Here is a 62,991-nt window from a genome sequence, read left to right as displayed (position 1 = left end):
GGCCGGATTGACCAGGTTATTGACCACAAACATGGCCGGACTGACCAGGTTATTGACCACAAACATGGCCGGACTGACCAGATTATTGACTACAAACATGGCCGGATTGACCAGGTTATTGACCACAAACATGGCACGGATTGACCAGATTATTGACCACAAACATGGCCGGACTGACCAGGTTATTGACCACAAACATGGCCAGACTGACCAGGTTATTGACCACAAACATGGCCGGATTGACCAGATTATTGACCACAAACATGGCCGGACTGACCAGATTATTGACTACAAACATGGCCAGACTGACCATGTTATTGACCACAAACATGGCCGGTCTGGTGATAGGAGGCATCCCTGCACTTTAAGGCCGTCGGACACCCAATGGCGTAAGCATGGCTGACAGCTGGATATGACAGACTGCACATTAGTTTTAAGATAACGCAGCATGCGCCTGGGCATATCCAGCCGGTGGTCGCATATTGGAGTGATGTTGGGCAGAGGCCAACCAGGCTGCAGATGGCCAGTCCAGGCCTGACAACAAATGTAGCTTAATTTTCAACAATTATTTATTAAGATACATATTTTTCAGGCATTTGTTAAAACAATGGATTTCTTTTAAAAGCTCCAAGTTTTGAGGTTTTTGGCAGGAGAAAAAAAACAATGCCTAGACTAGAAGGGCCAAATGGTTCTTATCTCCCGAGAAATTCCGTGTCGATCAATCTTGTCTTCTAGAAACCATTATATAAAACCACACACTTAATTCTCAATGGTTTGTTTTCCTAATCAAGAGTATCACGTAATCTAATTCAAACCTTCTGGAACGCCTCAATAGTATTACATACCACCAATTCCACCGGTAGCCAGTGTGGAGAACATAAGTCTCACCGTATCTATGTGCCATTCATGTAAATTATAAGGACATAACCAACAAAATACTTTTTGATCTACATTTTTGCTTGTAGGTCTCATCGAAGCATAGATAAATTGCCTTTCATGGCCCACATTAACACATGATTTATTGTTTAGGTGATAGGGTCTTCTATAATACCAACATTCATCGGAGGTCTTCAGACCATGACCTATTGGCCTAGCTAATTCATTTCTATTTAGTTTTCTCTCCTCCTGGACTATTCCAAATGTTGTCCGGCAATTGAGATTGATATCCGTTTCTGCCGATATATGAATTCAACTTAAATGTTAAGTTCCTACAGACCACCTATAGCAACGTAACACTTGCGCATGCCCGGCCTTCCGCAGAAACACATTTTCTTTATGAGAGCCAGTGATATGGTTAGAGTTAAGGTGGTAGAAGCTCTCAATTCAGTAGAAGATCTGCCTTCTACAAATACATCCCAAGGGTTCCATTTTTACAGGACATTACCAGTTCTCAACAACTGGCTGGGGGGGGGGAGACTCGGATATCCCTTGGCTGCGCCAGGATGTTGTAGAATCATTGCAGCTTCCAGGTGGCCACCTTGTGACTCTACAAAGAGTGCCGCGAGGTGGCTCTTCAGCTATTGTGGCTAGGTGGTCCATCCCTGACCACGTCCCCTCTCGCGTGTGGCCATGCCACCACTTCTAGCAACCCTCTCCAGCACGGCTCTCCTGCTTAGGACACCTGAAATGTTGGGGGGTATATTGTTGTAAGGTTCTACACCCAACCTTAGTACAGCGCTGATGAGTTGTAGCCACAGTGCGGCAACTCCATAAAGTATTTTAAGATTTTATCACAATTAATATATAATTACAAAGCCTGCAAGGTTTCTGAACATTAGGACATTCATTTCATCTGTAGGCATCTTGGCCTTCTGAATGTAACCGCGATCTTTTCCTCCCTCGTGTTTTCAATGGCTGTCAGCAATAAATGCTACCAATGTCGTGAGATGGCAATAAGTCTGTATTATAACATCTCATATGATTACTTTTCCATTAACCCCATATCCAAAGCTAATTAACCTGAAATATATTGCAGATAACGAGCCTCGCGTGTATTATGTATATATGTATGTACGTCTGAGCTAACACTGCTACGGTTCCTCGTTAACCCAACCATGCGACAATTATTTTAATACCAGTAATACCCGCAAAACCCTTCTCTAGGAAAATCCGATTAAAGGGAATTCAATGAGGCAATGCTCGTGTGAGGACAATAAGATTAGATCTTCCATATTACTATGGATTCTAAGTGGATTTGCTTTGCCTTAACAATTGAATTATATCATATCCTTGGTTTGGATGCCGTAAGCAATCTTACTTTAAATGAGGAGAATCTTAGATTGAATCATATCTAAAAGCTCTTGTATGAAGGCATTTACTTTTATGAACATATTTATAAAAGAAATCAGATGCGCGTCCCTTCCAATGTCGTATTGGTTACCAGGGGCCAACGAAGGAGAATAGCTCTATATACACCTCCCAGGTGTCCTGGTTTTTGTGGTGCCGTCCCGATTTTCTGGTGGCCACCTCATGGTGTTCTGCAGCTCAGCACGGTAAGGTGGCTCTCCGAAAAGTAGTGGTTACTTATCTTCTTAGCCCATCAGGTTTTATTCACCTAAAGTGGGGTTTTCAGGAGTAGGCCCCGACATTGCTCATGGTAGACCTTTATTGGGGTCTGTGGTGGACAATTTAATGATGTTCTATGGACCTTCACAAACCCCGCTGTGGATGCTGGCATGCTTGTATGGACACTTTGCCTATCCCTGGGGGTTTTGAAGATCCATCCTGAGCCCTTCTTATAGGTGAAGTTCCCATGGACCGGCCCTTTATAGTGCAACATGAAATCAGCAAGTTGAAACCACAACTAATCAATAAAAAACCCATGTCAAGTAGACATCAGAGGACCATGACTACATACTTTAACTGTTCCACCTGTGCCAGGTGCTGCTCCAACATCTGTCGCTATAAATGCAGCATTAGAAACCTCATTAGTTTTTCTTTTATTCTTAATTTTTGTCGGGGGGGGGCACTTTATTGTCATGTGACATAAAAGCAAGCTTTGCTACTTTGTTATTACGGAATGTGTGTGCTCATAATGCTTATTTAATAGGGAGTGCAATTAATGTTTAATTTTCCCACCCAAAGTGGAACAGCACCTTTAAACCTATATGAATGATTTTTGAAGAATATTTTTTTTTTAATTTAAAAGGGACGTTCGAAAACAAACAATTATTTTACCCATGTCGGCTATATAATAACGCTGCTTGTGAAATCAGATGTGTTGATTTAACGCTTGGTATTTTATTTAAAAATACATATTATATATTTTCTTTTTTATTTAAAAAAAAATGTGTTTGTATTTTGTAAACGGAAATATTAATTTATAAATAATTGATGAATTAATTATAATTTATTTCGTTAATTATGTATTTTTGCAAATAAAAACATTTTAACCAAACCAGGCATATAGTTTACACCCGATTGCTCTACTGAAATATTCCACGGTTAAAAAGCTTTTTATTTTTATAATATTTCATATCATATATATATATATATATATATATATATATATATATATATATATGTTTATTAATATTGTCATTTCTGAATGAACTGTAGAAAAATATCCACACATAGAAATATATATATAAATAAATATATATATGAATGATTTAGGAAAAAAATAAAGATTCTGTTACATGTTTTTGTGTTAATGTGTTTTTTTTTTTTTTTAAAAATTCTTGAAATCATTCCCCAAAAATATGTACAATGTTTTTGTCCATGAAAAATATGTAACCAAAAGGAGAAAATCTTTACTTTTCACAAATCAAAAATAATTATAAATATAATAATATGGGAAACTGAGACTAGTTAATGTAATAAATAATAAGCCGGCCCATCATATTTGATAAAATTGTTTGGAATAGAATTTGGAGTAATGTCGTATAATAATAATAATGATAATAAAGAATATATTATATGAGTAATACAATTTATTAATAATACTATTCAATGTATATAATAATAATAATAATACAGAATATATTATATGAATAATGCAATTTACTAATAATACTATTCAATGTATATAATAATAATAATAATAATAATAATACAGAATATATTATATGAATAATGCAATTTATTAATAATACTATTCAATGTATATAATAATAATAATAATACAGAATATATTATATGAATAATGCAATTTACTAATAATACTATTCAATGTATATAATAATAATAATAATAATAATAATAATAATAATAATACAAAATATATTATATGAATAATGCAATTTATTAATAATACTATTCAATGTATATAATAATAATAATAATACAGAATATATTATATGAATAATGCAATTTATTAATAATACTATTCAATGTATATAATAATAATAATAATAATAATACAGAATATATTATATGAATAATGCAATTTATTAATAATACTATTCAATGTATATAATAATAATATATTATATTAATAATACAATGTATTAATAACATTATAAATATTATATCACTATTCATTTATTAATAATTACCTCGAAACCTCTGACCCTCTGGTTTTACATTATGACCTCTCGTTCTAACATGTCTCTGGCTATCTATATGTCCGTTACTTGAAAACAGGAGATTTAATAAAAGCATATTTTACATTTTCAATGAGAAATGACATGACAAATATTTGTTTCTTCAAGCAGGGTTAAAGGGCGAGCCGATCGGGTCATTTACAAAGGCCCAGTTATTTTATTCTATGTAGTTAATATTAAGGACATTTTACTATAATATATATATATTTATATTTATAAAAATAGATATAAATAAACATATATATTTAAATATAATATATATATATATATATATATATATATTTGTACTATATATGTTTGGTGTAATATTTCTTTTTTTCTATTTGCATTTCAAATACTTAGGGGTATTTTATGAAAATGATATCAAGTGTAAAAAAATAAACACAAAAAACAAGAGAGTTAAAATACAAAATAGTACAATTTAACCCCTGTCATTCAGTCTTAAATGGTAGGCCCAGTAATTGGGGGCCCAGCATTTGGCTTTTATATCTTAGTCTGCTCTATGAATCGGTTAGAAATGTAAACATACTGTAGGTATAGCGATACCCAAACGACCCCGGCACCGAAAGAGTTAAACCTTCGGGTTAACCCTTTCGTTACCTGCCACAGAGCGCACTGACTGCTGGAACAGCCCCTTCTCACCGGCGCATCGCGACACTAGCGTGTCACCGTGGAACGCACGGTAACCTGGTTGCCCTAGTAACCGGAAGACGCGGTTACCGTGGCGCCGCTGCGGACGCTTCCCGGAAAGGCGCGGAGGCGGCAGCATCATCATGCCGGAGAGGGCTCTGGTCACCGTCCGGTTCGGCCCGTACTCGAGCAGCTCAGGCCTAGTGGAACATCGCACGTATCGGCTCCAGGGGCTGCGAGGTGAGGACGCGGCTGCTCCAGCGATCCCTTCCTCCATAGTAAATGGCTGTGTGTATAGAGCGTATATATATATATATTATATATATATATTATATATATAGTAGATTTAGAGATATGAACAGTATATATAATCCTAAAAAAGGAGTGCTAAATAATAAATTGATATATATATATATATTATACTTAAGTCTAAATATGTAACCATTTAACAAAAATCTATTGGTTAGATATATATATATATATATATATAAATATTTTTTATTGTGAGTGAGTTTTGTTGTGATTTGAGTGTGGGTATCTGGGTGTGTATGTAAGTGTCAAGCGTCTGTGTGGTATTGCTGAGTGTCTACTTGTGTTGGTCTGAGTGTGTGTTAGTGTGAGTGTCTGGGTGAGTGTGTTAGTGTGTGCGCCCCTCCCCCGGGTCTGCCCTTGGGGATAATATGATAGTTATCGGGCCACAGGACACGGTTCCAGTAATCCAGTAATCCATGTCCTTAGTCTGCTCGTCTTCAGCAAACTGTTTGTTGGCTTTCTTGTGCATCATCTTTAGAAGAGGCTTTTTTTCTGGGACGACAGTAGAGCCCTGCGCGGGACTGCTTTTTGAATCCCGCTCCCGCAATGTGGGTGTTCCGCTCCCGCCACATTTGTGGCCAATCCCGCCCGCTCCCGCCACATTTGTGGCCAATCACGCCCGCCTCCTTACCTGATTTCCCACGCAGTCCCGCAAGGCAGCCCTCGAGTTGTTCCCTCACAGCGTCTCCGCCCAGGAACAAGGCGGGGTCACAGGAAGTGATGTCACATCATGTGACTCCGCCTTGTTCATGGGCGGAGCAAGATAGGAGACACTGTAATGGAGCAGCGAGAAGGCATCCTTGCGGGACTGCGCGGGATTACCGGGACCCGCAGGTACAGTGCCTGACCGCCCGCTCCCGCCCGCAGCCCCAGCAAGACCGCCCGCGCCCGCAAGTTTTTTGGCGGCCCCCCGCAGGACCCTCCTCCCAGTGCAGTCCTCTAGACGACAGCCATGCAGACCAATCTGATGCAGTGTGTGGCGTATGGTCTGAGCTCTGACAGGGTGACCCCCAACCCCTTCAACCTCTGCAGCAATGCTGGCAGCACTCATACGTCTATTTCCCCAAGACAACCTCTGGATATGACGCTGAGCGCGTGCACTCAACTTCTTTGGTCGACCATGGCGAGGCCTGTTCTGAGTGGGACCTGTCCCGTGAAACCGCCGTATGGTCTTAGCCATCTTAATGTAGAGCAACCATTCTTTTTTCAGATCCTCAGAGAGTTCTTTGCCATGAGGCGCCATGTTGAACTTCCAGTGAGCGGTATGAGAGAGTGTGAGCGCGATAACACACCTGAAACCTCGTAACACTAACGAGTCACATGACACCGGGGAGGCCCAACTTGGACCTTTCCACTTAGGGGGTGAACTCACTTTTGTTGCCAAGGTGTTAGACATTAATGGCTGTGTGTTGAGTTATTTTTAGGGGACAGTAAAGTTACTCTGTTATACAGGCTGTACACTCACTGCGTTCCCTTGTAGCAGAGCGTCGTTTCTTCAGTGTTATCGCATAAAGATAAAATATATAAATAATAAAATATTTACAAAAATGTGAGGGGTGTGCTCGCTTTTGTGAGATACCGTATATATATATATAGAAATCACAACCACTGATTATTAAACGGCATTTTTAACCCATTGTTGTGACAGAGACGGCATTGAGAGAGGGGGGATTTCCATAGGACGTGGGACCGCCCTGAGTGGTGCCCAGGGAGGACCCCCCCCCCCAAAGTATTCTGTGGATAATAATGAACTTAACCCTCTAAAAAGTAAATAAAATGATACAATATCATGTAATCTAAAATATTTGCCGACAGCTTCTGTATTGTGACCAGAGGCAGGGCTGCCATCAGGAGGTACAAGTACCCATGTGTGGAGCCTGGGCAAGCAAGGGGAGGGCAGCATTCCTGATCTGTCATGGGCCCCCTCATACAGATTTAAGATATCTAGGGCTAGCCCTACACTTATAGACAACAAGCCTGCCAATCAAGTTGCTATTTGGGATGCCGGATGTGGAGAGTGGCGGCTGGGGCTGCTCCACAGGTAAATATATCACTGCACATACGTGGCTAGCCCTGCATCTCACTAAGCCACTCCCCCGAGGAGCCAGGAAGTTCCAGGTATCATGACCCATTCTACTTACGTATATTTCTGGTAAGTCGTCTAATAAAAGCAATCACCAAATTATGTATGTATATACCATAGTATAAACACGCATTGCATATAGTCTTTGGAGCTTCGTGATACATACCCCCCCCCATGCATTTGCAAAACACACCAAAATTTAAAGGGGCCACACAGCTATTCTATGCATTAAAAGTGCATATGATGGCTGGAGTGTTCCTTTAACGGAAAGTAATTTGACTGAGGTCGAGTTTCCGCGTCGGCCATCACATACACGTCAGTTTAACCCGTCGAGCCTTTTCTGGAAGCTTTTTAGAAATCTCCTTGCTAATTAGGCCACTCGCTGAGTCTTGATCTGCATTGTTTATCTCAGAAGTGACATTAAAATCCCGCAATCATTTTCACAGTTTGCTGTAGCGGTGAAGAGCTGATTGAGTGATGGGAAGTGGACAGATGCCAATGTTAGGAAGGGGCAAACGAGCTGATAAATAATTAGGTGAATTAGAGAATATTTTTGTATTTATTTTTTTTTAAAGTGTACACCGCTGTGCTCATTAGTACTAAATCATATAAACCGCTTAAGAATGATCCTTTAAACATTATTTGTAGAGCTTTTTTAACATTATTCTTCATAAAGTTTAAATCGCGAAGTGAGAGTCAAATAAACTCCCTTTATTTGCAGACCTGGAGGCGGCCATTGTTATCAGTCATGTGATCTTTTGGGTCGCTTCTCCCTGCTCAAACCCCACACTGGGCAGATCCTTTATGGCGTTGCTAATAAATAAGTCCGTACCTCCATAGACTTTTATTAGGCTGAGTGTCCAACTGGATGGTTAAGACTGAGCCATACTATTGCTAACCACACGCAGCGTGATGAGGTCATTGTCTTACATGGAAGTATACATATCCAGCCGTTGACCACATTGACATAATCAGGCAGATGCTGACATTAAAGTAGGGGGCTTCCCCATCATCGCCAGCCCTGCTTTCACATTAATAAAAATTGGCATACCTGGGAACTCTCCAGGTTTGAGCCGGAGATCTCCGGGTCAAGCACCACTTCTCCGGGTCAAGACTGGAATCCTCCAGGTCGCGGGAGCCATTTTTTTTCTTTAAATGGGGGTGTTTCAGCGGGACCGCCCCCAACCTCAGCGGGACCGCCCACCGCCGTCAGTAGGCAGTCCTGGCTGTGTCCTCCAAGGGAAGGCTCCAGGTAGCCGGAGCGAAGAAGTTCCCGGGGGCAAACACAATTACAAATACACTCTAAGTCGCACTCATATACTTATACACGTTCACACTCATACATCATCACACCCTTACCTTGTGCTGAACCTTTTCATATAGCTGACCTAGGGAATCAGCAAATGCTTTGGAATTGATAGACTACCCTCAGATTTACATTTTGTAATTTGAATGTTACTTTAGTCTCAACCTTGACATTTATCCTCATTTTTTCCTACGGCATTTCATTTTATTTTTAATTCATAGCGTGTTCGTTTAAACAAGTCCATTAAAATAGGTAAATATCAGCATTTTCAATTAATGTGTATGAGCTTTGTTGTTTTTTTTTTTTTTGGGCTAAACACAAATTGGTTTAAAAATTACAAATTGTGCAAAAAAATGCCGTGGATCATGAAACCTAATCAATTTCGAAGTCATTAGAAAGGTCTCGTAATTACTCAATACAAAATAAAAATACGGGTTTAACGGTAGTCTCGGGAAATTCACGGCAAGAGAATTAAATATTATTTTAAGGGGATCACGTTGGTGTTAATGGTCAGCTGTCCCAATACTTTTGTCCATAGAGTGTAGTTTGCACTCCCCACTCCCAGTACAACGATCCACCAACAACAACAAAAAAGGCATAGATTATCTTAATGCAGTTGGCTAATAAAATTCCGTTGGAAAATAAATACATATCATAGATTGTCTAGAAAATAAGGATTATGCTTCCTCTGCAGCGGTGTTAGCTGGGGATGGACACCACGTGGTTTTGGAAGAAGCACCAGACCGGAATATTGTGGAACTTATAGTGAACGGTGAAAATATTTTTCAGTGCAACATAAAGGATCTGGATTTTGGTAACTAAAGATTTTTTACACTTAAATTTACAAAAAAAAAACCCCATAGAATTTGATGGCAGGTAAGAACTGTTGGGGCCATTTAGGCTGACAATTTTTCCTGCATTAGACCTTAATCAGTCGTTGGTCTCCTTTTAGGTTAAGGAACCATATCCCATGCATGATTAAATTCCCTCACTGTATTAACTGCTACCGCTTCTGCTGGGGGACTGTTCCAATTATATACCACACTCTTGATGAAGTAAGAGCATGTTACATCCACACCTCTGACCCTCTACTCGTTTGGAAACAAAATTGTCTGCCACTCCCTCCCTCTCTCTCACGCTCTCATTCACTCTCTCTCACACCCTCATTCATTCTCTCTCACGCCCTCATTCACTCTCTTTCAATGCCTAGCTACCTTTTCCGCCGACCGCTTCTGTCTCCCTGTCTACTTTTCCGCAGGTCCGCCTCTTCTGTCGCCTGTCTGGGCTCTCTGCTTCGTTTTTGCTTGTTTAGATCGGGTCCAGTTCTTGTTTGCAGACATTCATATGAATTAACAAAATTGGCACAATTTCATTAAAATTCGGACAAATCTAAATGCATAAGTCTAGAACGATATGAAGGCGTCATTTTTTGAGGAAAAACACAGGGGAAAAAAGCGATTTAAAATGTAACCCTTATAATGCTGGTATTCAAACTTAATTGACAAGTGACACAAAAGCAGGTCGTTGCCATGAAAACCAAAAAAGCTTAATCAAATTGTGTTTGTATGTGATTAAATGATCTGCAAAAGTTTATTCACTTATCTTTCTAGAGAGTACAATAAATGTTGGACAGTACGGGTGACGAAATTAATCTTAGGTAGTAGTCAGACTTTCTACCGATTTAGTTTGATGTATCGCATTATATGTATATATTGTGTATATTATGCATTATTTTTTATTTTTTTTGTAGGAGGTGATGGACAGCTAGACCCTCTATGCGAGGAGGCCAGAAGAGCCGTGCTAAATGCCTACTAATTAACAGTCATGTAGATTATGCGGTGTGAACATTCTACTGCAGACATATTTTCCATACATTAAAGTATCATTAAAACAATTATTTGGAATAAACTAAATGCAAATTGTATAAGTTCTTTTCTTTTGCGGTGCACATAAAATTTGATGCCAAAGAAGACCCATTTGGCCCATCTAGTCTGCCTATTTTTTTTTGTCATGAAAGTTACCGCGTCCTACCTGGTTCCGGGTGGCACCCCCATGGTCGTCCTCCTAGGCAGCGTGGGGCATGTCCTCTACATTCATGTCTATGTTTATATAGCGCACAATATGTCACCGCTTTAGAGCTAATAGATGACACTATAAATCTACCATGAGCTACAATCAGTGCTTGGTTCTACCAGTGCTCCAGCTAAAGCTGCCCTAACACTGTTACTTTGTGCCCTACCCTTTTTCCTGTACCCTTGCCCTGCCAGTCTTGTGACCCCGGTTTGACTCTTGGAATTGGTTTCTGCCTCTTGCTGCCTGCCTCTGCCCAAGCCAGACTACCGTTATTGATTCTGACCCTGCCTGCCCCGACCTTTGGACTGTCTGACCCTTCTCTTGCTTACCCCTTTGCTACCGTGTATTGAGCACTAGTGCTGAGAAACTGAAACCTTAATCATTCCTTGGTCTTGTCTTAGATCTAGGAGCCATGTGTGTGGCCCTTGCATATTTAAGTTCCCTCACTGCATTAGCAAACCTGAGAACTCCCAGGGTTTGACCCAGAGTCTTCAGGTCACTGTCCTCTTTCACTTGGGCATAGTGGTGGCATTTATCCATGCTCTCATCCAGTCCTAGCCCCACTGCACGATAACCATTCCCCTCGGGCCCTTAATGAATCCACTCCACTCTACAAGCTGAGTACCACCATGGGGTCATAGATCGTTATGCTGAGATGTCGGGGAAAAGAGACGAAAAATACCCTCTCCCACTGGTCATCACCCAAAGTGTCCAAACGGAACACTAGCAGTGAACAAGATGGTATGGGCAGGTGGTCTGGGGGTCATGAATTTTTTTATTACTCCTGAGGAAGCTGGCACGTAGCTGGTGAAACGCGTTGAGGAAGCTTATCTATATCACACTTGGAGGAACAGTCTTTACGTTTGGGGCGACTGGCGGTCCGGATTGGGTCTTATTTATTAAAAGAAGATTGTTTCTCACAAAGTTAAGCTAAAAGCGTCGCGGTCAAAGGGTTGGCCGCATACCGAGACCAGTAGAACCAGGTTCTCCCATGTCTCTCCTCGAGACCGTTCGATCCGGCCACCGATTCCTCCAGAGCACCCACACCCTCCACTCTCACAACCCACTCCCGGAAGGAAGGTGGCGAGGCATCCCCCCTAATGTAAGGGAATCAAGGCCCTGGCCTCGTTCAGTGAGTGCCCGAGCACCGATTTTTTTGGACGTAGCTACCGATAGGGGCGTATGATGCAACCAATAATACAGGTCGGATATGAGGACCGCTCGTTGTGTTTCTATTTACTTTTGTTTCCCGCATGTTCTGCGCCCCCATTCGGTCAACATCTATCTTTTGTGGGAGTTATTTTTTCATGTTGGTGTACACGTCCAGGTGGAGCGTGTATTTGTTTTTTCCTTTTTACTCAGGGTGTGGGGGGGGGGGGTAATTGCCCAGTTGCCCCCACTTTGGATCTGCCCATGGTGTGTGTTAGCGTTGGTGCGAGGGTGTGTGTGTGTGTGTAAATACGTCTGCCAGTACGTACATTGGTTACTGGGGGAGGTCGAGGGCAATCGGGCTATTTGGCTATACTTACCCCTGGGGTATAAGGGGCCAGTCCTCCCCTGACTGCCACCCTAGGCGGGGCGTAACTAGAAACCTCAGGGCCCCGGTGCTCGGCACCCCTTGGGCCCCTCTGACCGGCAGAACTCCAGGGCCCTGTCGCAGTCGCGACCCCTACGACCCCAGTAGTTCCGCCACTGACCCTAGGCCTAGTCAACCTTGGCCAGAATACATCGCTGATCCCTTCAAAAAAGGAAACAGTTTTATATGGGGAATCCAGGACACTTGAAATATAATGAAGTTATCTAAGTACAAATTAGAAACACAACAAAGACATGATAAGTATATTTCAAGGATTTTACAACTTGATTTATACACGGAACAGACGATCATTCCCGCAGTTATGTATCATGGCGCCTACTAACTTGTCTGAATTTTAATGTCATTCTATCCGAGCTGAAATTTACGGCCTTCTAGATATTGATTTTCATGTATTTTTTATGTTGCTAATATTTACTGGGCTTTAAATTATGTGCGTTTTACTGAAATCTTTAAAAAAACAAAACAAAACAAAAAAAAATGGAAACCGTTACCTGAATACAGATTGTTCGAGGCCAATATTTATTTAAATATTTTCTAATCTGTCATGATCATCTATTAATATAAATAGATATATTTCCTTGGATCGTTTGTTTGACGCTTGGCTAGAAAAATGCTCACATTTTTTAAAATATTACGCAAAAAAATAAGATACAGTCAGGGCCGGCCGAAGACTTAACGCCGCCTGGGGCGAAGTTTAAAATGCCGCCCCCCGCCGACGCCGGGGGGGGCGGCATTATCTACCCCCCCCCACCCACCGGTACTTACCCTTAAACAGTCCTGCGGCGAGTCTCCCTGTGCTGCCACGGTGCCGGCTTGTAATGCTGAGCGCCGGAAATTCACGTCACTTCCGGCGCTCTGCATTACAAGCCGGCACCGAGACCGAACAGGGAAACTCGCCGCAGAGGAGAGAGAGAGGGGCGCCGAGCGGGTAAGCGAAAACCACTCGGTGCCCCTCTCTCTCTCCTCCGCTTCAAAAAAAACAAAAAAAAAAAACGCTTGGGGCGGCAAAGTGCCGCCCCTTCTGAAGTGCCGCCTGGGGCAATTGCCCCAGTCGGCTCCATTGTAGGGCCGGCCCTGGATACAGTCTATATTTACTAAGGTGGGGGAAAAACCTCTACAGATACGAAGCATCAACATGTCTGCTGAATGAAGAGCAGGGGGCGACTAGGTGGTCTTGCAACTCGGTGTTGCCAATGGCCAGTCCAAGCCATACTGAATGACACAAGTAAGGTTGTTTGCACTTTAAGTATGATGGCCTCCTAATGACATAAGTGCGGCCAATAGCTGCATATGACAAGCCTCACGTGATGCTTTTATACTCATGTAGGGTGCCCATCCATCCATCCACCTGGCATATCCATCTGGCTGCAACACGCTGGAGCCATATATAAGTATGGGATGATGTCAGCCAAGGTCCCACGGTGTGGGAAATAGCCAGTGTTGGCCTGGTTGTCAGAAAGTGTCAGATAAGACCCACCATGGCCACTAAGCACCTGGTCCTTGCCCTTTATTAACCTATGAACCTCCATGTCCTGGGTGTTTCACAGGGACATCTCCTGGACTCCCCCTGGTCAGCAGAAACCAGCATCATTGGCTTCCTGCTGACTGATTGTGTGTAACGGCGTTCAGCGAGAGCGCCGTTACACTCTTACATAAGGAATGGCCTATTGTACGAGGGGGCAGTAATTTCCAGCAGGGGACACTGTTGAGACCCACTTAATAGTCATTGGATGTCAGGACCCGAGCAAGCAGGTCGGGTAGAAGCCCAGGTGGAGGGGATACTTGGGAGACACACAACAGATGAAATAGCAGGACTGGAAACAGAATATAAGGGAGCTGTAGTGAGGAGACACAGCTTGGAAGTCTTCAGACAGGGCAGCCGGCAGGAAGCCCACTGGCGGGGCCGACGGCAGGAAGCTCACTGGCGGGGCCGACGGCAGGAAGAAAGGCAAGGTCAAAAGGCAATCCGGGTCGGTAGGCAGGCAGCGGTCGTCTAAGCAGAGTCAAAAGGGCAGTCCAGGTCAGTAGCCGAAGATCAGAAACAGGATAGCAGATAACAGGATACCAGGAATGAACCAGGACCAGATACGGAGCCAAAGCAAATAGATTGCCGACACTGTAACGCAAAGGCTCTGTCTGAGGGGCCGAGCAGGTATATAAAGGCAGGGCTCCTCTTAGGTAACACGGCTCAGCTGATTGAACTAATTGATAACGGGGGCTCCAGAGAGGGAAGAGTGGACACTAATGGCTGCAGAAACATGAATAAATAAAACCTGAATAAACGTGAATAAATATCGCATGGTCTGGGCTGGTGGGGTGGAGCCGGACACTGGAGGACAGGAGAGACTCAGGTCCTGCTGGGATCTCCAATTGCTCCCACTGCTGGCTGATCGCACGCATTGCCATTAGCGATGGAAGTCTATGGGGCCCTGCTTACTCACCACAGTGTGATCAGTGCAGGGGAGATCAGATAGAACATAATCAGAAACATTTCTCCCCTTAAAAAAGTTTTTTTTTTTACTGAAATATAAATAAAAATGAAAAAAAATAAAAATAAATAAACAATACAGTGAGATCAGTGATGTCATTGTGACATAACTGGCATACATAAGATGCACAAGAGATTCCTAAAAGTATTAGATCTATCTATATATATATAATCCCGTTACCCTAGCATGACATGTAAAAATGATGATGCCCCTCCCCCGTTCAATAGTCCCAGACTCGTTAACCCAGAAGTATTAAAATACTACCCTATACGGTGCTACGTAAGGGATTGATGTGGCCCTCTAGATCATAAAGAATATGTATGTGGGAAATGTCTGTAATCATGGGATTTTACATAAATTGGGTCGTTGTTCATTAGTGGCACCTACCATGTAGATGAAATTCCCAAAAAAAAATTGAACAATTTTTTTTTTTTGCATGTTTCTGCGGTTTCCTATTTTTTTCTGAAAAAAAGCGACGTATAATTTCCGTGGGTTCATCAAACACTGGAAAGGGGGATCTCGAATAAAGCCACGTATGGTAAAAAAAAAAAAAAAATTAAAAAAATAATCATCTAAAAAAAAAAAAATGGCAAGAAACATACTGTACATCTGGCACTAAAAAGCCTCGGCAAGGAAAGGGTTAAGGTGCCAGGAGCTGACATGAAAGACGAGAATTCCAAATTCCATCGTAGGACCATTTATCTTACCAACAATTAAAAAGCACCCCTTTAAGGTTCTATTTTAAATGTTTTTTCCCAAGGAGGAATAAATAAATAATACACTTTGGGTCGAAAATATTGTTAAAAATGCATCAGCGGGAAAAAAAAATAAAAAAAATAGAAATGAAATAGTGTTTTGCTTAGATCCATTTACAATATGTTGACAAGTAAAAAAAAAAGGAAGCAATATTAAACAGAGTCCTCGAGTTTCTTTATTCAGAATGAAAATGTAACACGAGCCCCCGGTGTTCTCGCCTCTGTAGTTAATTTAAAGCCTACACGGTAATTACTCGATAAAAAATACTTGATGTGGTAGGGCTCTCGTACAAAACATATTGATCAACCCGCCGAGCACACAGGGACGTTTCACGGCGTGCTCAATTTCATTGCCTGAACTGAATTCCATGCTTGTAAGTAACAGGATCGGATTAACTTGGGTAGAACAGCAGGTTGGTAGTAGGGCCAGTCCTAAACCCGATAGCACCAAGGCAAGAAAGACCTTTGTCGTGCCACGCAAGCACATAGCATATCATTTTTTAGAATGTCCATTTAGGTATAGTTCTCTTCACCCTCATCAGGTACCTTATTGGCTTCCATGCGTTCTGGATCCATTGGGTAACTACACCCTACTGCCCCAGGCAGGGCCGGCCCAAGACATAATGCCGCCTGGGGCGAAGTTTGAAATGCGGCCCCCTCCCTCCCTATTATCTACCCTATCTACCCCCCCTTTGTACTTCACTTACCTTCCAGCAGTCCTGCGGCGAGAGTCTCCCTGCTCTGCCGCGGTGCGCGCTGCTTCACTGCTGAGCGCCGGAAATGACGTCATATTCCGGCGCTCAGCATTACAAGCCGGCACCGAGACCGAGTTAGAGGGCTCGCAGAGGAGAGAGAGGGGCGCTGAGCGGGTTCTGACAACTTGATAAGCGAAAACCACTCTGTGCCCCTCTCTCTCCCCTGCTTAAAAAAAAAACAATAAAAAAAAAAAGGCGCCGCCTCTTCAAAAGTGCTGCCTGGGGCAATTGCCCCACTCTGCTCCATAATAGGGCACCCCATGTAGCTGCATGACTTGTCTCGTATCAAGAAAGGTCATGACTAGTGGAGCAATCTTCTCAGAACTATTATAACTTTATAAGAAGTCTCCATCAGCACCAATTCACAACAAAAGACAATAAATGATATCAAGTATGTTGCTGACCACCGCATGTAAAGCGATGCCTGGCACCATGAAGCAGCCATAAACAAAAGGACGTCAGTACATTAATCACAACGCCCTGCAACAAAGCATCGGATAAAGAAAGCAGGGCGCTTGGTTGTATGGCTCGAGGCATTAAAAGCTTGAGAGATGGAGTACTGCGTACAGTTCTGAAGGTTTTCCCCAGAAGGATATGGATGTTCTGGAGAGCGTTCAGACGAGAAATGTTCTAACAATGGGTCATAATCTTAAACTAGAGCTAAATGGAACAGCCTCCCAACATGCATGGAATTGGCATGTGGCTATCAAGGCCATCCGTGTACCGCGTTCTTTGTCTTTGCTATTGTAATAGACCATCTTGTCTAAAGCCAGATAATCCATATTATGTGTATTTGTTCAAATATTGGGATTTATTCACTAAAACAGGCAGGGGAGTTGATCATTGCAACTCCATGACTTCACCATAGATTATGGAGGGCCAGCTTCCGTGATCTTCCACCCCAACAAGTTCTTGGTTACTCATGGACAGATCGCCCTATTGGGTGATAGAGCCTCTCTTGGCGGTGTGCTTCCTGCTCCATGGACCGAACCCAAGAGAGTTTTGAAGAGTTGTACAGCATTTTTGGTGCCTAGTGTTAGGGTCGTGTAGGCAGCAGGAACCAGGTCTACCCAGCAATAGTGCCTTTTTTTCCAGAAAGTACGCCTGCCCAGTTAGCCATGCTTTGTTGGGGCTCCTCTCCACCCCTAAGGTCATTTGGGCAAAGCAGACCAGATGTATCTTCCAGGTAGAACAAACGTACACAAAGATAACTGGGAAATACCCTCATCTGGCTCAATTTTTTTTTGCGCTGTGACTTTTGCTGAAGGATACTTCAGCGGCATCACTAGAACGTCATTGCGTTGTGTCCGCTTTCATTTGAGCCCTTTCTCTGTCACCCCCCACAAGAGCCTTAACCTCTGTTTCCGGGAGAGTGTTCCACAAGGTGGAAGGCAAGCTCCACCTGTGTTGTTGGGGAGCAAAACAAAAAAAAAACTGGTCACCAGAGGACAACAGCCTAGGTTGTCACCCTCCACCAAGGAGCTGAATCAGTGGGACTTTAACCCAAATGAGACTCTCAAACAATGTAAAGCCTTCTCTCGACACCATTAATGAAGCAGATGCGTGGTTTGGTTTTACCATGAAGGACATGCGGGTAGCTTACTTATTGAGCTACAACTCCCACGACCCTCACGTTCCAACCGAATCCTCGCCGAGAGTCAAGGGATTTGTTGTTCAACAGTTTGCGTTCAACGTGCTGCCCACCCCTTTAAAATTCTCAGAAATACACTAGATGGAAACTCTTAATGAAACATCTCATTTCTTCTTCTGGACGCTAATGTTTTAATGAGGAGGGAAAAAAATTAATCGCTTACCGGCTCGGAACACACAAATTAGGCAGATTGAGTTCCACAGGCCGTTTGAAAATGATGTGAACTGGACTAATTGCTAATTGATGGTATATATTTTTTTTTTTACTCTGATGGAAACTGAGAGGTTTCACTTAGCGATCCAAGTAACACGTTGCTGTAGATGGCTTTAGAACGTTTAATGGAAATTGCGAAAGCAAAGAAAAATGTATATCCCTTGACCAGGAGATATGTTATATTTCCACTAATAACTACGAGTAATGTGGAAAGAAAAATGGCGGAGCGGCTGTGACCTCGTTTCGGTCCAAAAAAAGCCAAGAAACTGCAAGAATCAACTAGTAGGCTGCGACCGGGCCCTGGAGTTCTGCCACTCAAGGGGGCCCAAGCAGGGCCGGACTGGCCCACCGGGATACCGGGAAATTTCCCGGTGGGCCCGCAGATTCGGCTGGCGGAGCGGGATTGGAAGCTGCCTCCGGCGCCAGGGGCGGGCTGGGCAGGGGGACAATTGCCCCCCAGGCTGCCCGAAATCTAATCTAAGCGGCCGCTGGGTGCTGATGCGGCCGTCCGGCGCTACTATAATACTAGTTTTTTTAATTTAATATGGCAAGCTGGTCCGGCTTGCCATATTAAATTTAAAAATGTATTAAAGCAGCGCCGGCCGGCGGCATCAGCACCCAGCGTCCGTGTGCGATGGCCGCCTAGTGATGGGAGCAGCGTGAGGGGTGAAAGCTCCGCCCCCCTCGCACTCAGACTGCTGGAGCACCGGATGTCAGGTCAGTGACTTCCTGTCAGCATAGAGGAGAACAGTGTGCAGCTACCAGAGGACGGAAGTGAAGAGAAGTAGAAGGTCAGTAAACCAATGTATTTTTTGTACTGTATAATATTTTTTTGTATTTGTTAAAAACAAAAAACTAAAAAATCGGCATGTGTGTGTATGTAAGTGTGTCCCCCTTTATGCCACTCTGCCTCCAGAAATGCCCTATACCCCCCTATATGCCACTCTGCCCCATGATATGCCTTTTAACCCCCCCCAGAGTGGCATATAGGGGTATAAGGCATTTCTGGATGCAGAGTGACATATAGGGGGTCAAAAGGCATATCTGGAGGCAGGGTGGCATATAGGGGATTAAAAGGCATATCATGGGGCAGAGTGGCATATAGGGGGGTATAAAGCATATCGGGGAGGCAGAGTGGCATATAGGGGGGCATAAGGCTTTTCTGGAGGCAGAGTGCCCCATGATATGCCTTTTAACCCCCTTTATGCCACTCTGGTATATAGGGGTTAAAAGGCATTTCTGGAGGCAGAGTGGCATATAGGGGGGCATAAGGCTTTTCTGGAGGCAGAGTGCCCCATGATATGCCTTTTAACCCCCTTTATGCCACTCTGGTATATAGGGGTTAAAAGGCATTTCTGGAGGCAGAGTGGCATATAGGGGGTTAAAAGGCATTTATAGAGACAGAGTGGTATATAAGGGTTAAAAGGCATTTATAGAGGCAGAGTGGCATATAGGTGGTTAAAAGGCATTTCCGGAGACACTCTGCCTCTATAAATGCCTTTTAACCCCTATATACCACTCTGTCTCTATAAATGCCTTTTAACCCCCTATATGCCACTCTGCCTCCAGAAATGCCTTATACCCCCCTATATGCCACTCTGTCCCATTATATGCCTTTTAACCAGAGTGGCGTATAGGGGTATAAGGCATTTCTGGAGGCAGAGAGGCATATAGGGGGTTAAAAGGCATATCAGGGGGCAGAGTGGCAAGCCTGGGGCAGATGTGGATAACTGGGGGGGGGGTCAGATTGGCGAATAAAAGGAAATAAAAACAAACAAAAAAATGTAGATAGAAGGGGGTAGGGATAGGGTAGATAGCCTGAGAAGGGGGGGAGAGGGGGTAGATGGTGTGAGAGAAGGGTAGATTGGGTTGGGGGGAGGCCTTAACAGATTCTCGCACTGGGGCCCTGAGGCTTCTAGTTACGCCCCTGTTATTTAAGACTAAAATTTTTTGGGGTGCAATTTCGTTCTGATGCCAGAATTGGTTAAGTGCTTCCAAAGTAATGTTTCTACGATATTAAAATGGCAGAGCTGGAAGTGGAAATAAATTTTAAAAAAAAATACAATAAAATAAAATTAAAAAAAATCCTTATCAGGTAGTAATAATTTCGGTCACTTTACAAGTTTTTTGACCGCAAAACCAGAAGAAAAAAAAATGAGCGAAAAAAAATGGATATTGAAAATGTTATTTATTCGGAGGCATTCATATCATGTACTAATTCATCGCTACGTTATTCTTCCAAGTTAATCGAGTTCCTCGGCCTACCGCATTAGAATATCTTCCCTTTGAAAGAATGCAAGCAGAAGGCAGCATCTAAAAACCTTCGTAACTCTACAAGGTGAGTGTTCTTATTCCCAGTTGCCGAAGCCGTGGCTGGATCTCGGCCAACGTACCTGGATAAAAAGATAAAGAATAAAAAGGCAAGGGGCTCAATGATTCAATTAAAACGCTTCGTAAATTTTCTGTGTTAGAATGTTGATGGCACGCAGAATTTCACGTCGTCATCCGTTTACCAGATGGGTCTTTTGTGGTCCAGAAGGGTCAGAAAGCGGGGTTTTATGTAGTCGTAATAGCCCATGTTCTTGTGCTCCTCCTGGCACCACACCAGCTCGGCCGCAGCATACTTCTCGACCTCTTCCTTCACCAGATCAAATGGAAACGGGGATATCTGTGTGATGACATCATAGACGTCGACATTTTACTTCATCGTTGTCATAGGGACCATTAACACATTATGTGCCGTTTTGTTTCCACATGACCAATATAACCCATCTTAACTCTTTTAAGCCAATGGAAAATGTTGAACTTCTTATTACCCCCCCCCCCCCCCCAGGCACGCGTAGAAAGTGTTTCCATTGATTTCAATGGAAGCATTTTCCTGCCAGCTTGAAGAACTTTTCTTACAGGTAAAAAACCCCAAAACTATTATTCTAATTACTTTATTAGCAATTGGTGGGGCTGTTTGAGGGATGTTTGCCCCTCTAAATCCTCCAATATATTTCCATTGAGTACTAATGTATCCACAGGCTGTCATATTATTCCAGACAACTTATTATGGTCCGTTACCATCTTAAATCAGTTTCAGGTCTATACTAATAACCCTTTGAAGCACAAAATGAAATATATTAGCAGACTAGCCACAACACCAATAACATCTGGCGTTCTTTAACCAGATTTCGCCCTCACATTTATTAGATCAGGTATGAACAGAATCGTCCAGACGCTACTTTACCTGCTCCAGTCTCGTAATTGCCACTTGATTATCCATGCCTTTAAGGTGTCTCTCCTTGACAAGCTCATAATAGACTTTCCCGGTGCAGAAAACGACCCTTTTAACACCCAGAGGATTCTGGGAAGCCGGTCCTCTTTCAGGAATCATTCGCTGGAAGTTTGTACCTTGAGAATACGGGAAGAGTTTTATTCCCCCTCATTAAGACTGGCGGTAAGGGCTTTAACCTTTGGAAAAACGTCATGGCCGTTCTTCACTGTTTTTTAAATCGACGGTGGGACACACGGGCTTCAAGTTAAAAACCCCTATAGGAATATTTTTTTAATAAGAAGATATTATATTTGGATTGTTTGTATATCATGTTTGTAATAACATGTAGGATTTGAGAAAAGTAGAGGTTCTCTGCGGTGGGTAACGTTTTCCCAAAGTCCCAGTGCCTATGCCCAGCAATCACTTTCAAAATGAAGTCTCAACCCCCCCCCCCCCCCGGATATGTGGCTATTGGTTGTTTTGCTTCAATTTCCCCGTCCATCCCCAACATGCCGCCACATTCTTATTGGTTATCTTTCTGCACTGTTTGATCAAACTGATTGGTCTCCACTCCCCAGGTACTTGATATCCATTGGCTGGAGATACTGGTGGGCAGTTCAATTCGCTTTCCTGATCAGTTCAACCAGGTAACATTATTCTTACTACCCACAAAAGGCCAGCTTTCCCCAATTAAGTGTGTCCCTGTTCCGTGTCCTGACCGGCGTATTGTGTCCTTCCTTGTGACCTGGTTCATGGGACACTTTCGGCGGAGGGACTATAGTTGACTCTGAAAACCAGAGCAGCTGCCCATCCGTAGCCAGCTCAGAGTGCGAGGTAGATGGCGACAATGGGCAGGGACCCTCTGGTCTACCTGGTACAAGAGAGGAGAAATGTTACGTCTGGTGGCCATCGTCTAAACCTAGTTGGTTAGATAACTACTTAAGATCTCTCCAGACTACATCTCGACTTTCTAGAGATCAGAGTCCGCGTGTTTCATCTCCTGGTGGGTTCCAACCTCTTCTCCCCACTTTCAAGGTGATTTGAAGCCAGCCCTACTCTTTTATCTCAGCGACATCCCTCAAGCTCCATCAATGAGGAGCGCAGGGGTCAGTAGTGGGATGTCCCCCCTATGCATAGATTGAAGGAAGAGGTGGTACAGAACCAGCATTTACCTGTAGATCCTACTCACCTGTTTTCATGTCATCGAAGCTCGATTTGGCCTCTGGGTGCCTCAACAAAGATTTTGGCGTGAAGATGATCAGCTGGAAATGAACCCAGGAACGCGGATTTATTAGAAGCCGATGTGACGCGATATTACGTCTCACTTTCCCGGTCTTTATCATACTCACTGGTTTTCGGAATGGCAGCAAAATTTGTCTCCGTAGAACGTGAAAGTAAGTTGCGGGCGTAGAACAATTTACAACGATCCAGTTGCAGTCATAGAGTTGCGAAACTTCAAAGTCTTGAGTAAAGTCCTGAAAATGTATTGTTTTCATGAATTTTATCATCATCTACATTAGCACGTTGAGATATTCCCAGTCGATTCCTTCCTCATCACCTCAAGCCAAGAAGGATAAGCCAGTTTAAAGGAGATGTAAAGTTTTGTGACAAACGGAGGGGGGTTCAAATGTTTTGATTTTGTTGAAGGCCTAAGCCCAAGCCTAAATTCAGGTTCCTAAATGTCCAATTTGCAGGGCGCGCTAAAACGGGCGAGGATTATATCGCCCAAGCGCATACTTTGTGGCTAACTGAAGAAGCCCCCCCCAAATGTGAGTAGCCACTTGCGGCCTTCATTTTACAAAAAAAGAAGCTTTGAGACATATTGCACTGTTGTGTTTCTCTTTCTTTCACATATTCACATCCGTGAGAGCGCAGCCACTACTCTACCTGTCCAAGCCAACAAGAGGAAACCTTGGCAAGTGGTTCTGCTGCTACGTCTACAATAACTTTGTTTTAAAAAGGACTTTTTTTTTTTTTATTATTATTATTATTTTTTTATTTTTTATTTTTTTTATTGCTTTTAGCGCTTTTATCCTACCCCTTTTGAGTGTTAAGGATAAGCCTAGGGTTAGTGGTGTGCGAGAGAAGTGGAGGGGAAATTACGAATTACGAGGAAGGGGTCCTGGAGAAATACTACAATTACTTACTGGGAGGTCATAATTAGTTAAACTTAATGTTCGCCGGTCGCCCAGAGAGCAACGGCATCAATGCCTTTCCACGAAACCAAATGAATATAAAATAAACTGCCTTTGGGTCATAGAGCATGGTTTTTGTCAACAGTATTGATTATCAGGCCACCCATTGGCTGCACCAATAATACATGCATCGCCAACAAAGCCTACAGCAAAATACTCACATTTTATGACTATTCAATATGAAGTTACTGTTTTTGTTTTTTTTATCGGAATACAGATTACGACCCCAAACATCCCTTTGTTGACACACAGAGGTTAAATACGTGGCATCAGAAAATTCTGTACAACTGAGGCCTCCATAATTGTTTTTCTTTCCCCATCTAGCGACACGTAATGTAAAATCCCACCGTCATTTTACATTTAGTAACAGATTATTATATTACTGTATACAGCGCTGGGGGGGGGTTATATTACTGTATACAGCGCTGGGGGTTATATTACTGTATACAGCGCTGGGGGGGGTTATATTACTGTATACAGCGCTGGGGGTTATATTGCTGTATACAGCGCTGGGGGTTATATTACTGTATACAGCGCTGGGGGTTATATTACTGTATACAGCGCTGGGGGTTATATTACTATATACGGCGCTGGGGGGGTTATATTACTGTATACAGCGCGGGGGGGGTTATATTACTGTATACAGCGCTGGGGGGGTTATATTACTGTATACAGCGCGGGGGGGTTATATTACTGTATACAGCGCTGGGGGGTTATATTACTGTATACGGCGCTGGGGGTTATATTACTGTATACGGCGCTGGGGGGTTATATTACTGTATACAGCGCTGGGGGTTATATTACTGTATACAACGCTGGGGGTTATATTACAGTATACAGAGCTGGGGGTTATTACTGTATACAGCGCTGGGGGGTTATATTACTGTATACAGCGCTGTGGGTTATATTACTGTATACAGCGCTGGGGGGTTATATTACTGTATACAGCGCTGGGGGGGTTATATTACTGTATACAGCGCTGGGGGGGTTATATTACTGTATACAGCGCTGGGGGTTATATTGCTGTATACAGCGCTGGGGGTTATATTACTGTATACAGCGCTGGGGGTTATATTACTATATACGGCGCTGGGGGGGTTATATTACTGTATACAGCGCGGGGGGGGTTATATTACTGTATACAGCGCTGGGGGGGTTATATTACTGTATACAGCGCGGGGGGGTTATATTACTGTATACAGCGCTGGGGGGTTATATTACTGTATACAGCGCTGGGGGTTATATTACTGTATACAGCGCTGGGGGGTTATATTACTGTATACAGCGCTGGGGGTTATATTACTGTATACAGCGCTGGGGGTTATTACTGTATACAGAGCTGGGGGTTATTACTGTATACAGCGCTGGGGGGTTATATTACTGTATACAGCGCTGTGGGTTATATTACTGTATACAGCGCTGGGGGGTTATATTACTGTATACAGCGCTGGGGGGGGTTATATTACTGTATACAGCGCTGGGGGTTATATTACTATATACAGCGCTGGGGGGGTTATATTACTGTATACAGCGCTGGGGGGGTTATATTACTGTATACAGCGCTGGGGGGTTATATTACTGTATACAGCGCTGGGGGGTTATATTACTGTATACAGCGCTGGGGGGTTATATTACTGTATACAGCGCTGGGGGGGTTATATTACTGTATACAGCGCTGGGGGGTTATATTACTGTATACAGCGCTGGGGGGTTATATTACTGTATACAGCGCTGGGGGTTATATTACTGTATACAGCGCTGGGGGGTTATATTACTGTATACAGCGCTGGGGGGGGTGTTATATTACTGTATACAGTGCTGGGGGTTATATTACTGTATACAGCGCTGGGGGGTTATATTACTGTATACAGCGCTGGGGGTTATATTACTGTATACAGCGCTGGGGGGGTTATATTACTGTATACAGCGCTGGGGGGTTATATTACAGTATACAGCGCTGGGGGTTATATTACTGTATACAGCGCTGGGGGTTATTACTGTATACAGCGCTGGGGGTTATATTACTGTATACAGCGCTGGGGGTTATATTACTGTATACAGCGCTGGGGGTTATATTACTGTATACAGCGCTGGGGGGGTTATATTACTGTATACAGCGCTGGGGGGTTATATTACAGTATACAGCGCTGGGGGTTATATTACTGTATACAGCGCTGGGGGTTATTACTGTATACAGCGCTGGGGGTTATATTACTGTATACAGCGCTGGGGGTTATATTACTGTATACAGCGCGGGGGATTATATTACTGTATACAGCGCTGGGGGGTTATATTACTGTATACAGCGCTGGGGGTTATATTACTGTATACAGCGCTGGGGGTTATATTACTGTATACAGCGCTGGGGGTTATATTACTGTATACAGCGCTGGGGGGTTATATTACTGTATACAGCGCTGGGGGTTATATTACTGTATACAGCGCTGGGGGTTATATTACTGTATACAGCGCTGGGGGTTATATTACTGTATACAGCGCTGGGGGTTATATTACTGTATACAGCGCTGGGGGGGTTATATTACTGTATACAGCGCTGGGGGGGTTATATTACTGTATACAGCGCTGGGGTTATATTACTGTATACAGCGCTGGGGGGTTATATTATTGTATACAGCGCTGGGGGTTATATTACTGTATACAGCGCTGGGGGGGTTATATTACTGTATACAGCGCTGGGGTTATATTACTGTATACAGCGCTGGGGGGTTATATTACTGTATACAGCGCTGGGGGGTTATATTACTGTATACAGCGCTGGGGGGTTATATTACTGTATACAGCGCTGGGGGGTTATATTACTGTATACAGCGCTGGGGGGTTATATTACTGTATACAGCGCTGGGGGGTTATATTACTGTATACAGCGCTGGGGTTATATTACTGTATACAGCGCTGGGGGGTTATATTACTGTATACAGCGCTGGGGGGTTATATTACTGTATACAGCGCTGGGGGGTTATATTACTGTATACAGCGCTGGGGGGTTATATTACTGTATACAGCGCTGGGGGGTTATATTACTGTATACAGCGCTGGGGGGTTATATTACTGTATACAGCGCTGGGGGGTTATATTACTGTATACAGCACTGGGGTTATATTACTGTATACAGCGCTGGGGGGTTATATTACTGTATACAGCGCTGGGGGGTTATATTACTGTATACAGCGCTGGGGGGTTATATTACTGTATACAGCGCTGGGGGGTTATATTATTGTATACAGCGCTGGGGGTTATATTACTGTATACAGCGCTGGGGGTTATATTACTGTATACAGCGCTGGGGGGTTATATTACTGTATACAGCGCTGGGGGGTTATATTACTGTATACAGCGCTGGGGGGTTATATTACTGTATACAGCGCTGGGGGGTTATATTACTGTATACAGCGCTGGGGGTTATATTACTATATACAGCGCTGGGGGGGTTATATTACTGTATACAGCGCTGGGGGTTATATTACTGTATACAGCGCTGGGGGGTTATGTTACTGTATACAGCGCTGGGGGGTTATGTTACTGTATACAGCGCTGGGGGGTTATATTACTGTATACAGCGCTGGGGGTTATATTACTGTATACAGCGCTGGGGGTTATATTACTGTATACAGCGCTGGGGGGTTATATTACTGTATACAGTGCTGGGGGTTATATTACTGTATACAGCGCTGGGGGGTTATATTACTGTATACAGCGCTGGGGGGTTATATTACTGTATACAGCGCTGGGGGGTTATATTACTGTATACAGCGCTGGGGGGTTATATTACTGTATACAGCGCTGGGGGGTTATATTACTGTATACAGCGCTGGGGGGTTATATTACTGTATACAGCGCTGGGGGGTTATATTACTGTATACAGCGCTGGGGGGTTATATTACTGTATACAGCGCTGGGGGGTTATATTACTGTATACAGCGCTGGGGGGTTATATTACTGTATACAGCGCTGGGGGGTTATATTACTGTATACAGCGCTGGGGGGTTATATTACTGTATACAGCGCTGGGGGGTTATATTACTGTATACAGCGCTGGGGTTATATTACTGTATACAGCGCTGGGGGGTTATATTACTGTATACAGCGCTGGGGGGTTATATTACTGTATACAGCGCTGGGGGGTTATATTACTGTATACAGCGCTGGGGGGTTATATTATTGTATACAGCGCTGGGGGTTATATTACTGTATACAGCGCTGGGGGTTATATTACTGTATACAGCGCTGGGGGGTTATATTACTGTATACAGCGCTGGGGGGTTATATTACTGTATACAGCGCTGGGGGGTTATATTACTGTATACAGCGCTGGGGGGTTATATTACTGTATACAGCGCTGGGGGGTTATATTACTGTATACAGCGCTGGGGGGTTATATTACTGTATACAGCGCTGGGGGTTATATTACTATATACAGCGCTGGGGGGGTTATATTACTGTATACAGCGCTGGGGGTTATATTACTGTATACAGCGCTGGGGGGTTATGTTACTGTATACAGCGCTGGGGGGTTATGTTACTGTATACAGCGCTGGGGGGTTATATTACTGTATACAGCGCTGGGGGTTATATTACTGTATACAGCGCTGGGGGTTATATTACTGTATACAGCGCTGGGGGGTTATATTACTGTATACAGCGCTGGGGGTTATATTACTGTATACAGCGCTGGGGGGTTATGTTACTGTATACAGCGCTGGGGGGTTATGTTACTGTATACAGCGCTGGGGGGTTATATTACTGTATACAGCGCTGGGGGTTATATTACTGTATACAGCGCTGGGGGTTATATTACTGTATACAGCGCTGGGGGTTATGTTACTGTATACAGGGCTGGGGGTTATATTACTGTATACAGTGCTGGGGGTTATGTTACTGTATACAGGGCTGGGGGTTATATTACTGTATACAGAGCTGGGGGGTATTACTGTATACAGCGCTGGGGGTTATATTACTGTATATTGCGCTGGGGGGTTATATTACTGTATACAGCACTGGGGGTTATATTACTGTATACAGCGCTGGGGGTTATGTTACTGTATACAGGGCTGGGGGTTATATTACTGTATACAGCGCTGGGGGTTATATTACTGTATACAGGGCTGGGGGGTTATATTACTGTATACAGCGCTGGGGGGTTATATTACTGTATACAGCGCTGGGGGGTTATATTACTGTATACAGCGCTGGGGGGTTATATTACTGTATACAGCGCTGGGGGTTATATTACTGTATACAGCGCTGGGGGGTTATATTACTGTATACAGCGCTGGGGGGTTATATTATTGTATACAGCGCTGGGGGGTTATGTTACTGTATACAGCGCTGGGGGGTTATATTACTGTATACAGCGCTGGGGGTTATATTATTGTATACAGCGCTGGGGGGTTATGTTACTGTATACAGCGCTGGGGGGTTATATTACTGTATACAGCGCTGGGGGTTATATTACTGTATACAGCGCTGGGGGGTTATTACTGTATACAGCGCTGTGTGGCTATTGCTGGAACTGTAACCGTGATTTCATTACTAGCCAAAACAAGGACATAATATATTGAGCTAAACGGTAATCGGCAGCCCGAGAGAAAAAATTTCCACGCGCGACGGGGAGACGAGAAGCAGAGCGGCATAATGGGAGACAAATCAACTTACTGGATAAGCGTCGGAGTCATCGTTGCTCATTTGCAGGAACCTCTCGGGTCTGGCTGAAGAATGCTCGGGCCCCTGGTAATCACATTAGGAACATCAGGAATTCAGAAGCTCTGTTCTGGGGTAACATATTACAGGCGGCTATAGAAGCGAATCCCTAAAGGTCCGAAGAAGCCATTGATTCCAAAGCCATCTCTTAAAATTGCTTCCCAGGAACGTTGGGCGAGGAGATCTGATTGATAACACTTGGCCTAATATGATATAATTCTCTGCAATAAGCCAAGAATAGCCCTGCTTGAATTCAGGTGTTTTCATCAATTATACATGGAACATCATGGAGGTATTAATGTGTTAATTGTGGTTAACTTCATAGGTAAAAGCATTTAGAGCAAATGTAAAGGAGATCCGCTATTGGACTGGTTGAAGTTAACCCTTTAAGTAACAGCGTGGCAACTTAGATTTACACCCCGCCAGAAAAAGGGGCTTAGATGTAACGTAAAGACGTTTTACTTTACGCAGTAGTAGATAAATGGAACAGCCCCCCAGCAGAAGCGATAGAGGTCAATACAGTAAGAGAACATGCATTGGATAGGCATAAAGATATTGTGAATTTAAGACAAGTCGAAGGACTGCTTAAGGTTTGAGTCTTTATTAGACTTGCGCATTTAGATTCGTGGGAATGTTAACGAAATTTTTCCAAATGAAAACAAAGCAGAGAGCTCAGAATTTTCGTTTCCATCTTCCTTGAATTTTCACTCCTACTCACAATCTCATTCGCAATCTCTCTCGAAGCATTCCTACCTTCTCCGCAAACCTTCACGTTAACAGAGCGGATACAGGGTAGAAGCGGAAAAAGAAAGAAGAGAGAAGAACGAATGGAGGCAAAAGAAGAAGCAGAAGTGCGGAAAGGAAGACGGGGATGGGCAAGCAGTCAGCAGAGAGAGAGATTGAGAGTGAATGTGAGAGAGTGAGTGAATGTGAGAGTGTGTGCGAGAGACAACAAAAAGCCATCAGAATTTCGTCTGAAACCGAAATGCCAGGAAACACAATTAGTTATTTAAAAAAACAAATAGAGCAAAAACTAAACAAAATATTCGTCAGAATCGTTCTTTGGTGCCTTAGTCTTTACGGCTAGACGGGCCAAATGGTTCTATGATGGAAATCTCTGGAGATAACAGGGACGTTGGGGGCAAATCAGGTAAATCAGGGTGATAGAGAAGAGCCTGAGACTCCTGAAGTGTCATGACACAAACTCTCTAAAGCCGGCCTCGGCTGGGACTTGTCATAAATCTCGTGTTCCAGTTAAATATCCAGCCCTCCATAAAGCGCAAGCAGATTTTAGGCCGGACAATAGATTGCTTTCAATGAATCATTCATGAGCTTCTTCTCCTGGGACACTCGCTATTATTTAAACTTCTGATTGCTGCGTAAAGAATGAGAAAGACAGACAGCTGAACAGACGTGCTACGGCCACCGACTCACCATTCCTTCCATTCCATGGGGTAAAAGTAAGACAATCCCATTGTGCCGAACCCACTTGGCCTGTCCTGAGCTGATGAACTGATCGATTATGCACTGGGCGGTATTATGAAAATCTCCAAACTGAGCTTCCCACAGTACCAAGGCGTTGGGGCTTGCCATGGCAAAGCCAAGTTCAAATCCTGAGAGATGAGAAGGATAAAAGAATTAAAATAATTAAATTACCTCAAATATACTTTTATTATATATTGAGCCAGACCACAATATCAGATTGATTGATCCATGTGATACATACTCATTCATTCATTCATTTACGCATTCATTAATAAATGAATGAACCAACCACTAAGAATGCAGATATCTTAATTATTCTGTATAAAAAAGTGATTCTAGTGCAAAGTTTAAAAAATCCTTTGTCACCATGGCAAAGAATGGAATATACCACTTTCTCGTGATTATTCTTAGTTTTTCCCAGCGGCATATAAAAAAGTAAGCTAAATTAAAAAAAAAATCCAAATATTTTTTTATCTATATAATAGATATATAAAACATTATCATTAAATTAGTAATTATTCTATCTTTGATTTTTTTTTCTAACATATGAAAATTAAAGCTCATTTATTAAAAAAAAAACACAAATCTTACAAAAATTGTTTATATATATATATTATATATATTTTTTTTATTACACACACATACACCATAAACATTATTATTATATTTAAATTAGGAAATTATTGTACCTGTTTGATTCTTAGTTTTTTCCAGCAAGATATGATCATTTTTTTTTTTAAATATGTTTTTTTTTTTTTAATAATAAATATATAATATTTGAAATATAAATCACGGCTAAAAAAACAGAAAACAGAAAGTAACATAACTGTTCATTTTCATTCACGCACAGACAATATTGCAACACTGGACTCCTTTGATACAGTGGATATTGCGCAACGTCTTCTAGAAACACCACCGCACTCCCTAACTATGTGTGAATATATTGGAGGAGATCCTTTAATTAATGCCCGACAGCAAGGTGCACGGCGGATCTCGCTGGGATGACGGACAGGGCCGGCGTCTATTGTTATTCACCTCACACAGAGCGACGCCAAAGGAAGTCGCCGGTAAGATCTCAATGGCAGGTGTCATGTACCTGTCATCTCCTCTATTACCAGCTAAAATTGCCTCTGGGAAAAACTCCTTAAAGACGCGGTACCAGCTGCCCTGGAGATTTAACATTTATTTATTTATTTGTTTATTTTAAATCTTATTTCTAGTCCAGTTTGATGCCCAAACCCTTTCCAGAAAAGAATAAATTTACTCAAGTAAAACATTTGTAATATTTGCCGGGAATGCTTACATGTCACATGACACAAAATCAGGCACTGATAGGTTGCTGCTACAGAAACGGAAAAAGGCTTCTTAGATGTAGTGTATATGTGCCAAGACCAGCGGTGTATTTAGGACCATCTGCCCCGGGCGCCACTCATCAGGGACGTGGCACACAGAGGTCTTAAGGCTCCTTGAAATTCCCTCTCTGTCCCCTTTCCCGCAGCATCTTCTTGTTCTTCTTTTTCCACTTCTCCCAGTGTCTTCTTTCTTCGTCCACTCCTCCGTGAACCAGGCCTCCCGGCACACCCTCTCTCTCTGAATGGGGGAACAGAGGAGAGGCTGTCCCAGGGGCTCTGCCCCCTTTTGTGAAAGTACTCCGACCCGGGGACAGCCTATCTCCCGTTTCTCCAATGCCCTGAGGCTCCCCCCCTTTTGCAGAAGTGCTCCGGGAGGCCTGGTTCATGGAGTAATGGACGAAGAAAGAAGACACAGAAAAGTTAACAAAGGAAAAGAAGACATAATAAAGTAGGAGGAAGAAGATGAAGAGGAGCCACAGGAAAAAACAGACAGGGAAATGGAAGCGGCTGATAGAGAAGGTAGTGAGACTTTGAGAGAGTGTGAGAGAGTTTTAGACAACATGGATAAGAGCGAGTGAAAGGGTAACATTTTAAAGAATGGGGGGTGGTCATCAAATATAGGATCCGTCCCAGCATGCCAAATACTCTAGGTACGTCCCTGGCTGAAACCCAGAGGCTAAGCTTTACCCAACAAACCGCAGGCCAACACAACTCCAGTCCTCGAGGGCCGCAAACAGGCCACTATCCCAGCTTGAGCAGAGACATATTAAAGAATCCAGGGTCTGTGTGCAGCCCTCAAGGACTAGAGTTGTGCAGCCCTGTACTGCTGAGTGCCATGAATGTGTCGCCAGGGCCAGAGAGGTGATCATGCAGCAGCCCCGGCACCTGATGACGTGACCCAGACGGCTGCATTTTTTACGTTTATATGGCAACAGCGTATCCGTACCCATGCGATATGATAATTAAGCATCCCTGGCAAAGGTGATCACTGAGACAAATGAAAGAATAAATCCTGAGAAGGGTGAGCAGCTCCACATAAGGGTGGGGTAGCTGCGCGAGGGGCGGGGCTACTCACAGAACGCATTAAGAGCGGGGGAGGGGACTGGGTGGAGAGGCCAGGGAATAGATCAAAACATGGGCGGAGAGTAGGCGTGGCCAAACGCTCCCCGGCTCCAGAGAAAGAAGAAAACACTCTGAGACCCAGGAAAGCATGGCTTTACCCGGGGAGTCTGGGTAAACACCCATGGCCCATACTCAATTAAAAGTCACGTCTCAGTCTTTTGTAGGTAAGATTTCAACCGGAATAGCGTCAAAAGGAAGGATTTCAGACCAAGTATTTTTCACCGATATGAGACTAATAGTAAAAACTAAAGCTCTGTAGCCACAAATTTCCCAGAACACACAGTAGAATTTCCCCTGGCAACTCTTAACCCAAGTCTAATTTTATCTGCAACATAAAGGGCCCATTTCAGCTGATTGGGAGACATGGCTGAGGAAATCTGCAATATGGCTAATTGGTCTGAGGGTTTCCTGCGCATATGCTGCTCCCTATTTATAGAGTGATTTATCTTCACTTCCATGTTCTTACAGAAAACATACCGTGACATTAACAAAATTTACCAAATATACCGTATTGGCTCGAATATAGGCCGCACTCCCCCCCCCCCACTTTAAGTCTTTAAAGTGGGGGTGCGGCCTATATTCGGGGTCTAGCGCCCGACGCCCGGGACATGCAGTTCCCGGCGCCGGGCAGGCATCAGGGTTAGGATACAGATCCCCCGCAGCGGTGCAGGGGACCCGTATCCTACTCTCTGATACGCTCAGACAGCCTCCCCTGCCAGCACTTTCAACGAGGGGAGTGCTGGCACGGGAGATTGTCTAAGCGCATCGTGCAGCGGTGAACGTCCGCACGATGCGTTTTACCTCTGCCCCCAAGACTTACCAGAGCAGACTCCCGGGTGTCTTGCGGGGCCGGCGGGGGACACCTACGCAATACGTGTATACAACTTCCGGTGCCGGCACATCCGCTGAGTCCCGGCACTGGAAGTTGTATACGCGTATTGCATAGATATCCCCCGCCGGCCCCGCAAGACACCCGGGAGTCTGCTCTGGTAAGTCGGGGGGTGGGGGGCAGAGTGGCAGCATATCTTGGGAGGGGGGGGGACAGTGGCAGCATATCTCGGGGGAGGAGGAGGAGGACAGTGGCAGTATATCTCGGGGGGGAGAACAGTGGCAGCATATCTCGGGGGGGGCAGTGGCAGCATATCTCGGGGGGGGGGGGCAGTGGCAGCATATCTCGGGGGGGACAGAGTGGCAGCATATCTCCGGTGGGGGAGAGTGGCAGCATATCTCGGGGGGGGAGACAGAGTGGCAGCATGTCTATTAAAAAAAAAAAATTCTTTAAAAAAGCACCAAACTTTTAGGGTGCGGCCTATATACGGGGGCGGCCTATATCCGAGCCAATACGGTATTCCACACACGCTCGAAGATACTTTTTGGCATTTCACAGGATGGACTCTTCAGGACTTTATTGGACCAGCCAGAAAAACGAGGTTGTGGCTTTTAGAGGTGTAGAACCCTGTCGTACACTCACGCCGAGCAAACAGTCTGAGCTCCTGGAAAAGAGGGGCATCAGAGGACTTGGGTCTTAGAGAGGAACTGTCTTCTAATAGGGGGGACACTCGAGAGATATGGTAACCTTGTGTCCAGGCTCCATCGAAGCAGCCACTGTGCTGCTGACCTGCTAAGGTGCCTTCAGGACCAGGGAAATTGTACATCTAACAAAACACCAACATTAGCATTCTTCACATGGACTCATACTCCTCTTCAGGTGTCCAAAACGGGACATCTTCATTGGATGGATTATTAGAATGTGTTATCGGAAGGTGAGGGTGAGGTCATAGGCTAATGGGGGTAAGGTCTGTAAGCATGACCAAGGCCACCTACCTTACCCCTTGTGATATAGTGAAGGTGGCTGCATGGGAACGGTGATTGAGGTCTTTGAGGTCTTCCCTACCAGCTGCTGATCTCCACAGCCTTCAAAAACAGGACAGTAGGGCATTTTGGTGGAACAGAGCTCCAAAAAAAACCAGTTAATGTTTTGTCTAAGTGGAACGGCTACCGTATTGTTGCCCTAATTCTGGCAAGGAAGGCTTGGTATCAGGCAGCTGTTTGGCTAGGATCAATGCCACCAAGCCCACCTCGTATTTGGATTTAAGGATAAATGTCCCTCTCTTATTTTGTCCAACATATACCGAAAAAAAAAAAAGATTTCCAACAAGTGTTCACTCACCCAGAACCCCGTATTCAGAGAGCGAGCTGTTACACACGGTGTACGGAGCCTGATTCGGCCACAGATGGTTCATTGGGACACAAGTACGACGGTCCACATCCTGATGATGTAACACGTGGTGCCGGTGACTGCAAGAACAGAGATGCATTATGGGTGTGAGATTACCAATTGCAATGTGACGTCAGGGATATCTTAGACTTTCAATTAAGATATTTGACGGCGGACAAGGACCATTTGGCCCATCTTTTCTACTGTAGAGACCTTAACCGTCGTTGGTCCCTTCTTAGGTTCAGTAACCATATGCATGTTTCCATTCCCTTATTGTATTGCCTTCTACCCCCTCTGTTACGAGGCTGTTCCACCTAGCTACCACCCTAGCAGTAAAGTACAAAAAGTAATATTCTCAAAAATCCCATCCATGATCGTCATCGGGGAAGATTTAAGTATGATGGAACGGGAAAGGCCGCAACGCAGCACTTAACACAAAATTACAGCAAGGTCATTTTTACCATTTATAATAATTATTAACTATAACGGGAAGAGCAATGCGCACAGGTTCAGCCCTCCAGCAACATGGCTATTATTACTGTGCCTAGTCCTCTCTGTAATGTACCATGTGATTAACCTTGTTTAACCCCTTTATTACTGTTGCCAGCTAATGAAAAATATATTTTCATTAATAATCGTATATCTTTAATAATTTTATATATTTTTTTTATATTTCTATCTTTTAATGGAGCCTTCGGTAGTGTAAAATATTAAAGATTCTATATCTGAATTAGAATTCCGTTGCTATTGAATAGTATTTATAATGCGTGGAATACATTTGTTAAAAAAAATGGACATTTGAATACATGTTTTTGCTGGCAAAATGAACTTAACGATTCATTTTTGTTCTTAAATTCTCTAATGTTTTTAGGGGTTTATAAATCTTTGTATAAGAGAGCAGTAGCTGCCACTCTGCCCCCTCCAGATATGCCCCTCCCTGCCACTCTGCTACCTAGATATGCCCTAGCGATGCGCGTAAACAACCTCCGCTGCCGGCACGTCTGCGCGATGTGCTTTAACAATCTCCCTTGCCGGCACTCCCCCTGTGGGAAGTGCTGGCAGGGGAGGCTGTCAGCGCAACGTGTAGACATCCATGGCTCCCGGACAGTAGGATGCAGGTCCTCTGCAGCGCTGCGGGGGATCTGGATCCTAACCCTGCTGTCCCGGGCGTCAGGCGATACGAATTGCGCATTCCTGCGCTAAACCCCGAATATAGGCAGCGCCCCCCCCCCCTTTAAAGACTTAAAGTGTGTGGGGGAAGTGCGGCATATATTCGGGCAACCATCGTTACCGATTAGAACCGAGGGTGACAACATGATGCAATAAAACAAGGATAAATACAAAGAATCCATTGTGCGGGGCACCTACGACTTTAACGCAGCCCTGTACATAGATTTTCTACACGTATCTTGTTAAGGAGCCATCTGGTCATCATGCCCAAGAGTGCTTCAGGATCTACTCAGAAGAGCACAGGTAATTCAATCAGTGTCTGATCGACAGCCGTGCTAATGAATGAGCCATCTGCTCTCTTCTGAAGGAAAGCAGACAAAAAAGATGCACCCTTGAGGCACCTCGGGTGGCAAGCGTTGGCCAAATTAGATTACACATTCCAATTACATGTTTAGAAGCAACAGGCGCACCCCATGATGTTGTATTCGGATGTCTTTGAGAAGGTGGTAGATAAGTGGAACAGTTTCCCAGCAGATGTGGTAAAGGCTAACACAGTGAGGGAATTTAAACATGCATGCGATAGGCATATGGCTCAGACGAGAGCCTGCACTATACGTTGACAACAGAAATTAGTTTTACAAACAATAGTTCATGCGCATATCTGGGATTTTATCGAGACGCTTTCATCCATCCTGCTTTTTACAGGAGACAAATAGGGGTGTAACAGAGACAAGAAGGAGGGGCCGCATGCATTTAGGGAGGGGCTAACTACAAATAGTCTCAAAGAGGCAAGGAGTGGGAGTAAACTGGGTGGGGAGAAGGTGTGGCCAAACGCCACCAGGTTTTAACCCCTTCAATCCCAGGGGTTTTTGGTACCTCAAAGCCCAGAGCAATTTTGCCATTTTTGGGGTATGTCGGTTTAGCGATGATTCTCTGTTCCTGTGAATAGTGTACCCATGTAAACTATATATTGTTTTTTCAAGGAGAGATAGAGCTTTCGTTTGATACCATAGTTGGATGATTAGCTGAAAATTTAGAATGAGAAATTTAGTAAAAACTAGCGAACATTAGAAAAATAAACAAATTTTTTTTTACATTTTCCCTCTGAATCCTCACAAAATTAGGTAAAGTGATGGAAAATCCCCTCCAAGTTTATCAATTCAGGTGTCCTGATTTCAGAAATACCTAATTTATATAGATTTTCCAGACTTTCCCAGCACCAGGGAGCATACTATTAGGTGTACAATTTTGTATAAATTTTATGCCTATGGCTTAACGGGTTTGGGGGTTGTGAACGGGGGCAGGAGGGTTATACTGGCTAGATGTTATGCTAGGGAAATGGGAAGTAAGGGTTTTTTTTAAGAATTTTTTTTATTATATTTTTTTATATTTTTTTTTTATTATTTGTTTTACATTTTTTTGTATTTTTTTTTATATATATATATATTTTTTTTTTACACAGTAATGGTTAAAGGTCCTCCTAGGACCTCCTGAACATGCCAGTGATGTCATAATGACACCACAGCTCACATTATAATTTTTTTTAGTATTATTTACATTATTATTTTAATGATTTTTTTAATGTTTTTTAAATGGACTAATGTTTTTTTTTTCTGCTTTTCTCTTTCAGGACGGGAGGGGGAGTGAGAGAGATGGTTTCTTACTCCCCTCCCCGCGATCCCCCTGCACCGATCACACTGTGATCTCTATGCAGGTCCTCACAGACCTGGATAGAGATCGCAGCGTCTCTGTGCCTCATCGGAGGGCAGGATATCCCCGCAGGGTGTGAGCAGTGACGCAACCCGGAAGGGAATACCCGATCGCGCGTTTGCAACTGCGCGATTGCGCGATCGGGCACTTTCAAATGTAACAGCTTACCGGCTTTCATGCCGGAAGCTGTTACAGGAGATCGGGCAGCAGAAAGCCGGCGATGCCGGCTTCTGCTGCCAGGGGGGAGTCCAGGCTGTGAAACGACAGCCTGGTCCCCCGTGCAGCGGCAGGGATGTGTCCCTGACGCTGCACGAAGGGCTGGACGTACCGGGACGTCCATAGGGGTTTCTTAGTGGGCGTTTTTTTGGACGTCCCGGTACGTCTATAGGGGATTGAAGGGGATAAATCCAGTGTGGTGTATTTACCTTTGGCACTGCCCTAGGACCAACCCGGGACATCATCATCATCCACTCCCCTCCAAACCGCCATCTTTTGGTCAGCGTTGGGATATCATGACAGAACATCCCGGAGCTCCGCCTTTTAAGGAGGTAGATATTAACTATGGAGGCACGAGGCACAGTCGTCCATAGAGTTAATTGGATGGTTGAGGAGATCAGGGACCTCTCTTTTAACCAGCTCTTGGGCGATCAGCCTCCCTGTTATGTGGCAAAAGGCTGCTTCGGGCCTTGTCTCTATAAGCCAAAATCCGCCACTGCGCTAACCCGGAGGACCCAGTAATCAGCTCTTGTAGTAGAATAACTGGTATTCTTTACTAACCATTAACCAACAAAGCCAATATCTAAGCGATTTTGTGTTTGGTCTTTTCCAACATGTTCTACGGATACATCAAAAGAGCTGAGAGTTCTACTCTTCCTCCTACGGTGCTCTGAGGCGTCATTAATCAACGGGGGAAGGGGACACCAGGGCACGTTATGAAAACAGAGATGACTGAAGCAATTACTGTAATCCATTAACTCTCTGAGTAATGAGTGGGGCCAACTGACTGAATCACACCAATATGTTCAGCTCCGTAGGCAGTCAGGCAAATGGGCCATTACACATAATAGGCGCTATCGTTGTATTACTTGCAAGGTATCTGCCGGTGTCAGACGAAATGAAAGCAAGCGTCTTCTCGCACCCTCCCCTGCAGTAATGAATGTCAGGAACAAATTGGTCTCTTTAATAGGTGGCGATTACTAGCATAATTCAGGACAGGTGAAATGGTACAGGGTTAATTGAATTAGATGCAGCGTTCTGTCGCCTCAACATTTCACAGGCATCGACAAGAAGCAATCTCTGGTTCGGGATAACGAGAGGAGAGCGAGATGGTGAACATCAACGCCGGTCTGCAATGCCATTAGATGGAGGCTGCTGAAATATGGGAAAAGCTGGCATCTGTCAGCCCGGGGCAGACCCAACCAAAGGACTTGAGTAATGAGGCAGTTCACAGAACATTGGTCAAGTGTCACATAGAAAGCATGATGATCCATCTCTGTTCTTATTGAGGTACTTCATAGAAGAGGGATACGACCCAGTCAGGGTGTAAATGCTGACCAAATGCACCGTGGGCTACATCTGGAATTCCAAAAGCTCAAAATACACAAAACAAAAAGGTTTTGACCAAAATATCCAACTCCGGTAAGCCTTGCCAGCCTTTTGCCAATTAAAAGTATCATTTTATGACAGGTCTACACAACAAGGTGACCATGCATGGTCAACCACAGTCATAGAATTTAAGAATCTACCACATGTTCTGGGGTGAATCCTGAAATGCGTAATGGAGGCACCGTGGCAAGGATTTTTTTTTTGGACTTGGAAACAAAATTTGTTGTCACCCATCCTCACTCACTCTCTGTCACGATCCCATACATTCTCTCTCAATGTGTCTCTATCCTCTCCACCAACTGCTTCTGTGTCTTCACAGCTCAGCTTCTTCTTCGTGTTCTCTGGTACTCCATTCTACGTTCTTCTCCGGGGATCCACTGCGTTACTCCGGAGGAATAGGGGAGAGGCTGTCCCCATGGTGCGCACGAGGCTCGACCCTTTAGCAGAAGTGTTCTAGGAGGCCAGAATAAAGCAGATGGATCCGTGAAGAAAGAGAAGCGTTTCTGCACTTCTTTCTCCGCAGATCCATCTGGCATGCCTCCTGGAGCGCCCCCATGTCAGGGTTGAGCCTCAGCGCGCACCACAGGGACCACCTTAAAATTGGGAAGAAATTACCCCTGTGGTGCGTGACAAGGCTCCACCCTAATGCGGAAGCGCTCCAGGAGGCAGGGGTAACGCACCAGATCCCCGCAAGTAGTTGATCACCGGAGTAGAAAGAATAAAGAGGCAGATAGCACAAAGAAGAAAGAGAAGAAGCAGAGAACAAGAAGAAAGAGGGTAGAGATACATTCGAAGTGAGTGAGAGCGCGTGACAGAATGACAAAAACTAAATTCAAACAAAAATTCTGAGCTTTCCGCTTGTTTTTCATTAGAGCTCCCTCCTAGTTTTTGGAAAATCACACAGATGAAGAAAACTGGCAAACTCTACAAAGTAATTGTTTTGCATCCCTAAACTCCAAAAATAATTAGTGTGGTCGCCCTAGGCCGAGGTGGTTCCAACCTTTCATCATAATGCAAGTTTTTAAGTTTTACTAAATTCTGTAGCTTGTATATGGAGTGAAACTGGAACAAAAAATATATAATATAATAGCCAGGGGCATTGGACAAGTAAAAGCAATATATATATATATGTATATATCTCATTCACGTCCAAAACAGGATACATACATGGATTAAAGCCCCTCAGCACAACATGACGAGGGGCTCCATGGTTTTGTGTTAATGTGTGCAGTAATAATACAAAAAAAAAATAAAAAAAATCCATAATAATAAAAATAATAAATAAAAAACCCACAATAAACACCTAAATGAACTGGCAGGAACGGCAAGCCAACATACCCTTGGCACGGCCACTTACCTAAAGGTTCCCCTTTCTACATCCTGCCCACTGAGACGAACATGAATCCCCTCTTTCAGTAGTGACCCAAAGGCCATGTACTCCGCCAACGCCCAGTCCACGACGCGGTTCTTTGTCATTTCCATTCTGCTTTTCAAAATCCTAGAGAGCCCTGGAATTGAGCACAGTTCCATCAGCATGCCGGCGATATAATACAGAGACTTATTACATGCTCCCCTGATCATTCTGTACTTTGTTAAAACCTTTCAACTGATGGCATAGGTGGCACCGAAATATCACCAACTATTTTGGGTGAACTATTAACTGGGCAAAGACCAAAAATACGTAGAGTCTTTGGGCACCCTGACTGGTCTGCGGCTACACGGCCCCATACGCAACAAGCTGCGATGCTCTGCGTGTTCTGATGCTTTCCTATCAGAACCAGCACTTTATTTTAGCAATTTGAGCTCCAGTAGCTCCAGCAGCTCATCTGTCGCCTATGACTCTGTTGCCAGTTCATGGCTTTTCCTTCCTTGGGCCACTTTTAGTACCGACCGCTGCAGACCAGGAAGACCTCACAAGAGCTGCGGTTTTGGAGATGCTCTGACCCGGTCATCTCGCCATCACAATCTGGCCCTCGTCAAAGTTGCTCAGATCCTTACACTTGCCCATTGCCCCAGTCTTGGGGGTCATTAAGATGTTTTTTTTTTTGGAAAACGCAAGATGAGTCTATGTTCTTTCTGGTCAGCAATAGTTTTCAGCTTGCGACCCCCACCAATGGAATCGTGAACGCTGACCTTAACGGACGCAACTGAGGCTTCCAGCTATGACGGAAGCCTCCATCACTGGGACCACTGGAGAAGCCTGACTGCCAGCCTCCTCCCTATTGACGATGGGCCCTGGGTTTGTAAAGGCTTCTGTGGCTACCCCCAGCAGTATCATCTCATCACTGGCTGAGGGGATTGTCTCCAGCAGACAGCCAGGATCTGCCACCAGGGAGAGGCCGCCATTCTTTCAGTTTAATGTTGTATAAATCAGTCTCCCCCCCCCCTGTTGTATTGTTAATCTCGTTACTGCCCCTGTTGTCTCTGGGAGGCAGATTAAGGGGGCGGTTTGTGTCCCAATATCTTGTTTTATGTTAATGTGTGTTTTGCTGGATATATCCAGTCCTGTGTGTGAGAAATAAATCAGTCTTCGTTTGGTTTTACCTACACTGAGTCTCGGCGAGTGACTGGGGAACCGGGGAAAGTGTGGTGTCCCAGGCTAAGGGAGCACAAGACAGCGGAGGTAGTCGGTCGGACTAGCCAGCTCCGTGACACCAGCTGTTTACATGTTAGTCTGGGTTGTTTTGTGGTCTCCTAGAAGAGTCATCAGTGGGCTCTTGGAGGAACGTTGGCGGGTCGGTAACTCCTGGGAAGGTTCACCACGCTCTTGCTGTGGTTCACTGAAGTCCCAGAGCCTTAGAAATGGCTTTGTAACTCTTCATATGCTGCTTTTTTGACATCTTTTATTCAACTTCCCTTTGCAGGTTCTATTTAATAGATTTTAACAGGGCTGGCAGTAATTATGCTTGGGCGCATCTAGTGAAATTGAACCCAACTCTCAATTACATTTGGTTAATTTGGTTGATTTAGGGACTAAGAGGGACAATTACTTTTTCACATAGGGCCAGGTAGGGTTGGACTGGCCAGGGATGAGATGTAAGTAGATACTAGCCCTACGTTTGTCGTCAGGGGCTAAAATGAAAAAAAAGAAAAAAAAAAAAGAAAGAAATGCCACCATATAACAGTTTAATTTTTTTTTGCGTGATTAATAGCCTAACCAAAAATTATATTCTAGTAGACTAAAAGTTGCAGGGACGTCACTCACCCCCATGAATTTTAAAGTCATCTACAGGCACAGAGCTGGCCACAGTGCCAATATGCAAAAGCATATCTTCAGGTATCCCAGTCGGGGGACAGGTCATACTTTTCGGTTCCCCATCCAAAGTGAAAAATCCTGGAAACGGGGGGGAAAAAAACAGGAGGGTATAAGAATTTCAACCACCTACCCTACCCTAATCAACGCATATCTCTTCTCTCTCACCTGGCCATGGAGAATCCAACCAGTGCTTGATATTGAGAATTTTTTTATCTTTGGATTGAGTATAGGATTCTTCGCAGATCTTGTCATACTTCGCTATCTCTTCCTGAGAGATAAAACATTACACAGGAATAAAATCATCCTGATTTGCTCACCTTACTAGACCAATGAGTTGGGGGGGGCAACATTCACAGGTCTATATTGGTGCAATCAATTTACAGATTTTTTGAGAATTCAGCAGAATTCCACCACTTTAAAATAATAATTAAAAAAAAATCAATCAAGAACATAATTAAAGGTTCACAAAAAAATATGATCATGATAGTTCAAAGGGGCCACCAAAGCACCACATGGTCCTTCACCATAAGGTCCCATTCCCTATATATCTTCTTCAGAAAATAGAGCTTGTTTTTCAATAAAACATAGAGGACATTTCTGCTCTCATGTACACAGGGTTAGGGTTTTTTTTTTCTAGCCTCTAACTAAATGTGTCTCCTGATGAGACTATTGTACTAAATTGGTATTTGCAATATTTGAAGTCACAAGTACCTCAAACTCTTGTAAGGAAACTATGCCCTCTGCAATCATCTTGTCGGCATATTTCTTCAACACCGGGACCTGCTTATGTATCTGTTTGTACATGAGAGGCTGCGTGAACATGGGTTCATCCATTTCATTGTGTCCGCTGCGACGGTAAGAGACCTGCAGAGGAACAGGCACATGCGAGGGTGACCTCTATCCACACTACTGATGTTTTATACAGTATTAGTAACTAAAATGGGAAATTTAAAAATGCCTTTGCTTCATTATCGGGACGTTCTTTCAGTTTCCCCTCTGTCTAATATGAGACGCAAAGATATAATGATTAACCCGTCTCAATCTGGCATTGTGTATGTGTGTGAGAGAGGTAAGAGAGGGATAAGTTAGATAAAATCTGATATTAACAACACAGCAGGGTCCAAAGGAAGTCACATACGCGCATAATACGGGCATAAATATCCATACGGCACAAGCATGCACTTACCAAATCCACCACCACGTCCTTGTGAAAGGTGTTTCTCCACTCCGCAGCCACGTTGCACACATACATAACTGCTTCGGGATCATCTGCATTGACATGAAATATGGGCGCGTTAACCACCCGTGCCACATCTGTAGGGTATGGGGAAGAGCGTGCCATTCGAGGGTCTGTAGTGAAGCCGATCTGGAGGGTGACAAACCTCGCATTACAAATACCACAAGGTTTGGTTTAGAACGTTGAGGACAATGTCACTTTTATCCCAGACCTTTTGGTTAGGTTCTGACATGTTTGGGGCTTACTGAGACGACACTGTGCGTAAAAGTTTGCATGTAACCCTAAATGTACTATGCGTGTTTTGTAATAACAAGAAGTGTATTGGTATTAGATATACAAGATGTTACTTATTTTACCGAAAAAATAAAAATTTCTTGTTAATCTACACATGATGCTTATAATTGCTCCTCTGATCTACACCTCAAATAATCCTCACATCACCACGTAGTTACATGTTCACAATCAAATGTAATGAGCATCCTCAGATCTTGATGTTACGCCTCAAGAAGACCACTCGGGGCTTCGTCTTTGGTCATGAAAAAATGTAGAAGTATCATGGATGCTGGCTTAAGGTTGAACCACTTCTTCTGGTTAGCTTGGTAGTAGAGGCAATGATTAGGTCCATTTTATATTTGTTTACCTGGTTATTCACAACAACATGGATGGTACCGTTCGTAGTGTAGGAAGGGAGGTCACTGAGGTGGAACGTTTCGTAGACGACACCTTGTCCAGCAAATGCCGCATCTCCATGAAGTAAAATGGACATCACCTACAGCACATACAAATTGTGTTATTGTGCATCACCTTAGTGATTCCCTCTACGCCCCCTGGGATTTTAATCAATGTGACAACCTTTTTTCCTTCAACATCCCCTCGATAAAACTGTTCTGCTTTCGTTTTTCCTTGAACCACTGGATCCACAGCCTCCAAGTGGGAAGGATTGGCAACCAACGACAAAGTAATCTTCTTGTTTGTGACGCGATTAATCCTCTCGTGGTACATTCCCAGATGATACTTAACATCCCCCGAGCCCTGGAGTAGAAGAAGAACCAATACCATTAAGGATTTGTAAAGCAACGGTCCCCGAAAGAGGTCCCATCAAAGAGTTTATTCCATTCCAAAAACTAAAATCAGAGGTCCAAGGAAGGCAAAAACACATGTAGCATTTCCAAAATATATATGGTCCAATTTATAACATCGTTGAACTGATTAAGTAAACTGTTTTTGTTGTTAAATATCAAAAACAAAAAAATTACCTCATCTGAAGCTTCCAGCTTGGAGTCAAATTGGCAGAAGATCTGCTCTAAATCTTTACGAATGACGTTGGCCAACACGTTAAGCCGGCCCCTGACAAGCAAAGAAAATGACACACGTGGCACTACTTTTGAGTGAAATTTTGAAGAGTCTATTATCTTTCTTTTAGGGAGAATACCCAAAACTTAAAAAATAAAAAACCTACTTTGCCTTAAAGTATACTTATTTATCTATTTTATATATCAAATGAGAGCCTCACAGAGAATGTTACTGCTCGTTGTAAGAAAATTAAAGAATAGTTTCCTGCTCCAACATTTCTTCAATCAAACAACTATAAGGCAATATATTTTTAATGTAGGCGCATAGTAAATAAATATTATAAATCAATTTTACCTATTGCCATGCTTGGGAACTCTCCAGGTTGGACCTGGAGTCTCCGGGTGAGTATCTGCTTCCCCGGGTCTCCGAGTCAGTTTCTCCGGGCAAGACACACCCACCCACTACCCGTGTTCTGGTTGTTCCCCACCCCTTTACCTCCCACTAAAGCCTGTCAAGTGTTAGCCCCACCCATATTACCCATTTGCCCTGCCCAAACATGGAGCCACACCCCAGAGGAACTCTGGGGAGCCTACCCAGGGAATTCTTATCAGCCATTTAGCATAAGAAAGAAAAAAGATAGTAGGCTTAGGTTTCTTCCATGTAACTTCAGCTTCCCTTTCAATGATCCGTACAACAATCGTCTATTTTCTGTACAACAGTATTTTTCTGAATAAAGTCAAGAATGTTATTTTGGACGCAAGTTAACTTTATGTAATAATATTTTAAGTCGTTACCTTACTATCTAGTGAAATAAGGCTTCTACTGTATCCGTACTATGCTCTAAGAGGAAACAATACAATAAGCCTTACCTATGCGGCATGCCCATTATCACATACTCCACTCCCATCTCACTGGATTTGTCGATAATTGCTTTTAAAGCTGGGATCATCACCTCGCAGCCTTCCAACCCAAATCTTTTCTCCGAAGACCATTTGCGTGCAAGGAAGTCCTCAAACCTAAACAAGGGCAAATAAAAACACTTCGTAGACGTCTTCTCCACATCAACACAACAGGTCCAGGCTGCCTCGTATCTGGGTTATCAACCATCGAACGGTCAAGACCAAGCCAGAATATTTGAATATAGGCAATAAAACACGTGGCTATTACGAAGAGATACCTGGTGGAACGTACTAGCCTCGCCAGGAGAGTGCGTTTCTCTTCGTTTGTGAACTTCATAATACCCGGAGTCTCAAATTTTTGTCTGATCCACTGGCACTGCTCGACGTCATTGATGAACATGAATTCCAGCCCAATGTGCTGACAATATGAATCCTTAATAATAAAAAAAAAATACATAATTATATGGTCATGTCGCTCCTACCAAGAAAGCGATCCATGAAGTAACATAAACGGAGAGCCGTACCTCCAGCCTCCTGATGATCTCTCGGAGCGAGAGGGCCGATTCATTACCTCCAACGTAAGTGGTGGTTGGCAAACGGAAAACCTTATCCAGATCAGCTTCGTGCAAACCGTAAAACCCTGTTGGGGGACAAAATTATAGAACAAACAAAAGAAAAAAAAAAAAGAAAAAAAAGATAATATACTGTCAAGCAAAGCTAGGGAATCAACTTTACAGGCAGAGGGTGACAACGCAGCAGGCCAACAAAAGAGTCACTTAAAATATGCAGAGAAAACTAAAAAAAAAAATTGGAATTTTAAAAGAAAAAAGTAAAATAAAAGAAATCCTAAATCATCAGCAAGAGGTTAAACATAATAGAAAGGCTAAAGCTGGCAAAAGGGGTCAGGAGGGCAATAGCTTCCTAGGCTGCTGTGATTTCAAAATTTTGGGCCAATATCTGAACCTTTAGCCACCAGATGTTCTAGATGTTTCGGGCAGCGTACATTGTGCACACGGTCTGACAGATGGGTTCCACTGGTTTATTACGGGGTCACGTGGCTGGATTTGTTCCCCCCCTCCCTGGATGAATTATGTCGGAACGCCGATGACAGAAATAAGTCTTCACGTCCATGCTTCGAGTATTAATGTTCTTTGGAGCCCAATGACGCGAGGAGTCTAGGAGTTTGGATTTATAACACTCAAGATGTATCCTTGTGTCTTTCAGAGTAAAAAGAATAGCAAAATTACCGAAAAGCACACCAAAGGTCAGATCCTAATGGAAACTGACTGTATTTGACAGTTTAAATACCCTATGAATTACCGTCCTCTTAAAACAAAGCATATCACGATCGATAACCGGACAGCTAGATCACGGTTCCAGTATTTAAAAGAATGAAGGCAACAAGACGACACGACACTACACAAATTCTATAAAAAAAACAAAAAAAAAATGATATTTTATAAAAGGTTAAAGACTATTCTTGTAGGCTTAGGAAGGTCGACTGTTTTTTTGGGGGGTTTTTTTGGGGGGGGGAATAAAACGTCTACGGCGTTGACCCTGAAGATCTGATGCAAACCCGAACGTCAGCTGCAGTGTACATTTTCATTAACATTTAATGGATGCTTGGGACTTTATGTATCAAAGAGGACAGCGCCGGACCAGCGATCCAAAACATTACCGTTCTAGATTCCGCTCCGTCGGCAAACTCAGAAGAACGGGTCACGTGGCTACTTCAACAAACTTGAAAAAAACCATGAAACATTGATTTTATTTGTCTTCTCCTTGCTTATAATGAACGATAGGAATGTCATGTTCTATATCTCTAGGATCGCTTATCAATCTACGCAGTCAAGAATTAAATCATATATCGCCTGCTTAAGCTCCAAAAAAAAGATCAAGTTGGTAAAATGAAAAACAACAAAGCTTTTCAAAGCGTTGCAAGCAGCTGGAGCTCATTAATCCGTGGCTTTAATATGCGAGATACTATTCAGCCAGCGCAGATCATCCACCTCTTCATGACAGATGCAATACCTTACACTCAAAAACACAACCATCAATCACTCAAGGAGGCTTCTCAGCGAGAGACAGTTCTTAGCCCTGAGAGATAATAAAAGAAAGGATTCGGAAAACATCTCGCATTTGGAGAGACAGCCCGCGCCGCTAAAGCAGAAACCGGCATCAAAAAAGCATCCTTTATGCCAGACACGTCAAGAAAGGGACGCATGTACAAACCACACCGGTATTTATGTTTAAAAAAAAAATAAAAAAAAAAAAATAAAAAGCACCGAAAGTTCAAATTCCATAACAAAAAAAAATAAATACAAAAATTAAAGTTCGGCACCCAGAGACGCGCCACGAAGACAAATACAAGAGGGCAGAGTTTTGTTAGGAGGGGACGAGGACAACAAGAGAGAAGAATTAAGCAAAAAAAAAAAACAACTAACCAGCAAACGATGGGCAAGTGTAGGCATAGTCGGGAAGGGCAGTAATGGGGCGAAAGGGGCAGCTTCTCCAGACACAGGGTGAGTGGAGTGATTTAACTACCCAACATGATGAGCCACATGATGGCCATGGAACTGCCCAGTTTGAGGATTAACCATAGCTTAAATCTGTAGGAGGGTGAGAGGGGAATAGGGCGGCTGTCTCACAACCCAATGACCAGCAGAACCAAAGAACCAGTGACCCCCACGGAGAGGATTCGCATGCGCTAGCTGAAGAGATCCCAGACTCATGGGCCTAGAAAGCTGTAAAATCGATGGAGGTCTATGTTGCTCCAACGTGGCCTCCTTGTGACGCTGAGCAGCTGAGTGCTGCAAGGTGGTTCTTCGGCTATGGTGGGTGGTGGCCTGACCCCATTACCTCCCAACAGTCACAGATTCTGTGGGACAGTCATGATTTTCAGGCACTGTCCCACTGTCATGGGTAGCTGCCCCACTTTTGCAGGCAGCGGGGTGCATGGTCTGGGTGGGGAGATCCTCTGATCACCCCTGACCATCCCAGATAGGTGACAATGTAATGGTGGTCCGTGCTGCTGAAGGCACCATACATTAAGGCTCCTTGCGAATCTAGTGTCACAAGTTGGCTATCAAGTTCCTAAATGCAGCAGCAGGAGTAGTAGAGCCCTGGGCCTGGGCAGGCAGACACCGGCACATGCAGCCCCGTGGAGCAATATTACATTTTTTAATGCCTGGTTTTGTCACCAATATTTATTAATGAAGAATAATAGATGATATGATAGAAAGATACCAAAAAAATTGACCTGTCCACAAATTACAGGTTTGGCTGGTAGCGTAAATGGGCAACTTATTTCTACTCTACAGTAGTCACTACAGCTTCTCCAATCCACCACACAATAGTACATTTTCTGCACCAAAATAAACTATTCATTAACTTGCAGTATTGTACGTGAGTAACGAGCATCAATCTCAGCCCCTGCTAAGCTGTCACTGTCTCACACTCCAACTCCCATCAGTCTGTAACTGCTACTACCGACAAGTCAAAATGGCGCCAGTGCACTTATATATCTAATGCCCGGCCGCTTGTAAATCCTGATTGGCCAGAGTGAAAGAGTAAGCAAAAACTCCCAGAGGTTATTGGGCCTCAACAATGAGACAACCCCCATTTTTTTTCTACTTTTACCTATCAGTCAGTGATATGAACCCTCCCACTTTACCTCATCAACGAGCACCAAAATGCCGCCATAATGGCGGCTACAAGCGGTGATGAATCTATTTCATTTTCGTTAGTTTTGCATTTCATTTTCATTAGTTTCACTCTAGGCTCACCCCTAAGCTCAGATAGGTGTGATGGTCAGGTGTCTACATACTTTTGGACATATGGTGTATTTAGCATCTCAATACGATGGTAGCGGTTAATACACGAGGGAATTCGGGTATACGTCTATTATGAATCTATGTCGAGACCAAGGACTGATTAAGGTTTTTCTCGTCAAATTCTGCTTTATCTACAGCAGCCGTGGTAAAGGTTGTATCTTAGAGCCCAAAGGAACAGCTAAAGACAAGCGACACGACAGCAGTGCCAGATACAAGCAGGACGACACCGACAATACTGTAGACCTTATCTTACTAAGGTAAGAAGGTCCATGCTAAACAGGAGGCACATATATGCAAAGCGGGGGGGGGGGGGCAAATGGCAGCTAAAATACCAAGCAGACAAAGGCAGCAACCAAAAACGACCTGCCGCCACCTTCAGGCAATTCACTACGGCCTTGAGTTCTCACCCAGTTTATCAAGTGTTGTTATTAGATCAGACGGAACGAACGAGTCCAAGTCTGCATCCAGGATTCCCAGAGGGTCCAGCTGAGCCACATGATGGCCACGGATCTGCCCAGTTTGAGGATTAACCAAAGGAAACAAAAAAATATACAAGAAAAATCAATCACGGAACAGAACACAATAACGCTCACCAATATTTGCATGCCCAATAGCGTTTTCATCCAAGGAACCATCAGAGAAGACTTCATTAATGCCTAGAGGGTCGAGACTTGCAGCATCATGGCCCCTGATCTGTAAGTAAGCAAAACACCCGAAGCTCATCTCTCCATTCTCTAAACGTACGTTATACCTAAAGTTTATCCAGGACGAAGGGCAAAAGGGGGCACCTGTTATGGGTCTAGGTTTACCTTTGGGGTCCAATGGCAGCTCTCCCTTGGGACAACTCAACAGCTCCCACAGTCAGTTTGTGCAACCACCGGCACAGACCTCTCCTAAAACTTCCTCCAATGAGTCCTACTCACTACCTGCTGTCCGAGAGCACGGGTGGGGGTGGGGGGGGGGGTGCAAAATGGTACCTGTATGCGTCTAATCACATGGTGGGCACAATTAACGTACATGGTGCCATAACAGCAAAATATGAGACATTAAAATATCAGGCAGGAGTTTGCTGCCAGGTTTTACGACCCAGGTCATTAAGCGCCTGGGCCACAGACTCCCCTCTATAAGGGGTCTATAAGAACAGGAACCTGCGATTAAAAACGTAGAATTCCTTTATATCAAAAAATAATTGTGCAGTTCAAGGGGTTACCAAAGCCTCATTAGGCATTTTTTAAAACTAGAAATAGAACTTGGTGGTGGCAGCAAATAAAGTCTGGGGGTCGTGGGGTGAACAGGTTTGGGGATAAGCAGTGAGTGAGCCTGCCGGCTGGTTTTTGCCATTAACCCTTTTTTGAAGAAAAAAAAAAAAAATCCAACCGAGCAAGGGAAAAAAAAAATAACCGTCTGGAAGTGGAAACACTTTTGTTGAGGTCTGTGGAGTACATAATGTGATCTGTAATCAATTATACATGACATCATCAGATAATAAAGACAGAAAACTAAAAATAGAATTTGCTATAGATAATGACATTGATTATCTTCGCCAACTGATGGATGAAGAACCCTAGATGTGGAGATGTCCAGATCAGATATCCTATTCAACACTTAATACTATTTTCTACTTACTTAGAAAATGTGCTTCTCTACCTAATCAGCATGCAGAGTTCCATAGCCCTGCATCGCTGATCGCAATGTGTATGATCAGCCAGCAGGGGCAGCAATCCGATCCATCAGGGTCTAGACAGACCCTGCTGCCTCTCGCCTGCCCTTCAGTGAACTTTCCTACCAGACCCCTTATGGCATTCTTTACACGTCAAGTGCTGTTACACATAATCAATCAGCAGGATAGCTTCTGCGGACAGGAGAGAGTCTAGGTTGTCAATGCAAAAGAAGTCAGGAGGTACAGGTACATCCTAAAAGGCATCCCGGCACCTATTTTGTGGACATGTCTGTACGTCCATAAGGGACATTTGGACATTAAACAGTACTATAAATGATGTTTCCAATGCTGTGTTTAGGTATTATGGCTCCTTTCACCACACTATTGTGGTTAATGTAAGAATTAGAGAGGTCAATGAGAGGACATTCTGCAAACTCCAACAATGTTTTTCTTGTTTTTTTTTACCCATGATAAATCATACCTGATAGGCTCTGATCAACGACTGGACAGCCAAATGGTCCTCCACCAGCTTCTCCGCTTTGGCTGGTGCCATGGAAAGACCCTGACCAAGCGTCCACGAGGCTTTATTTTCTTTGTCAACCAAGGAAGCGACGTGATTCGTGCCACCAAGCGGCATCTCAGCCTCGGCATTCAGAAAAAATGCATCCCATGACTGCAAAACATGAACGAATAATCATACTCTTGTAGTACTTCGTTTCAGTCAACACTACATTGAACAATTAAAAGGTTCAGAAAACCCATTTATAGAAACTAGGGTAGAATGTTGATAAAGTCATCCTAGCTGTGATGCAGGAGAGGCTGGACAAAGGGTTTTTTCCATTCACAGTGGTGGTCTGCAGAGTCTCCACTATGTATCATGATGGGACAAACTCCAATGGGCTTGGCCAACCAAAAACTCTTCTTGGAGTAAAACATTAGATTAGAATCTTATCTGTTACAAATGTTCTATGAAGTATCTTGATGGTGACCAATGACCAAGCGTGTAGTGTTGGATGCCAAAGGCCCTCTTCTTCTAGAAATTCCAGAGACATCCCCTATTCTGTATAACTGGAAGCCATTCTCCCCGTTAGCTGGCACTGCTCAATGCCCCGCTTAAAAGGATACGATCTCAACAACCAGTCCATTAACACTATGAAGGACTGTGCCCAGTTGACACGTCCTCCATAATAATTTACTTCATTCAGACAGCTAATGGCGCTGCCATGGCATGTGTGACTTTGTGACCTACCAAGAGTTATATATGTAATTTAGTAAGCCCTTTACAAAAAATTAAAATAAAAGGAAAAGCAATTGTTTTTGCGCACACACACACACTAATTTATAAACCCAAAAAGGGGTATCAGGAGAGGAGAGAGGGACACAGGGAGAGGCTGTTCCTCTTAAAGAACGACATTTGGCTGACATGTTTCACTAGGCCAAAGACCAACCAAGGATAGATGTTTTAACAACACACGGAGAACTGAAAAACTAGACTTTTTTGGTCGCATAAAAGAGCTTATAAAACAAATTTGAAATTGTTACTACTATAAAAAGTTCAAAGTTCTTCTCAATAGCCTTGCTGAAAAAAAAACAAATAAACCGTCTGCAGGACCTGCGATAAAGTTATGGTATAATCCATAGCTTCTTATTCATCGAGGCATTTCCTATCCCTGAATACGTAGTTACGCAACAACATATTGCACCAAGGGAGCCCTTATTTACTAAAGATGATTAACAGGGTTTCGTGCATTTGACATAGTCCTATCTGCTGGAAACATAACCCTTAGACCTCTTGCCATTAAGGCTGTCAATCCTGCATCATCTATCCTCAGTTCAAGGATTTTATTGACTGCACCATGAGAGACTCCATAAACTAAGCAATGAATCAGATGACAATTGGTTACAAACCATCGTGTTAACCCTTCATACTGCTGGATCTTAGATCCCATCAAGGTGCGGGTGCTTCATTGTGAAGAAGTGAGGAGATTATCCAAAAGCTTGACGAAGAGCCACAATGGGAACCCAGACCTTGAAAGCCCCTGAATTGGTTATCACCAAACAGATATGTCTCCCCTCTCCATCCCTTCTAAGCCCAAGCCTAAACAAGGGCTGGATCTTCTTGGTCCTTCTCAAAGTACTACGGGGAGAACCACTGACATCTTAAAGGAGAGACCAGAGCCATAAGGCATCACAGACTCTCCCAACACAATCTTCTAGGAATCCAGCTCCCCTGTGACATTGACATAATCAAAATCCGCGCATCTCAGACCTTGGGCTTCTGATTACCAGAGGACCAAGCTTCCCCCCTCTCGCAGGTACTCACTTGATCTTAGCGAAGTAGGCCAATTATTTCAAGAGACTTGCAATGGAAATGTTGAATGGTCTAAGCGGATATAGTCTACTTTATGCTATACAGTATTGTAATAAATATAAGTCAATTATTAGTCTCCAAGGACCACAGCTGGCTCCCAACACAGTGGGATTTCTCTTGCGTAAACCAGTTTCAAGGAATTACACTAGGGGCAAAACCCAAATGTCCAGGAACTCCCAATACATCAAAAGGGATATCTCTCTACCAGGTGGGAACAATAAACAGGAGATACAATCTACAATCTCCTACAACAAAAGGACTGCAGGAGACAACATCAACATTCCAGAGACCCACCCTGAATTTGCCCTGTGGACCATCAACTTCACTGTGGGGGCAATCTAACTTCTTGGACAAGAGCGGTCTCTACAGGCAGCTGGTGCAGCTACAAGATAAGGTAAGTGAGTGACAAAAACTCAGAAGATGATTGGCTGGGACTGTTTGGGCACGGTGGCTATAAAGGTGTTGTGTGTTGAAGGATAACATCAAGGTGACAGGGACCACCCTTCCTTACATGCACACAAATAGTCACTAGCATAGTGTAGTTAGAGTCATAGAGCCTTGTATTTCAGATGCTTCTCTGAAGCAGCCAGACGGGTGAAGGTTATATATCCCAGGATTTAAAGGGGCTTTCTAAGTATTAGCATGACTGTGGTCTTTCTTGATGATAGAAATGAATAGTGCTGATATTCAGCAGGATAAGCCAGGCGGACAACAAGACACTGTGGAAAGGGTTACCGAAGAACACCGTTGTCTTGCCTTGTATTGAAAGACTCATGTGTCCTCCTCAACAGGCATCAAACTTAATGGTGTAAACAAAAAGAACAAGTAGGAAAACAAAGTCTTGGTTTTGGAAACTGTTTTCACACTACAGCCGAACGCACACATACAACAAAGGGGGTATACCATGGGTAAAGTTCAGTCTGATCTACTGCTACCATGAGCCTTACAAGTAATTATTTGGGAAATGTCTGACTAAGGATATGGAAGCTGTAGACCAATCATCAAAACATTGCCTATTCTTTACCATTGATCTACAGAAAGGGGTCTTTTCACTAAAGGGAGAGTTGTGTTTGAGTTTCTTGAACTCTCCACTTATGATGAGGGTCCAACCATAGTCCGCTGAAGGAAAAGCTTGGCTGGTCCTGTATATAGTCAAATCATCAGGATCTTTCAAAGACTCCTCACCCATTGAGCTACCCATTATACAGGGCCATCTCAGCCCTTCTTGCTGAAGAAAATTGCCAGTGTTGGCCATTAATAATGAAGTTAGTAAAAACAAAAACTCTCTCTTTAGTGAATATACCCAAAAAGGATAGACAAACTAAAGGTGGAAGAGTCAACCGGTGGCGTCACACAGAAGGAGCCTGAGTTGGCTCGGCTTCTGCTCTCATTCCTAAACTAAGTGTCCTCCACTTATGATATCAATAAAAATGTAGCCTTATATGCAAACAAAATTCCTTAATAGAAAAAATATTTGATCACATGATGAAATCCTAAATCGCAGAGTCCTACAGTTTTAAAACATTTTATACTATAAATTTGCTATCGATTAAATCAGCATAAATGTAAAGATTTTTTTTCCTGTTTTATATCCAATTCTCCAAAGCACTTTTCTCCTAATCTCAAAATTGTATATTTTTAAAATAAATAAATAAATAAATGGTATTTGGATTTTTGTTAGAAAAAAAAAGTTAAAAAAACGATAATAGATTTTTTTTTTTTAAAGAAAAAATACACTGCAGTCATTACAAATGGAAAATTTTGCTATGAGGCATAAACACTTTACAATACAGAGACTTTCAGGACAGAGATAGCAAACCCCAGTGGAACAATGCAACAGGAGAATAAAAGGAGTCCTCTCAATAAAGCACCCAAGTAAAAGAGAGTCCTGAGTTCCCATCAGAGTGCTTCATTAGTTCGAGTATCAGAGAAAATCTAGCATAAAATATTGCCTTTTATGAAAAATTGTTCTTCACAATAAACAAACTAAAAAAAAAAAAAGGTCCAGATATCTGCTTAAAGGAAGTTTTACTTTACAAAGAGATAAGTGGAACAGACTCCCAGCAGAGGTGGTAGAGGGTAATACAGTGAGGGAATTTTAACACGCATGGGACAGGCATACGGCTCCTGAATCTAAGACGAGACCAACGACTGATTGCTCTTATTTGCTGTCACATTCTAAAACTTAACCTAAGGTTAACCACTAATGATACACATACACTAATAGTGAACATAGAATGTTGTTGAAATGCATTCTAAAAATGGTTGGGATACATTTTGATCTATACATTGGGATACATTTTGATCTATACATTGGGATACATTTTGATCTATACATTGGGATACATTTTTTATCTTGTACTACACAATTAACAGAACCTGTAATTTGATGGCGCTACATAAAACAATAAATAATAATAATGATATAAAAAAATAAAATAAAAAAAGACTAATAATGTCACATAAATTGGCGAGCCAGACACTGTAGGAATATGGATAGATGCTTGAATTGAATTGCCCCAGTTTGATGGATTATTCAGCTGTCCACTAGAGACATGTTAAAGTTCTACCCCATTCAGATAAAGCACTAACTGCACTCCCTGGTATGCTCAGCAAATTAACCCTTAGCAGATTCGTGATTCTACATTTGAAGGGTCAATACCTTTTAAAGGAGCTTTTTTCCGTTTATACGGCAACAAGCGATCACTGCCTGCTACATATGTGTTGCCTAAGTGGAACAGGACCTTTAAGAAGCTTCTTGCTTGTATCTGACACACAAAACACTTTGGAGTGTATTTACCTTGTGGACACTTTTCGGATTCTCCAACCATGCGTAATACATTTCTTCCACGTAACTGGAATTGGTGCCACTTAAGAACGGCTCTTTGCCTCCCGAAGAATGAACGCAACATCTTGAGAGTACGGTCCTCGGGGCAGTTGTCTGCTTCACCAGAAGACCAACGCCATAGGGTTTTAATTTGGATGTGAGTGACCCGAGGCGACTCATTTTCTTTTCATTGAGAACCTTCTTTGCGACCTGTGAGCATACAACAAAATAAAAAACATATACCGTAAAAAAACAAAACTTATATACCGGTTACTCTGGGGTTAAATCAAATCTTCCGGTCCAACCTACGGGTCATATAGAGGATAATATTCAACTTAGTGAATCATTTAGGAAACCCAGTAAGGCCAAAGTCTATGAAACATAACTAGGGTCCTCCTCAACTGTTGTTTCTGGAAGTCAAATTGTTATGTTATATACTACTTGTCCTGTCCTGTTCACACATTGTAGCGCTACTGAATATGATGGCGCTATAAAAAACAACAAAAACAATAATAAATAATATCACTAGTTTTCAACCATGTTCAGAGTTGCAGTTGAGTTCGGTTGACTTTATGAGCAAATACATGAATGAGGTGCACCTAATATTTATGCTGCCCTAGGCCTGAAAACCTTAACCTTAAGTTCTGAGCATGGAGACATGACTTCATACTGGCTGGCACTGCACCTCCATGAGTAAGGGTACTCCAGGGAGCCAACTGTCTGGTAGGGCAAACTATCTTAGAAACGCGGTCTACACCAACCAAGACCGTGAAGTAGTGGAAAACCAGGTCCTCGGTTTTGCTCTTCTGGAGCTGCACTGCCCTTGGCCGGGGTATGTGGCCCCTTCCCTCCCAGGCCAAAGCCTAAGGATCTTCTAGGTTCCCCTGAAGAGAAGACCCACTAAAGTTTTCAGAGGGGGATAGTGGCTGAAAGGCACAGACCATCCCCTCAACCACTTCTGGAACCTGGCTTCAGTTTTAGTGAGCCATCTGACAAAATGGACTAATGCAAAAAGTGTCATCACAGCCCAAGCCCATGGCTGGTGTTTTACAAATTCCCCACCACCACAAGCCATAGACTAGGGCACTTTAAATGTGAGGATTCAAACAAAAAACGAAGAGTCCAGGCCGAAGAGTCCAAAAGGTGTGATGGTGGGCTTACCAACCCAACCAGCCAAGTGAGATGGTGCCACCATCCAACCAAGGCCAAAATACGAGGCTGTCTACAACCAACCGCTCATTCCAAAATACCTGTAGGATATGTTTTTTTTAAATACTAAATGTTCAGATCACCAAGATGAGTAAATTATACAGAAAACGTGAAGTGGCTTTTTAAAATGATCTACTGAGATTTAATTAAAATAGCTCCTTTTAAAATTTATGTCCACGGCACAACTCAGCCAAAATATCAATTTGCACATTTTGTTTTCATTAAGCGTGCGGCTGGCAAGACCTTGCCGTTCCGGGAAGGTGTAAGTAATGTCATAACTTTAAAAAATATGGAACTAAGAGCCATATTAGTCAAAAAAAAATAAAATGAAATAAAAGGGCTTCATTACCAAGATGTGCTAAGTCATGGATAAGGCAAGATTATGTGAATTTATTTTAGTTATGACATCATTTAGGAAGTAAATGATTCTCCTCGTAAAATTTGCCATTTCAAGGACAGTCTGTGTTAAATCCAATGCCGTGTGGCGCATTCCCAAATTAATTTCATCATTAAAAGATTTGTGATGCGGGGGCGAGCCGGTAAAGAGACAAATTCATTTTCCCGGCTCCCTCTTTGAATCTTAATGAAAATAATATTTTTCATTGGAATAAAGTTTGAGTTTTATTGTTCCTAGCAGCCAAGTCAATGTCGCTTCGGACACATTGGTAGAAAACGGCCATTGTGTCAACGAGTCAATCCACCTGAATCATGGTGGATCCAGAATAGAGATGACTCCTCATGTTCTTAATACATTCATACCATAATGCATTCAGTGACAACGTATCAGAACTGCCGTTTGGGGCAAGAACAACTTGCGGGACCCCTTTGTCCTTAGTAAGGACCTTAGGAGGTAGGGTTCCATCTCTGCGGGTCTGTGGCCAGAAGAGGGCTGGGCCATGAAGTCTATCTTAGTGTTCTGCTCTACTCAGACCATGAAAGGTGGAACAGCAAGGAGTGGCGCTGTGGGGCCCTCGTTCAGACTTAAAGCCCAGATTTCTGGTGATAGTTGAGACACCAACGCTTTATAGATGTGGTTCCCGAGACTGAGCTAGCACTATATGGCCAAAAGTATGTGGACATCCCTTCTAACTAGTAGGGATTCAGCTATTGTGTCCAAAAGCCATTAGCGATGGGGCCGGTGTTTGATTATGGCCAGGTGATGATGGAGGAACATGGACGTAGAGCATTACTTACATACATTTATAACCTATGACCAGTGGCGACTCTAGAAACAGTATATAGGGGGGGGGGGGCACACAAGATACCACAGTCAAACTGGGGGGGCATTAATAATTCCCACCATTAAATCATCACTGAAAAAAAAAATAAAAAAAAAATATATATATATTATATATATATAATATATATAGCCAAAAGTAATGTGCTATGGAATGATACTTTTGTTATTGGACAATACAATACTTGATCATTCAACATGGGAAGCCTGAAGCCACAATTTAGTACAACTAATCCCTGAAATCCTTTAAACAACACAATACCTTAACTTTTCCACTAAATGATTTCAGGGCCTAATATTAGATCCTGCTGCTGATATATATATTAGCCCCTGCTGCCCATATATATTAATATTAGCCCCAGTTGCCAATATATATTAATATTAGTCCCTGCTGCCGATATGGAGCGCACTCCAGGTTTGTACTAGAAACACATGCAGCCCCTCATTTGATGCGCCAAGGGGTGTAGTTCTTGCATATGTGTACTTTTTGTGCCATAATTTAACTTCCTACATGAGCAGTAATGCCACGTCAAGGCTTCAACCCTAATTACTGATCATTCACACGCCTTTCATATCTCCATTCACTCGCAGAAGCACACACCATACTTTCTATACATTCACTCACAGAAGCACACACACCATTCTTTCCCCTTACAATCCCCCCAAAAAATAAGTTACTCATGTACCGCACAGGCTAAATGGCTGATTTTAATAATATTTGCAGTTCATCAGGATTTCAAAAATTGCCTCCCTCTACCGTTGGCTAAATTTAACCCCATGATCAAAGGGATCATAGGATTAAAAATTAGTATCGGCCATTTTTAAAAAGGGAATGTGACTTTTTATAGCTATATGATCGCTGTGGTAACATTGGCTACCACAGTGATCATTTAGCTAGAATACTTAAACTTTTTTTTTTTTTTTTTAAAGTTTAACTACTTTATGTCTAAATCATTTTTTTTTTTTATTTTTTTTTTCTTAACGTAATTTTTTTTAAATTCTTTTTTTTACAAGCTATATACCGTTGGAAAGGTAAGATAATACAGGCATCTAAGCAGCATGCCCCCATACTGCTTTAACTGACAATTGTCAGTTGTTAATAAAGTTGTGCGGTGATGTCATCGCGTCATTGCGCGTGCCGTCACCGGCCGGATCGGGTGGCCCCGGTGATGCCCTTCAGTGTGAGGGGCAGATCGCCGGGGTAGGTGGTGATGGGGGGTCCACAGACCTCCATCAAGGTAAAATAGTGCTAGCGACGGCATGGTGCCGTCGTTAGCACCTGACTGGGACTGCTAGCACCATGCCGTCGTTAGCAGTCAAGGGGACTGTCCTGGGTGGCTCCAAATTCGGCGGGGGGGCAACGGGGGGGGCAATGAGTATATCCTAGGGGGGGCAATTGCCCCCCTGTAGCGACGCCACTGCCTATGACACACCATTGAGGGCTGATGAGGACGGTTGCCTCATCTACCGCCCCTTTTTTTTTTCCCCGTCTTTGGTGGCGGTTAGGTTATGTTTTATTTTCAGATTATTTTTTATTTCTTTTGTTTTTCTCTTCTTACGACTTTTACTTACTTTCCAAGTGTATTCCCATTTTGTTATTGGATTGATAGATTGTTATGTCGCTGGCAGTAATCTGCCAGTTCCACCAGCTTTATAATGATATTGTTCTATGGAATGGCCAATGTATAATAAATGATAGGATGCCCCCCCCTTTAAACAAGCTTCTCACATTGGTGGTCTGGTGGGGCTGTCCTGCTCAACCACAGTAAATGTAATTGTGAATTGAAACGTTCAACCACAAAGTAGGAGGCCACACAAGCTCACTGGACAGAAGTGCCAAGCGTTGAACTCCATGGTCGACCAGCCTCAAAAAAGACAAGGCCTGAGACAAGTGGCATGAACGCTCACCACCACTGAACGCTGGAGCAGTGGAAAAGAGTTTTCTAGAGTGAGCCAAACCACAGTCCAATAGACATATTCAAGTTGAGTCTGATACCAGAACAAGGCCAACTGTAAAGTCTCATGGAGAAAACGGTCTGGGGACTTGATTTCATGGCTTGGTCCAGGCCCCTGAGGGACATCTTAATGGTACAGAATCCAATGACTGATTATTTCAACTTTGTGGCAACCTTTTCTTCTTTCAGCATGACAATGACCGCATGCAAGCAAGGTCCATACAGAAGGTAAGATCAGTGGGGGTGAACTTGAGTGGCCAGCAGGGAGCCCTCAACTCAACCTCATCTGAACGTCCTTAGGATTGACCGGAATGCTGGCTGCAAGCCAGGCCTAACTGGCCAACTTCAATGCCCAACTTTTATGGTGGAAAGTCTTCCCAGAAGGGCGCATTGTTTTGGAATGAGATGCCCAACTGGCAGGTGTTGGAACGCTTAACTTATTCTCCCTTTATCACATTTAGATGGCAGCGGTTAACCATTCAAAGAAGCTCTAACCCCCTACTTACTAGACAAAGCACTAAAAATGGGGCCACCACTTATTCAAAGGTTGGACGCTGGGCCACCCACTCATCATCCCTGAAGAGCCACCTCGGGGCCCTTGGCTGCAAAACATCACAAGGTGGCCACGTGAGAGCTGCAATGAGTTTACAGCTCGGAGGACCTCTGAAACAGGCCCATAACCCCCGAAATCAGGACTGTCCAGCACAATTCAGTATTATTGGAAAGTATTATGATGTTTTAGCGGAGAGGTCAATTCTAGATTATCTGCTTTTTTAACCCAAATAGCAGCCATAAAAGTAAAAACAATTATGTATTTAATTGATTTAATGGAAGAACAATCAGAAAAATATCAGCAAATTTAAATTGCAAAGTCATTAATTTTGGTTGTAAACATGAGAACCGGAAACATCATTTGTGCGCCACAAAAAAAACCCCGAAAACATACAAATATATTCAAGATCATTGCAAATC

General features: G+C 43.3%; 2 protein-coding genes across 5 annotated transcripts; one reads left to right on the top strand and one right to left on the bottom strand.

Moving 5' to 3' along the window:
• Window positions 1-5,317: 5,317 nt before the first annotated feature.
• LOC149274179 (UPF0728 protein C10orf53 homolog) lies at window positions 5,318-10,690 on the top strand. The gene is made up of 3 exons (XM_089505714.1): window positions 5,318-5,414; window positions 9,570-9,689; window positions 10,626-10,690. Exons 1-3 carry the CDS (start codon window positions 5,318-5,320, stop codon window positions 10,688-10,690), a joined length of 282 nt encoding a protein of 93 aa, XP_089361840.1.
• Window positions 10,691-20,677: 9,987 nt separating this feature from the next.
• LOC149274178 (2-oxoglutarate dehydrogenase-like, mitochondrial) lies at window positions 20,678-57,684 on the bottom strand. Of its 4 annotated transcripts, XM_089505717.1 has the most exons (23): window positions 57,592-57,669; window positions 52,902-53,093; window positions 51,168-51,270; window positions 49,604-49,654; window positions 47,452-47,567; window positions 47,206-47,360; window positions 46,898-47,044; window positions 45,992-46,082; window positions 45,588-45,767; window positions 45,376-45,504; window positions 44,685-44,864; window positions 44,210-44,362; window positions 43,664-43,766; window positions 43,448-43,576; window positions 41,600-41,750; window positions 35,710-35,837; window positions 31,015-31,193; window positions 29,536-29,607; window positions 23,017-23,142; window positions 22,857-22,929; window positions 21,641-21,804; window positions 20,922-21,076; window positions 20,678-20,801 (listed from the first exon to the last, which is right to left on the bottom strand). In XM_089505717.1, the coding sequence occupies exons 4-23, from the start codon at window positions 49,629-49,631 to the stop codon at window positions 20,678-20,680; spliced, it is 2,583 nt and encodes an 860-aa protein (XP_089361843.1). In that variant the 5' UTR covers window positions 49,632-49,654; window positions 51,168-51,270; window positions 52,902-53,093; window positions 57,592-57,669. The 4 variants fall into 4 exon arrangements, with proteins under 4 accessions (XP_089361843.1, XP_089361845.1, XP_089361846.1 ...); XM_089505719.1 differs by lacking the exon at window positions 49,604-49,654 and having other exon boundaries at window positions 57,592-57,684; XM_089505720.1 differs by lacking the exons at window positions 44,685-44,864; window positions 49,604-49,654 and having other exon boundaries at window positions 57,592-57,645.
• Between the last annotated feature and the right edge of the window lie 5,307 nt (window positions 57,685-62,991).

The sequence above is a fragment of the Sceloporus occidentalis genome, unplaced genomic scaffold, assembly GCF_023333645.1.
Source record: "Sceloporus occidentalis isolate IW3139 unplaced genomic scaffold, rSceOcc1.0.p SCAF_344, whole genome shotgun sequence".
Taxonomy (NCBI): Eukaryota; Metazoa; Chordata; class Lepidosauria; order Squamata; family Phrynosomatidae; genus Sceloporus; species Sceloporus occidentalis.
This window is presented reverse-complemented; position numbering and strand designations above follow the sequence as displayed.

Coding starts and splice junctions, on each gene's coding strand:
- LOC149274178 (XM_089505719.1), bottom strand. CDS start 57,633: ATGTATTACGCATGGTTGGAGAATCCGAAAAGTGTCCACAAG. Junction 46,083..46,897: donor ATAATGGGCATGCCGCATAG/GTAAGGCTTATT, acceptor TTTGCTTGTCAG/GGGCCGGCTTAACGTGTTGG. Junction 43,767..44,209: donor TTTCCTTACAAGAGTTTGAG/GTACTTGTGACT, acceptor TTTATCTCTCAG/GAAGAGATAGCGAAGTATGA.
- LOC149274179 (XM_089505714.1), top strand. CDS start 5,318: ATGCCGGAGAGGGCTCTGGTCACCGTCCGGTTCGGCCCGTACTCGAGC. Junction 5,415..9,569: donor TCGGCTCCAGGGGCTGCGAG/GTGAGGACGCGG, acceptor CTTCCTCTGCAG/CGGTGTTAGCTGGGGATGGA. Junction 9,690..10,625: donor CATAAAGGATCTGGATTTTG/GTAACTAAAGAT, acceptor TTTTTTTTGTAG/GAGGTGATGGACAGCTAGAC.